The 62,492-nt window shown below is 46.4% G+C and overlaps 3 protein-coding genes across 3 annotated transcripts in view; 2 read left to right on the top strand and 1 right to left on the bottom strand.

Moving 5' to 3' along the window:
- The first annotated feature begins 1,887 nt into the window (after positions 1-1,887).
- zfand5a (zinc finger, AN1-type domain 5a) lies at positions 1,888-13,932 on the top strand. The gene is made up of 6 exons (XM_056275186.1): positions 1,888-2,170; positions 6,014-6,175; positions 10,235-10,337; positions 10,480-10,565; positions 11,642-11,770; positions 11,969-13,932. Exons 2-6 carry the CDS (start codon positions 6,016-6,018, stop codon positions 12,115-12,117), a joined length of 627 nt encoding a protein of 208 aa, XP_056131161.1. The 5' UTR covers positions 1,888-2,170; positions 6,014-6,015; the 3' UTR covers positions 12,118-13,932.
- Positions 13,933-20,980: 7,048 nt separating this feature from the next.
- On the bottom strand, positions 20,981-30,380 carry si:ch211-214j8.12 (uncharacterized protein LOC100000539 homolog). The gene is made up of 5 exons (XM_056279935.1): positions 30,140-30,380; positions 26,112-26,278; positions 24,483-24,750; positions 23,489-24,380; positions 20,981-21,362 (listed from the first exon to the last, which is right to left on the bottom strand). The coding sequence occupies exons 1-5, from the start codon at positions 30,378-30,380 to the stop codon at positions 20,981-20,983; spliced, it is 1,950 nt and encodes a 649-aa protein (XP_056135910.1).
- An 18,354-nt stretch (positions 30,381-48,734) lies between these two features.
- LOC130122595 (guanine deaminase-like) overlaps positions 48,735-62,492 on the top strand; it is a 25,118-nt gene continuing 11,360 nt past the window's right edge. Inside the window, exons 1-4 of the mRNA XM_056291525.1 lie at positions 48,735-48,859; positions 57,580-57,668; positions 60,378-60,549; positions 61,205-61,292. Of these exons, the coding sequence (XP_056147500.1) occupies positions 60,388-60,549; positions 61,205-61,292 (250 nt within the window). The 5' untranslated portion in view covers positions 48,735-48,859; positions 57,580-57,668; positions 60,378-60,387. The remainder of the gene's footprint in view (positions 48,860-57,579; positions 57,669-60,377; positions 60,550-61,204; positions 61,293-62,492) is intronic.

Genomic DNA, 62,492 nt, shown 5'->3' with positions numbered 1-62,492 from the left:
AGCAGGGACTGTGTTGGTTACAGAGTGAGACATTTACTGCCTTTAGTTGTTAGTAAACAATGTGTTTGTTTGCATTGGGGGGGTTGCTTGTATTCCTCATGGGGAGAGCATGAGAAAGCCAATATAAACTCACTGACTAGCATATCATTCTCACCTGGACTTTGAAGCATGTTTCAGTTTGGCACTTCTCAAACATGCAGTTCTTGCCCCCTCGTTTCATTCAGCATCCACCTTCTCGACCTTTGTTTTAGTGTCAGACTTAAAAGGAGAGCGCCCGAAAAGACTCCTCTTATCTATACATAGACAGGGTGGAGCTGCGTGTACCATTATGTGCGTGTGGACGACGCACTCATTGTCCTGTGTTTACAGATATATTACCGTGTTTGTGATATGCATGCGTTTTAGAGTGGGGGGAAACAGTGCTACCCCCCCCCCACTCGGTCGCTCTCAAAAATCCTCTCTCACCCTTGCTCTTTCTCTCTTTCATTGGGTGTGTTTGTTTTCCTGTGTGCTTGTGTTTACTGACAACCCCTGAAGGATGGTTTAATTTATTGTCTGTTTTCAGATAACCTGTCCATACAAGAGCCTTTCAAGAGAAGATGTTATTCAGCCTTGAGCTGATACTCTATGGTCTGTTATAAGGTGTGTGTGTGTGTGTGTGTGTGTGTGTGTGTGTGTGTGTGTGTGTGTGTGTGTGTGTGTGTATACATGCAAGTCTACATTTTCTTAAAACAGTTGGGTGAGGAACAGCAGTATAACATAAAAGTGCTGTGCTTTAACTTGGAAGTGTCCTCTATGAATATCTATTTTAAGAGTTAATGCAGGTTTGGAAGGAAGAGGTTGTCTCAACTATCGCCTTCTAGAATTCACGAGCTTTCCACGAAGCCATTGATTGATGACAGCAAGTTTCTTCAAAACACTCTCTCTCTGTCTCTGTCTCTGTCTGTCTCTCTCTCTCTCACACACACACACACACACACACTACACTACACTATGCAATCACAACATTGTTTGCTTTTCTGCTCAGCATGTCCTGTGGTACTTGGGAGATGTGTGTGACATTGCACTGAAAAGAAGGAGGAATGTGTTTGGGCTTGTTATGTTTTCAGGACAAATACACTCAGTGTACACATGCCCTATGCATGTACATCGTAACTGTATTGAAGGGGAAAACATGTTTACACATTTCTCACAGACCTGACGGGTCAAGCACACATCATTGTGATTCCAGGTGTCAGAAACGGCTTCGTACATTTTTGAAGCAGTATGGCTGATTTAATTGTAAGACTTGAACGACTAATACATCAACTTGCTAACTTCTGCCAGAGCTGTTATCTATTTCACAATCATGCATGAGCATCACCTTGATCCCAAGTGTACACGGAAACACCCTGATCCACTGTGGTTCCTGGTTCTTGCATGTTGCCTTCATCCCAGGAACAAAACAGTCTGTTTTCCTCAAAGTCTCACTACTTACAAACAAATGGACTGGTATTTCTTCTTTGAGTGAAACCTACACTCGTTTGTTCCTGTTGTGCCCCAACAGGAAAACAAAAAAGCTCACAATGGATGCCAAAGGTTATAGGAAAGGTTTTTCTTCTTAGTACCATTTCAAGAGAGGAGGAAAAAAAAACAAGGTGACGCTGGAAAAGGCCTCGTCTAAAGATTACTTCCGATTCGTACTTTTGTTCATTCCAGCCATGTCAGCGTTATCCGGATTACTCAATCAGATTCATGTCCTTGTAGGAGGATGACGAATAGACCGAGTAATAGCAACAAAAAAAAAAAACCCAACTACGCGTAAGCCCCGCCCCCTCCAGCCGTGTACGTTGTGGGATGGGACAAACGGGACGGACGGACGCGCTGGGGCGCCGCAGGCAGCCAATAGCTGCGCGTTATTTTTACCCGTGACGTCACCCGCCACTCCTCTTACTAAAGAAGGAAACAAACATCGGGGGCAGAGGGGAATAGAGGGGGCGAGAGAGAGGTAGGGCGATAGAATCGAAGCCGTCTGTTACTCGGTCGGAGGACAAACACGTTCTAGAGAAAGGACATTTAACGGTGTAATCCAAGGCCGCTTCTTCCTTTTTCTTTTTTGTGTTTCCGCCCCAAAAGAAGAGCCCCGCCGCTACACCTCCGCTTCCCGCATTGTGAAATCTCCGCTTTGCAGGTGAGCGTTTTTTGGGAGTAACGGGATTATTGCGGTTGACGATTTTACACGGGAGTGGCGGAGACGACGAGTTCTGGGGACGACAAAAAGATCCGTTTTGTCGGGAGTAGACAAAAGAAAGAAAGCTTGTTCCCCCCCCCCCGTTCGATAGAAGACGCACGTCGGGGGGGCAACCTTCGGCGATGTGTGTGTTGTTGTTTTGTTTTTTCGGAAGGTCAAACGGTGTATGCGATTGTTTGCGGTAAACAAGCCCCTTCGCCTGCTGAAGTTGTCGCCACCTCCTCTCCGCTGAAAATATCACAAGCCTTCGAACGTGACCCGTCTGCTTGGAAAAACGAGGGAGGGAGCCAGCTAGTGGCAGCTATCTCCTCTACTGCCCCGAGCTGGGGGGGATGGGGAGCCAAAGCCAGCTAATTCCCGTCTTGACGCGGAGCGTTCGCCAAACCCGGATTGCCAGAGAAAGTGCAAGGTTTCTACCCAAACCTTTTCTACCCAAACCTTGCACACCGCCCACGTTGGTAAATAGTCACCGATCGGTAAAGTGCAGGGACAACTGGCCGGTGTTTTGGCCCCGCCACGGTGGCTTCTCGGCTGAAACAGGAGACGCGCTGGTGCTTTTGACACATTTGACATCGATAAGTCACCTCCGTAATACCCCCCGGGTGATTCTAGAGAAACCAGGGGCTTCGCTTTGACGTCCGCGGTCGGTTTTCTACGTGTAATGTTGCGAGAACGTGTCGAGCTATCGGACGGTTGCTGAACAGGAAGCGGAGAGAGGTTTCAGACAAAGGAAGAAACAAAGGGAACAGAGAGAGAGATCGGGGGGTCTAGACTGACTGGCGTTTTAAATAACGTCTGCGAGGCGCTATGAACAGCAATGTGGTCGGGAGATCGGTTGCCTCGCGTCCGTCCTTAGCGACGAGTTTGTTTGTTGTACAACGCAGCAGCGGGCTGTTCGTCACCGTTAGTGTGACTCAGTAGTTTTTAGCCCTAGCTTGAAATACGAGCCGAGCTCGTGGTTGGTGTCGGAACAATGGCTCTTGTTTAGCGGGCTGGAGATATGGGCCGCCACCACGCCGGCGGTCCTCAAGCTCCGCTTCACGTATGTTGAGCGTATATCCAAAGCGTCTCCGTCGTGTAAGGTTAAACCAATACGACGCCGAGGAGGAATCGGCTTTTTAAGATGGTCGCCGGTCAACGTTTTCTTTCTTTCTTTCCTTTGACGGTGGAGATCGTAATAACGAGCAATCCCGCCTCTAAATGTTGAGATTTTCATTCTTATATTGTGAACATAGATGTGATCGCAGCGCAAGCGGGACACGGCTACCCTTGCCGGGGTTACCAAGTGCTGGAAACCCCCCGACTTACCCTGTCGGTTGTGATGGGAACGCGCTGGAACAACGCGTGACTGGATTATCTTGGACGTTGTCCGCCGAGAGCGCAACGGACCCAGATTATGCGAGTCGTTAGTGGTCGAGATCAGGAAGTAAGGGCCTGCTCGCTGTATGATTGACAGGTAGCCCGTGAACATCAGATCCTGACAGCTGAGCTGCGCTGTCTTTTGTTCCATTGTGTCAGCAAGGCAGCCACGGGCCTTGTGCTCGTCGCCAACGCGTTGGTCGCTGATTCGTTTGCAGTCAAGAAAAGACGACACTCGATCCATTTAGGCGATCCAGCCTGTGTGTGACCAGGTACTTATATCTTTGGGGTTTTCTTTTTATCTGGAGAGACCCCTCTTTTTTTAACACCAGGAAGAAGTGACGTCTTCTTATCTGGTCGCCTCGACGTTCAAATTACGTAGTTGGAGCACGTCGCACCAGATTCATACACAGTTTGGTGTTTGAAACAGGTCGGACTGAACCAGACACGTTCCTGTTGGTATTATACTGCCCATAGAGGTACATGGTACCGAGAATTTGTAATTTTTTTCTACTATGCTGTATCATTGCCAGCCTCTGTCTCAATCCTCAGCAACCCCCCCTCTTGCTTTTTTTTAGCAGTCAGCAGGCAGACACGTGATGTAGTGGGAGAGGAGGGCTTTGTGGACTTTTTCCAAGGAGAAACCCTTTGTTGACACGTCTGTGGCAGCATGCAGGGGTAGAAAGAGTGGGGCAGGGGGGGCAAGGTGGGGAGGGTGAGGAGTGTGTGTGTGTTGGGATTTAGGTTGGGGGGGCAAGGTGGGGAGGGTGAGAGTGTGTGTGTGTGTTGGGTTTTAGGTTGGGGGGGGCAAGGTGGGGAGGGTGAGGAGTGTGTGTGTGTTGGGATTTAGGTTGGGGGGGCAAGGTGGGGAGGGTGAGGAGTGTGTGTGTGTGATTTGGGATTTAGGTTGGGGGGGCAAGGTGGGGAGGGTGAGGAGTGTGTGTGTGTTGGGAGGGATTTAGGTTGGGGGGGTGTAATCAAGATTTAGAAGGTCTTGTTTTTCTGTTGGCGAGGTCGAGACATTTCGAGGGAACTGACAGGACATTCTGAGCAAACTGCCAGCCTCTCCTGGAACATTAAGGTTGCCTGTTTTTTTTTTTTACTGCCTTGTTTGTGTCCGTGACCAGAATATAGACTATAATCTGACTTGGAGGCAGACGAGCAGCTGCATCGCTCCAGCGTAACAGGGTCATTGGTTGTTTACCAGGGAAATTGTTGTACCGTCGTTCACTGTGTCTGAAAGTTGTAGTGTGTGGTGGTACTTGTGTTTGTGTGATATTGGCTGGTGAAACGTCAAATGGGTGCCTTGCTCTCACATGTATAGACAGGATACTTCTCAGCCAACATATGTAGGCCTTTCCTGTCTGCCTGCCTGTCTGTCTTTTTTGTTCATTCATTGAGGTGTTTTGTGCTATGGCTTCCTGTTCCTGTTGTAGTGTAATGCCGCAGAAGAAGACTACAGCATCATAGACCTCCACTGGGGGAAGTGTGGTTCAGTTATTGTCAGTGTTGTTTTCCTTTCTGCACAAAGAACACATATACTCTACGGATCTTCGGCTGAAACTTGTTGCTTCACTTTGATCCGCTGCCTTTAACAGAAAGATACGTGTAGGGAGACCCATTCAGGAAATCGGATAAGCTCTGTATTGGCCACGAGGAGCTGATTTTTAATCTGTCTGGGGGGAGGAAACAACTGACAGAGGAAACAACAGAGTGTTATTCTAAAGTGATTCATACTCATGATAATCATAAGTGATTTTCAAGCTGGAAGTATATTGTTCCCTTGGATGTGCTTGTGATTACTCCTTCACACATCCATCAGGATTTTCACGTTATTACCCCCCCCCACCCAAAAAGAAAAAAGAAATCAGCCAAAAGCGAGGAAAAGGAGAAGTATGAGTGCTTGTCTCAAAGGGCCAAACGAGGATAAAAATGTGAGGCTGTGTGTTAGACATTAGGGGGAGACATGCCAGCAGCTCTCAGATCTGTGAAGTGGGGCTGGCGGACAAAGGCCCAGAGCAATCAACAAACTTGTAGGACAGATCATATCCTAGTTTCTGCCAAGGTGCTGAGCAGGATAGAACAAATGATGTTTGTTCTTCTGAGGTCCTGTGGAGAAGTGTCCTCATTCATTACTGCGTTCAGGCTAACGAACAGGCCAAGGCACACAAACAAGCAGCTCTGTGTACATTTTCAGAACAGAAGATGGATCACTAGTCCTCTGTTATCTGTGGGCTCTGATTATACTGCAACAAGGTGCTTCGAACTAAGGTAGCAGGGCACCAGATGCAAATGTGGGGTCATATATCTAAGCTGTTGGTTTTCTCAGAAGTGCAGGTGTTTGCCGAGAAAAATACAAATGGGGTTTCTAACAATTGTTCTCTCTTTCTCTTTCTTTTCCCCTCCCTCCCCTCATTGTGTCAGCAATGGCCCAAGAGACAAACCAGAGCCCTGTGCCTATGCTTTGTGCCACTGGCTGCGGTTTCTATGGCAACCCAAGAACCAATGGCATGTGCTCTGTGTGCTACAAGGAGCACCTGACACGGCAGCAGAGCAGCGACCGGATGAGCCCACTCAGCCCGATGGGTAAGGAAACGCACTGAGACAGTGGAAACTGTACCTTTTTTTTTTTTTAAAGATCAATAAATCACCACAGCCTACACTACAATACCGCACTTACAGAGGGGCCTTATTTTAGTTACAGTGGGGGTTTTCCCCCCTTGTGTTCCTTGCGTTTTCTCACTTGCACACTGAAACATTGTATGGTGGAAACCGCATATAGTCATAGAGCAAAAGTTGCCCGACAGAATCGCTGCCATATTAACGCTGTTTAGATAATGTGGTTGGTGTGATCGAATAGAAAAAAACTTCTTAAAGCTTGTAAAATCTAGGCACCACAGGAAGTCTAATGTTAAGATGTTTAATTATTTTTTCGCTTACTCCCATGATACTTAAACAGCACAATCTCCGCTCTGAAAATCCCCCTCCGACATCACCTGGTTGCCTAAAATGGTATAGGCTTACTTTCATATTTAGGCCTCCTTTTTTTTATTATTATTATATTAAAATGTACTTTAGGAAATGCTAAGCAGTGTTACTGTAACCTATGGGTTATTTTCAAATTCCTGTTAGAAACTTTTGGAGGAACAGTCTTAATCCATGCTGTGATGAGGGAACGACCATCCCTGAACAGGGGGCCCTAAGAGTACATTGTATTGTTTATACCACTGTATTGTTTACAAGGATGGGGACACCTGCAACTATTCCCCAATCCTCTGTGAATAGTTCACATGGCCATTGTAACTCTAATTAATGCTCACGCCAATTTGTATATGAAACCGGTCGTTGGTTCGGTCATTATGACACTGTTTTGTTTGTAAGGATGGGGATACCTGCAGTCAGTTGAGACTGAAGAGGTCACTTGTGCCCCTTTTCCACTACATGGTACCGGCTCAACGTGACTTACCCTTTTTTCGTTTTTAATTACTGGAAAGGAAGCTGACCGTAATCTATAGTCTTTGAGTCAGTTAAAGCTGGTAAGATGGAGAAGTTTTCTGTTTCATTACATTGTTTTAATTTAATAAGGTTTTGTATGTCAATTAGATGGTCATAAAAAAAACTTGACTTCACTTAAATTGATCTACTGCTTAAAATTATCTTATCAACCTGGCTGGGTGTGATCACTACGCATTTTACACTGTAAGCTCATTGAATGGAAGAAATTTGGAAAATCCAGAGCAGTCCACATTCTGTTTTAAGTCTTTTGTTGGGATATATTTTAATGAACTTGGAGCACACAGTAAATTTAGGCAGCAGGCCTGACCTGCCTAAGGCTTTTTTCACCCCGCCTTAGCCTTCTAGGAGAAATCGCGCAAGAAAAACCATGTAAAAATGGTTAAAAAAAAAAAAAGCCCATGCATTAATTACTGCAATTCGGTCATCCCACCAGCCAGTGCCGCTAGACTATGATTACGTTATATACGCAATAGCTGTGGAAGATGAAGAAGATGGTAGCTAGTTCATTTATACGGAGCCCCTCATGGGATATAGGCAAGTTAAAAAAAGGTGGCATGGTGGTCTATTCCGTTGCCTACCAATACGGGGATCGCCAGTTCAAATCCCCGTGTTATCTCCAGCTTGGTGGGGCGTCCCGGGAAACCGGATCTGGTCTAGCGCCTCCTCTGGTTGGTCGGGAGGGGGAACTGGGGGGATTAGCATAATCCTCCCACACGCTGCGTCCCCCTGGCGAAACTCCTCATGGTCAGGTGAAAAGAAGCAGCTGGTATTGGAGGAGGCATATAGTAGTTTGCAGCCCTCCCTGGATCGGCAGAGGGGGTGGAGCAGCGACCGGGACGCAATTGGGGAGGAAAGGGGAGAATTTTTAAAAAAAAATTTGAAGGGAGAGCTATGCAATTGATTTTGTTCCCTCACAGTAACTGAGTGGAAAAAGTTCTCACAAGTGAAAAAGAAAACAACTCTGGTTGCTCCTCCCAGTTGTTCCCCCAATAAATGTTGTTTACCACATTAAATAGCCTGGCTAGTTCAAAATATGAGAATAGAGTAACTACACTACAAAAACAATAATAATAAACAAATGAATTAGCCACCAAAAAATTGTTTAAATAGGTGATTGTTCTTGCCCATTGACAGATCATGGACAAGAGAAAAGACAACATCATAGATTTCTTTAATAAAAGAGCCCGATACGAGGAAGATGGGGAAGTAGCAAGGGGAACACATTAAACCAAATAATAGATTTTCGCTTAAAAATATTTGTGTTTTCTAGTTTGTTTGTGTGTGTATTAAACATTTCAATCTTTCTATTTCTTTCTATTTCATTCCAATAGCTATTATAAGGGATATATATATAAGCTATTATAAGGTCTGAGCAGCAGGATGAAGTGCAAGAGCTGATAGAGGCAGGAGATGGACTGCAGACGGCCAGGGGTCACTCTTGAGGTCAGGATTTATGGATCAAGGATATCCTGATTGATCAGTCAATCAGTCAAGTTGCATTCATAAATTTAAATCCGATTTACCTTCCCTTTTACTAGTAAATGTACTGCTGAAAAACACAAAACACCCAGCCAGGAAGTAAAACAACAACTGGCTTGTCTTAACACTTGGTGGGATGGTTTGTGCAGAGTCTTGGAAGCACAGCTCATCTGCCCCCTTCATTTAGCACTTCATTCAGGCCTCATCAGGAGATGGACTTCAGGGGCCTTGTTAAAATGTTTCACAGGGCAAACAAAATTAGGAGAGTAAAATGCTCTGTCACTGGACGTGAACTCTGCTGTGATTAGAAAAGTAAATTTAGCATGGTCACAAGCACAAATATTTTCTGTTGTAAAAGCACTTGGTGGCTTTTTAATTAAGGCACTTCATGTTATTTCAGTGGCACTTCAAAACTGTCACAGTTGTTTACAAATCCTTCAGTAAATATTTTACAATGTTACAATTTTTGTCAGGCATTTATTATTTTATACATCTCGATACGTTGTAGTAGTCTGTTGAAGACCTGAACTTGCATTCCAAATATAAATGTACGGAGACGACACATTTAGTTGACGGGGGCAGTAAAGCCGGACTGACCACAGTCGCTGTCACGCAAAGTCAGCACCTAAGCCTTATTTTGAGCCAGGAAAAACCCCGGAGGGGGCATAGATATTGTTTTGAGATGCAACCGAAACTCGTCCAGTCAGTGTGTTTTCCCTGCTCCCCTTGTTCTGCCTTCCTTCTTTTTTTTTCCGTTCTATAATGAAAGCCAGACAGCTAGTTTCCTCACAATAGTGTAAAAGGTTAAAGAGGGCCTCAAAAACGTCAGAAATTGATGGGTTTTTTTTCCCCCCTAACACTTCACTGGGAACCTGTTGAAACTTGAATTTTTGAAGAAAAAATCACAATCCCTATAAAGCTGAAAACAATGGAAAAGGAAAGCTATGCTGTAAAAGACAGTGGCTTTGAATAGCAAATATGTCCCAACCATTAAAGATGCTCGAGTGCATCTTTATAAATATGAAATTTGATCGTTGAAGAAGGAATGTTTCAACCTGTTTAAGTGTTTTTATGTAAAATATAATTATTCATACAATGTTCTCTGTTTAGATCTAATATGCAGTCTTGATTCGCTAACTACAAATGTTAACTTTGTGCTAAGTTTTGTTTTCTAATATCAGCATAGGTGTGGACTTGAGTCACATGACTTTGACTCGAGTCCAATTCAGGTCACAAATTTGATGACTGTAGACTTGACAGAATTGGAAAAGACTTGCGACTCAACTTTGACTTTTTAACACAGGATGAGTCACGGCTTCTCTTGGACTTGAGCCTTTTGGCTTCACAAAGAGTCGATACCTTATCCAAGCCCAAAGATAAAATGCTTTCAAAAAGTCTGCAACATTTCTATGATTACAGATCCAATCTATAAGACATAAAAATATTAAAAAGCAATCATGATTTGTGTAGATTTAATATTATTTATTACTAAAAATTAAGGACTTGGGACTTTTACTTGGGAATTGAGGGCCAAGACTTGAGACTTACTTCTGACTTGGAAAATGATGACTTGGTCCCACGTAGTATTTGTAATTAAGTGTTGTCTTGACTTTGTTTTATATCCAATTTGTACCGTCTGCTCTTACCTAGGCTCGGCTGGTAGCCCTACCTCAGAGGCCTCAGCCATCCAGAGACTAGAAGCCAGTCTAGCTAAGGTTGATGCCTCACCTGCCTCTTCACCAGACATGTCTAGGTCAGTGGAGTTTTTTTGTTTTTTTTTGTTTTTTTTTCTTGATTGACTTGGCGAGTGAACAACCAGTTACGAGTTATTATTTGTTACCTCTAGCTGTTCATATGCCTCAACTTAACAGTGGCCTTCCATGTCTCGCCATTAGAACTATTCAAGGATCTTTACCTGTGACCCAACAAATGACGGAGATGAGCATCTCCAGAGAGGACAAACCAGAACCCCTAGAGCCTGGTAAGTCACACAAACATGCAAACACACACATTTAGAAAAATAGACACAAATGGACAGGTAACTGCTAACACTGTCTTCCCAGGGAACGCATCGGTTTGTGTGTCCCACTTTAGCCAGGGTTTATTTTGTGATGTGCATGCTGTGGACCCAACTGTTGGTTTTACATACTGCCTCCAAGACACAGAGGCTGCCTAAAAATAGGCCTGTTTAAAAATACCTCTACGCTGAAGGGCGTTTTTAGATTTGATGCAACTTGCCAAAGCGCTCTCAGACTAGCACATGGTCCCTTTCCAAATGCAAAGGGTTTATCTGGGAGGATCCTTTAAAAAATAGTAGGGATGTAACGATACGCTCCACTCACAATTCAATACGATTCACAATACTGGGTTCAGGATACGGTTTTCTCACAATTTTTTTAAACAAAATAAGATGAAGATAAATTATGACTGAAAAAGATTCCTTTATTTCTCAGACAATGAACCTATATAATATATTTTCTCTCTTTATCAAATTAAAGAATCCTTTATTTCTGAAGTAGGGTATAAACTATGCAAAACAATTGTTTGTATTTTTTTCTTTGTAAAATTGAAACGGAAAATGTTTTTTGTCTTAAATAACAAGAAAAACTAAATTGAATTTCTCAGACAAAAATCTACAAAATATATATTCTCTTGTCTTTTATCAGATTAAATAATCCTTTTTATTTCTGAGGTAGGGTATAAACTATGCAAAACTGCATATTTCCTTTTCTTTGTAAAAACAAAAATGTCGAGGTGTCCCTGAGCAAGACACCAAACCCCTATCTGCTCCCGATGAGCTGGTTGTGACCTTGCATGGTTGACATCGCCGTGGGTGCGTGTGCCTGGGTGAATGTGAGGTATTTGAATGTATGTGCTTTGAGTGGCTGTTGCAGCTAAAAAAGCGATATGTAAATGCAGTCCATTTACCATATTAGTTAAATTTTGCATCTGCAATGAAAGCCCCAAAACTGTGTTAAGGACAAATTGAATATAACGTGACTGATTAATATCTCTGTCTCTGTTCTCACCTTTTTTTTTCTTTTCTTTTTTTTGCAGTTGTTAGCCAGCCTACCGCCTCTAGCCCTAGCCCTGTAGCTTCTTCCACCAGTGAGGAGAACAAGGGGGACACCCCCAAACCCAAGAAGAACAGATGTTTCATGTGCCGCAAGAGGGTGGGACTTACAGGTGAGTGGGGGTGTGCTGATGAATATGATCATTTCATTAGACTGCCCCACCGATGATCCTCACAGTCCTTGTGGAGGTAATGGTTTTGTAGAAAGACAACTTGTGAGATTGAAGGTTTAGTTTTTATAAGCAGGTGCAGGTTGCTATTAGCGCTAGCGTGTGTTAAAAACCTCTGACCCCTGACCTTTGGGTTTTTAGGATTCGACTGTCGCTGTGGCAACTTGTTCTGTGGTCTCCACCGGTACTCTGACAAGCACAACTGTCCCTATGACTACAAGGCCGAGGCTGCCGCCAAGATCCGTAAAGAAAACCCCGTGGTGGTGGCTGACAAGATCCAGAGAATATAGGGAGTTGCAACAGAGATGGCAGCAACAATGGCAAAACCCTTGACAAAGACTGGAGAATGAGTGTGAACCTTTGACATGAACACTGGCATGAGTGGTTAAGAAAGGATAAAAAGGACTCCAATTCCTAAATTACAACCTTGAGAATATAAAGGAAACGAGAAGAAAAAAAGTTCCTGTCTGATGGAGATGCATGAATGATCACTTTTCTCCTTTATTGATTAATTCATTAGTTTTTCTCCTAATTTTTTTTTTTCTGTGGTGTGTCTTTGCCGCTGTTCAGTCCTTTTTATAAGAATATATATTGTCTTATTAAGAGCCCAGGTTAACTGTCCACAATATGCTGTGCTCCGTTCTCACCTAAACCCGGCGCCATTTTGTGCCAAACCGTAGACATTTTACTTCAGCTTCGTGTCCTAAACCGGCAGTACTTTCCATGCATTCAGATCACACAGTAACTGTCCACAGGAGTTGTGGCCCTCACCGTATCAACTTCGTCTGCCGTTAGTATTGCCAGTTGACAATTGGAGGCCCATATATCTGTGCCCCGCAGTGCACAGGGGTTCTTTTTTAATTTGTCTCTGTCCTTCCTAGCTTTACCTACCTCACAGCTGCCGTGTTAAATTTAGTTTTATTCCCTCTAACTTTTTCATCATCTTGTGTCCTAGGCCATCTTGCTAAAGTCAAAGGTCGTCGGCCTCAGTTACTCTGAACAGCACATCTTTCTCGACTTTGACCATTTTAATTGTGACAAGGTGGTTTCCGTTCATAGCTGGAGGTATTGAAGAAAACAGGGATGAAATATTACTCCACTTTGAATCTTAACACTTGAAATAGACAGTAGTGAGGGGAGAAGGTCCCAAAACTGGTCTGAGCTCAGTTCAATCCCTAAAGCTCAGGTGGAGGGCTGTGTGTGCTGATCCTAGTGCAGTTTCCAGGGTGAGGCGGGCAGAAAGAGGGGTGCCTTCTCTCTCTGGCAAGTCTCCGGTATGGTTTTACAGTACAGTATGTGGGGCATGAGTGAATGGAATAAATGCATGGGTTACTCATCTGCAATAGTGTGTGTAAATGAATGGGTTTGGCATCACTCAAATCATCGATCATTTTATCTGCTGAGAGTTTTCTGTTATGTTTCACTTTTTTTTTCCTTTTCCATTGGTATAGTACTGATATTAGCACATGTATTCAGTGCATTTGTGGATTAGGGTATGTGAGCCACGCTATGTACTAATTTTTTGTATGCATTAACAACGTTTGTGTGAGCACAGGAGTGTGTGTGGGTGGGTGTGTGCGTGCGAGTGTTTTGTCCCCAAACCCGATTGTCTGTGGAGCTACCTGGTTAAACAGCACATGTTTACAGAATTACAGGAGCATGCAAGAGTTAGATTTATGAAAAAAAATAAAATAATAGACATCAGGATTAGATGTAACTTCAATTCTCATCTCTCTAACAGCTATTGGTCTGTGTGTTTGGCTATAGAGCACTGTAGAGATCTGTGTGTGTGTGTGTGCGTGCGCGTGTGTGTGTGCGCATACCTTTGAGAAGTGTGTTACGATTGCCTGAAACGTGTACGTTTGTGACTTGTGTTGATCCCCTTTACTTCCCTGTAAGGATGTTTTTCATTTAAAGAAAAAAAAAACAACTGTATGTATCCATTTGAGTTTTTCCTTTTTGATTTTTAGTTATATGCAAATTTGTACAAAAAAGAAAAAACAACAAGCTGTGTTGATATTTATGTATTACATATAATCTTGCTATCCAGCATTACAACAGAATTGTATCATGTAAATAAAACTATGTACAGAGAGAAATTACAACGTGTGCTGACATGGTGTTTACAAGCTCAGCGTTGACCCAGTTCCTGAGTTTATAAGCGACCCTGTTGTTTTGGCCAACGTCGTCTTCACCTCGGCGCGATCCTCGGCGAGGATCCGCGTCCTCTGTCAATGAACTATTCGACAACCGCTGTCATTTAACCCCGCCCCCCTCACCGGAAGTTGGTTCAGAATAGGAAATGAAAGGTCTGCGTCAGACTGAGTTGGAAGACGGAACGAGTGCTGGTAGTGACTGATCATGACTAACAACAAGCATGCCTAGAGACTGGGATCCGATCCTGTTTAAAGTCCTGGTGTTATTTTAGTCTGACCTTGGCCAACTTTAGCCTCTCTCTTCCTTTCGCTTTTAACTCGGTGTTCTGGCAGCACGCAGAGAGCGTCTGCAAGAGACTCGTCAAAACGTTTGTCGGGGTCACGCTACGAGTATTGGTCCTTCGGCAGGCCTCGGAAAAGTCGGTCTTTCTCTCTGCCGAGGCGTGGGGTGGATTTTTTTTGGGCCATAGGTACCAGACTCGTCTACGAGACTACAAGGTGTACGTGTTTTTTGAAGACTGCGCATGTGTTTTTCACGCTGCTGCTGGGGATTGTGGGGAGAGCGCGTCGGCAGATGGCGTCACACCGGCAGCCGCTCAGACAGCTGAGGCGTGTCGGTGTGGATGTCCGTGAGGAGGGACGGCTGCAGAGGTCGCCTCCGCCAGATTAAAGTCTAGAGACACGGAGCGGATGGCGCTTTTGGGCACCGACCCAAAGCGGGGGAGGGGGGGGGAAGCCCACGCAGCCCACAACGCGCCCTCCCCAGCCTGTTTGTCTGATTTCCCCCTACTGTTTAACGCTCTCCTAAATGTCTGCCACAGTGTTGCTGTGTGACAAGCTGTGGACGTGTGACATCAGAGTGACTGATAATGACAGATGTCGTGGCCAGCTGTTTGAGCTGCTGGAGTGTTTGAGAGTCAGATGAGGCCACAGAAACACACACACTTAACGTCCCTTTGTGCTGTCTAGATGTGTATGTGTATGTGTGTGTGTGTGTGGGGGGGCTCTCTATATTTACTCCGGAGTTCTTGTGAAGCTTTTTTGCATTATCCACATTCAATCTCCAGTCCTTCGAAGTATTGATATATTTACATATATCATTCAAAACCCAACTGGTCGGTCCCTTGTGCTTTGTATTACTGGTTTACTGTAATGTTGTCTGACTCGTTCATTTGAGCTTGAACCACTGTTGCACTCACTGTATGTTGCCTTGAGTGTTTAGTAGTGCACAGTAAATGTGCACACAACACACTCGCATACCACCGAACCAGGATACTCACAGTTCTCTATTGTATCTTATTACCATTTATTTTGGTCTGCGATATTACCATTGCCCTCTGACGTGGGTAACTGCCCTGCGTCCCGTGAGGGAGAGGAGGGCAGCGCGTCCAGACGCCGAGTCCAACACAAGCCGTCGGTTTTACCATCCAGCTTTTTCCCCTCTCACGCTGTCGAGGACAGGACCTTCGTGTTTGTAGAGCTCTGCAAATTTAAAGTTCACTATATCACATAACTGGGTCAGGTCGAAATAGCCCTTCGCTGTGTTAATTTAGAGACTCTTTAGGAAGTGGTTACTGGGCGTTTTTATTCCGAGGCATTAATTTTAGATGTTACGCCCTGGGTCATAAACGCATACAAAGGGAGCCCCGGTAGTTTCTTATTACAAACGAAAGCAGGAGAAGAAAACAAGTAGAACAGGCGGCGAGCACACTGGAGCCCCAATGAATGGACGAGGTAGGGAGAGAGAGAGAGCGAGAGAGACTAAAACCGTGTGAGTTTATTTCGATGGCCGGGGGGGGGGGAGTGGTTGAGATTAGGGAGGGGTGACCTGTGGTGACGTCACTAAACTTTCCCAGCGTGTAACCAGATTAGACCAGTCTGAGCTCAGGCCCGACGATGACGGCTCACACCAAAATACACACCAACTACTCACACACACACACACACACAGTGGGACACGAACAGGCGCACAGACAAGACGAGCCACATGTACTCGAGTAACACAGGAGATCTACCGGCAGGACTGGTAGACTCTTATGTTTTCAAACTGTGAGACTTTGGAAACGCTGCTCGTAGCAGACGGTCAGGCGATTCTTCTCCGGCGCTGAAGCCATACATACTGAAGCGTGGCGAAGACCGGAAGTCAGACTCTTATCTCAGGGTGAGCGGCGACAGCCTGCACCTGCACCTGACTAATGAATTACAGGAATGGCAACGTGGCTGAGGACTCGGGGGGAGGGGGAGGGGGAGCAGGTGATCGGATCAGTGATAATGAATGGCGGGGTGCACCATACGAGCAGAGCCTTTCATATGTAGGTGATTGCCAAACCCTTTAGGGTGATTATAACAGAACCTGACATGACATTAATGAAGGCACGCGGTTCACCAAGGCCTGTTCTCTGATGCTGAACCCCATCTATTAGCAGAAGAGAGGGCCATCTAGACACTACGCGGCCTCACGCAGGAACCACGTCTCATCTTTTTTTGCAGCCAGTTAAGCGCAGAATTGAATAAAAGTGCCCAGATTCCAAATAAGTAACAGTAACGATTATAAACATGAAAAGAAAAAAAAATCATTCCCTTTAATAAGGATTCAGTATCCATACCCATATACATCAAAATTACTCCGGGTACCAGTTGTTTGCAATGTCAATTAAATCCTTGGTTAAAAGGATGTGTAACTAAATACACGATTACATTATAGAAAGGTTCTTTTAACAAAAACTACGCCGTGTCCACCTCAAGTACATGACAATTGTGTATTTTTCTCAAGACACGTCGCTTTCTTAGAACAGGAAAACATCGCTGATATTATTTATTTAAGGCACCATATCACGTTTTTCTTGAATAGCAGTTCCTACAGCCATCCATCCATTATCCGAACCGCTTACCTGCTCTCAGGGTCGCGGAGATGCTGGAGCCTATCCCAGCAGTCACTGGGCGGCAGGCGGGGAGACGCCCCGGACAGGCCGCCAGGCCGTCACAGTTCCTACATCATGTGAACATTTTCATGGGGGAGCTTGGTATTGAATGCATCAACAAGCAGTAAAACCAAGTTTTGATAAAAGGTTACAAAAATGACAGGTTAGTAATTCAACCTTCAGAACTAACATCACTCAGTGACAGACGTTAGTCAGATCTCGACCAATCAAGTGCATTTTAAAATGATTATTCAAATGACACATCCAAGTGCACATCACAGAAAGTTGAATCAGTTCATCCGGACACAAGGCTTATTGAGAGAAACGTTTCCATCACTCATCTGACCTCTTCGGTCTCAGCTGACTGCAGGTATCTCCCCCCTTATAAACAATACAGTGGCATAACGACTGAAACCAATGGTCGGTTTCATATGCAAATTGCCGTGAGCATTAACTAGAGTTTAGGGGGCTGACACACCAGGGCGTCGGCCAATGTCAGGCCGTGAATGAGCATCTGTGACCCTAGTTTTTGTCGTGTGTCCCGCACCGTTGGCACTAGTCGGACCCCTGTTGGAAGCCTTTCGGCCGATTCAGCATGTTGAATTGGTGGAGCCCGTCAGTGAGAGAGCTCACTCTGATTGGTTGTCCAGTTTAGGGAATCAGTGCAGAACGTGCATGCTAGTTGGCCCTTGGCTGTAGTCTTTGCCGTGTGTTCAAGTGCTACTTTTTGGCCCAGATGGCAGGCGATGTGATGCGAACCAACAGTCGGCCTTCATTGCCGCTAGAGGATTTGGGATCACAGCACTGTAAGATGGTGACAGATGTACTCGTACGCCCCCCCCCCCCCCGGTTCAGGGATGGTCGTTCCCTCTTCGCATAGATGTCCTCTTTGAGTCCCCGTTCAAACCAGCGTTCCTCCCTATCAAGGATGTGCACATCCTCATCCTTGAAAGAGTGGCCACTGGCCTGTAGAAGGGTGCAGACTGTGGAGTCCTGGCCTGACGTGTTAGCTCTCCTGTCTTGTGCCATCCTCTTGGCCAGTGTCTGTTTGCCCCAATGCAAAAGTCACAGCAATCCTCCTGGCACTTAACAGCGTACACTATATTGCTGTTTGTGCTGGGGGACCCGGTGAGACTGGGGAACCCATAACACACCCATGCCTCTGCCTATAGTGCTGCCCCCTGTATGTCAAGTATGTGGACTGAAGACACAGCTTCAGGAGCAGATACACTTGGTCAGCGTTAAGAGTGGTCCTATTGCTAAGGGTGGGGTCATTTTATAATTTCATACAGACTACCTCCACTGCTTCATCAACGGGAACGCACGTGAAGAGGGACTTAACATCATAAGAGGCCATTGTTTCATCCCCCTCCATAATGATGCCCCTCACCTTATCCACAAAATCCATGGTGCTCTGAGTGTGATGTTCATTACTGCCTACCAACAGGTTAAAGAATAGATGCCACAAACTTGGAGACATTATAGGTCACTGAGTTAATCATACAAACAATAGGCCATAATGCCACACCCTGTCTATGTGTCTTTAGGTAAACCACACAGACTAGGTGCAGCTTCCCCTGGGTATAATCTGTGGTACACAATTCTGTCGGTAGCATTGTCCCGTTCTAACCGCTTCAGACAATCTGTCACCTTTTTCTTACAATGCCGTGATTGCAACTGTTCCCAAGATGATGATGATGATGGGCAATTGAAACTCTAGTTAATAGTCACAGCTATTTGCAATAGTTTGCCAATTCAAAGACACAGATGAAATAATTTCAGCGTCACTTCTAATGTGAAGGTGTCGTTTTCCGTAGAAGAAGGAATTAAGTACTGCACAGACACTCGCTGTGCTGTTCAAAAGGACTGATTATTGCAAAAGTGGAAAGAGGAAGAAAGAGATGTACAGAGTCATCAGCCCCCCCCCCCACCACCCCCAAGCAGGTCTGAGTGATAAAATGTCGCCTCCTGCTGGTTAAATATATTAAAGTCCATATCTCACAGGACAAGTCAAGAAAGTCCTGGAATGATTTGGGTTCCCAAAGTCTGCACAAACTGGTGGAATCGAGGCTAGACAGAATGACATGAGTTGTGATTAGGTCAGATGGTGGGCAAACCATATATTGAGAAATCCAGACTTCTGTTAACACTGGCAACATGTTTAGACTTGTGTCAGTAAAAAAATGCTGTGATCTTGCTTTAGATTTTCCAACTGAGTGAAAGGTAGTGTTGGGTTTTGATAACTGATGGACGCAAACACATTTAAGGCTGTTAACATGTTGACTGTCTTTCTATGGCAAACCATCATAGTGCAATTACATTTATACCAGTGCAGTCTACTACTACCACTACTTTTGGCTGCACCCGTTAAGGGTCACCACAGCGGATCATCCGTTTCCATCTCTTCCGGTCCTCTGCATCTTCCTCTGTCACACCAGCCACCTGCATGTCCTCTCTCACCACATCCATAAACCTCCTCTTTGGTCTTCCTCTTCTCCTCTTCCCTGGCAGCTCCATATTCAGCATCCTTCTCCCAATATACCCAGCATCTCTCCTCCACACATGTCCAAGCCATCTCAATCTTGCCTCTCTTGCTTTGTCCCCAAACTGTCCAACCTGAGCGGTCCCTCTAATATACTTGTTCCTAATCCTGTCCTTCTTCGTCACTCCCAATGAAAATCTTAGCATCTTCAACTCTGCCACCTCCAGCTCTGCCTCCTATCAGTGCCACTGTCTCCAAACCACACAACATAGCTGGTCTCACAGCCATCTTGTAAACCTTCCCTTTAACTCGTGCCGGTACCCTTCTGTCACAAATCACTCCTGACACTCTTCTCCACCCTGCCTGCACTCTCTTCACCTCTCTTCTGCACTCCCTGTTACTTTGGACAGTTGACCCCAAGTATTTAAACTCATGCACCCTTGTCACCTCTACTCCTTGCATCCTCACCATTCCACTGCCCTCCCTCTCATTCACGCATAGGTATTTCATCTTGCTCCTACTGACTTTCATTCCTCTTCTCTCCAGTGCATACCTCCACCTCTCCAGGCTCTCCTCAACCTGCACCCTACAGATCACAATGTAATCTGTGAACATCATAGTCCACGGAGACTCCTGCCTGATCTTGTCTGTCCATCACCATTGCAAACAAAAAAGGGCTCTGAGCTGATCCTTCATGTAATCCCACCTCCACCTTGAACCCATCTGTCATTCCTACCACACACCTCATCACTGTCACACTGCCCTCCTACATATCCTGAACCACTCTTACATACTTCTCTGCTACTCCCAACTTCCACACCTCCTCTCTCAGCACGCTGTCATATGCTTTCTCCAAAGCCACAAAGACACAATGCAACTCTTTCTGACCTTCTCTATACTTCTCCATCAACACTCTCAAAGCAAACATCACATCTGTGGTGCTCTTTCGTGGCATGAAACCATACTGCTGCTCGCTAATCATCACCTCTCCTCTTAACCCATCTTCCACTACTCATTCCCATATCTTCATGCTGTGGCTGATCAACTTTATACCTCTGTAGTTGCTACAGTTCTGCACAACACTCTTATTCTTGAAGATCGGTACCAGTGTGCTTCTTCTCCCCTCCTCAGGCATCCTCTCACTTTCCAAGATTGTGTTAAACAATCTAGTTAAAAAAAAACCACTGCCATCTCTCCTAAACACCTCCATGCCTCCACATGTTCATACTAGTGCAATAATTACATTTATTATAGTGCAATAAGTATGTTTATTCTAGTACAAAAGCACACCATATTTACTTATTTGTCTTATTCGTTGTTTTAGAACATCTGTTGTTGGCTGTGATTGTCTGGATATTGTGGTTGTTTTTGTGTTGTTTTGTTTCCCTGTGTCTTTAATGCATCAGGGGCAGCGCTCTTAATTTTGTTGTATTCTATACATTGACAACAAAGGTTTTCCTCTTCCTCTCACATTTCCATAGGGGACTTCTGGACACCACTGTCTGTCAAATTCAAAGCTGAAGTCTAACATGAATATATAGTTGTGCAGTTACAAGATACTCCATTGTTCCTGTGTTAGGACCTCCCGCGTCTGCTAATACTCGCAGATTAGGTTGACATGATGGGACATTCGAAATATCATAAACTCATGTGAGGTGATTTTCCAGCAGCCGCTCAGGTCCAAGTACTTGATCCGCTTGCTCCTTTCCGCTATAGCCGTCACTGTCGTTATGGAAACATTGGTGTGGGCCAGGCAGAGCTCCTGCAGCCATGCAAGCGGCAGGGGACCAGGGTGTGAAGAATCTGCCACTTGTCGTTGGTTACAACTCGGGTTCCCGTAAGGTCTGGACATTACGTTTTGCAATACAGAATCGAGAGGGCAAGGCACGGCCACCAGAGAAACCCTCTCCAGAAAGGGAGAGCCGGAGAGGAGACACCTGATCACCCTCCTCAGAGCCCACCAGGACATGTCAGGCCTGTGTTCATAGAAAAAGCTGCAGACATAGCGAGAGAGAGAGAGAGAGAGGGGGGGGGGTTAAATCATCAATGGCAGGTGACTACTGTCTATAGCCTTCACTTTAGAATATGGATTTCTTATGTGAGGCTGTCAGAGTGGGGCATCCCCAGATAACATTTGGAGACTAAGGAATTATTTCGTTTATCTGACCTGGTTACCCAGAATTTAATGCCACTCTTGAACCAACTTGAACGCAAAACGTAATCTATGCCCCTGATTGAAATTAGGAATATTCCGCTGAGTTATTATTATTATTATTATTATTTACTATCGTGGACTAAAGAGCAGGAGAAAAATTATTCGACAGAGTTGAGAAAAATCTAATTATGCATTTCTCTAAGGAGGACAAAGTGGATCCATCCATTCATTATCCAAACCATTTGTCCTGCGCTCAGGGTCACGGGGATGCTGGAGCCTATCCCAGCAGTCATTAGGTGGCAGGAGGGGAGACACCCTGGAGAGGCCGCCAGGGCCCGCCCCCACACACCCACACACACACACACACACACACACACACACACACACACACACACACACACACACACACACACACACACCTAGGGACAATTTAGTTGGGCCGATTCACCTGACCTACATGTCTTTGGACTGTGGGAGGAAACCGGAGCACCCGGAGGAAACCCACGCAGACACGGGGAGAACATGCAAACTCCACACAGAGGACGACCCGGGATGACCCCCAAGGTTGGACTACCCTGGGGCTCGAACCCAGGATCTTCTTGCTATGAGGCGACCGTGCGAACTACTGCGCCACCGTGCCGCCCGGACAAAGCGGACGTTACAGTAAAACAGAAACTATTAAACCCTTGTAGGGATTTCCCATTTTAAGGTGACAAGCTCATCATGTGGATCTAAGTTCCTATTCCTGTTTTTGTTGCTACTCTTACAGGTATGGCTCAGTGGTGCAGACATTACAACCAGTTTCAGAGAACTATTTGAAGAAAAGCAGGCTACTGTTTTCTCTGGTAGAGTTTGGGGACATGGCTCCCCTCTTTGAGCCCCAGTACATTTTTGTGGGGAAATTTGCTGTTGTGGTTGGTCATGAATGGCTTAATTATCCATAAAAGCCTGGGAACTACAAGAGCAACATCTTAACTGTAGAAAAGGAGCCCTTTCCCATTGTATCACGAAAACAGCCACTCAACGACCTCAGTGTCAATGTCCAAATAATCACAGTTTTGGCTATTTTATGGATCCCTGCAGGAAAAGTCCCTTTTCGCTTATCAGACTCCACCTGGAGGTCAGAGTGTAAGTGGCATGTCTGCAGGTGGAAGGAATTCGACGTTTTGCTCATGAGCACATCAGCATTCGACATTTGAAACATGGGGGTTGTAGCCCAGATGCTAGAGAGTATTCTTCTCTATTTTCTGAACACACTTGACATGTCTTTTGCCAAAAAAAGTTGGGGAAAATAGCCATTATACTTGTTGTGTTATTGTATCTGTTGTTGGAGGTGGTGTTGTACTGTTAGTATCATAAGAACGACAGAAGTTAAGCAGGCCAATGCAGTGTAATATTAATTAATAAAACAGGGGTTCTTAACGGTGTTCAGACACGAGGCAATGTATCACCGAAGTTGCTGGTGTTGACAGCTTGTGGGCATATCCCCGTGTGTTCGATTCCGCCATGTAGCTCAGATGTGCTCACAACATTTTAACTAGTTGTTAAATATGTAATTCATCAATTCCATATCAATGCACGTAGCCACCTCTTTCCTGGTGTTCAATGTTTTATCAAATAAGGTGAAAAATAAGCTTGTCCTTCGTTTTTGTTTTAGTGGCAGATGGGAGCCAAAATTTGGTTTGGTGTTCCAGCTTGATAGGTAAGAAGGGAAATGCTTAAATCTGATTGGTTGTTGTTGGGAATTATGGGCAACATATCAGCCAAAGTTCAGCTTCCCTCAATTTTACACAAGTCGCCGCCCCATGCATACTGCTGAATCGCCCCTTGTCTCCCACATCACTCACTCTCATAGTAAACGAATCGAGTCTGGCAACAACTTGCCAGAGTTGCTCTATGTCGGAATGCACCTTAAGATCTCGAAGCTTGACTTACATACTTACTTACCGTAGCGTGAGAGAGGAGAGGTGAGGCAGACTTGGAAGGTTCTGATCATCTCCGTTGTCCCGCTCTTCTTCCTCTTGTAGAATGGCAGGAGGCTCAGCAGAAATGGAAAGTTCTCTGAGCTTGGGACAGGCCTGGATGACCTCCAGCAGAGGGGTGTGAGGACTGGTTATCACCCCCTCCAGGGTGAGGGAGACCAGGGAGGAGCCTACAACTTGCAGGGCAGGAAGGAGATCCACCACAGGCCCTGGGTACTGTACTGAAAGGCTCCGCAGTTGGCCTGACCAGTTCTGGAGGCCTGCGGCCAACATAGAGCCCTGGATTCTTCCTCTGTCATCTCTCTCATCATCAAAGACCAGAGTTACAGAGTGGACATCAGGGCACAATCGGACTACTGTCTCCAGGGAGGCAAAATTTATTCTCTGGATATCCTTCAGACGTAATGCAAGTCTTTCATCTACTGACCTTGACACCACACATTTTTCACCGTCTTCCACGACTCCTTCTCTTCTCGGGTTTTTCTGAGGATAGCTTGACCCTACCGCTCCTCTTGTATCACCATCTCCATCGTCACAGTCACTCTCGTGCACCTCCCAAGACAGCCTCGCTTCCTCCTCTATGTCTTCTTCATCCACCGCTCCCGCTTTGCTCTTCCGATATCTGTCCTTCTCCTGTATCATGCTCCTCCTCATTTCATCCCAGACCTCTTCAAGTGGTAGGAGTCCTTCTCTGCTCGCGAACTTCTCTGTTTGGCTGAATTCTCTATGGTAGATTAGACTACAGGCCTGAACAAGGCCCTCGATGGCCACCTTTTCCAAGAGTGGTAAGGAGAGCAAGAGGTAGGCTGCAACTGCCACCGGATCTCCCTCTTCTTCCCCAAACCCAATATCCAGAGCTTTGAGGCTGCTGAGGGGGAGCGGAGACAGGGCGGAGGACAAGGATGAGGAAGAGGGGACAGAGGAGGAAGACGGAATGGAAGGTTTAGGGGTAGATGTACAGCACAAAGATGAAGTAGAAGGACTAGCAGAGGAAGAGAAAATCCTGCCTCCTAGAGGAAGCAGTGCTGCAGGAGAAAGGAAATGACAGCGGGATATGTCTAGGTGGCGCAGCAAAGGGCAGTTGTTGGCAAGTGTCCTGATTACCCGCCCATCACAGAGGGTACCAGCCAGGGACAATGAGCGCAGGACAGGCAGAGCGTTGAGCATCCCAGCCTGGACCTGAGAAGGCAGCTGCTGTGCTCCAGTTAAGTCCAAACTGGAGAGAACCTGAGACAGAAAGAGAGGGGGAGAGAGAGAGAGAGAGAGAGAGAGAGAGAGAGAGAGAGAGAGAGAGAGAGAGAGAGAGAGAGAGAGAGAGAGAGAGAGAGAGAGAGAGAGAGAGAGAGAGAGAGAGAGAGAGAGAGAGAGAGAGAGAGAGAGAGAGAGAGAAATGAAAGAGGGAAGGTATTTGAATATTACTATATTGTTACAGGTTATAAAGATGGAAAACATACATCAGGTAAGTACAACAACTGCAAATGTTTTCCATCAATGGGTTACATGTGAAAGAAATTACATATTGTGTTCCTTTCTCCAAATAGATAACAGATTAAGCATCACTGTTTAATCAGTTGTCTCATCTGCCAACTATGATTGGCCTTTCTTAAAAAACATATGCAGTCAAAGTCTTGATTTTCCCAGCTCGGACACTGCATTTTTGCACTAACAAACACAATAAAATATATACAATATGGTATGGTTTTAGATCTACAAGTCTAGTAACTCAAAGATCAAAAAGTCTAAAAGATGTCTTTAACCTCAGTCATGTCTGTCTACACAGCATGACGTGTGGATCAATAACATTCCAAATTGGAGTTGTGCAAACCCCCCCCACCACCACCACCACCACCACCACCACCCACCCACCCACCCACGGTGCTGAGCAGGTCGAAGGAAAGGAGAACCACCCCCAGCTTCACCTAGGTGGAGTGGAGGCCAGGAGAGTTAGCAGTCTACCTCTGGGGCCTCTGAGAGTGCAGAGTCACCAAAACCACAGTGTGACTTTTCACTTCTCCCTTGGCACTATTACCGGCAAGGACTTCTGATTCACTTTCTCAACAGGGCGTGTACAGATCTCACAACCCAAAAATGTCACACAATGCATACTCAAAAGTTGATTTTCACACAGTAGCGATGGCGACTACAGTTACTTTGGCTAATTTAGATAGTGGTTTGTGAGGCTGCTGCCAGGTTGAGCCAGGGAGCAAAGTGAAGGAGACATGGGCAGAGAGGTACTGGGTCACATGATGTGATGCGCCATGTCTCATGAAGTTAGGTTTCAGCCAATATGCAGGCAGGTGGAGGAGGGGAGTTTGCGAGACTGATGGTTTTGTTAGCCGATCATAGATTTTCAACACTAACACGCCAACAGCAACAGGCTGAGCATTTCACGGAGAAGTTGAAGCTAGATGGAAATAATGAATAAGCATTTTTGGGGGAAAGAAATGACACAGATTGACATCTTAGAGGCCAGGGATGCTATGGAAATACATTTAATATGACGGCAGGTGCTCTTAAGCACTAGCTATTGAGAACTAGAAAATCATCATAAATGCCAGCCCAGATGCCAAAACCCGTTCCTGTCTGACCTGACAACGTGCAGCGATGAGGGTGCAGAGGGTAGGGGTGACTACACCAGGACAGCTTCCCAACGACAAGCCACGGAGCTGAGGGACCAGCAGGAGATGGAGCGCCGCTCTGGACAGCTGTCTCCTGGAGCACAGAAGATGTGTCAGCTCCTCCACCAGATCACCCGCTGGAGAGAGGGACAAGAAAGAGAACATTAAAATACAGAGAGGCATTAAGATTGTTGCAGAATTACACAGTTACTATGTGTCAATCTATAAAGCATACTCAAAACTTAAATTGTGGTAATTATGCTGTGGAACATAAAAAATCTTTGGAAATATTATTTTGAATATATATAGTATATATATATTGTGTTTGTGTGTGTGTGTGTGTGTGTGTGTGTGTGTGTGTGTGTGTGTGTGTTAAAAGAAACACTCAATGGTGGGGAAAGTGCTCAACAAATAAGGAGCAAAAATTATACACATACACACACACACACACACATATATATATATATATATATATATATATATATATATATAATAGCTCAGAGTTGTTAAATGGCAGAACAAGCTTGTTTCGTACTCAATCAGCTGCCAAAGGAATGGAAACGTTGTGTAAACTACTAATAACACACGTTAGTCCCCAGCTAACGGGTCCGAGGTTTTAGCCGAGCGGTTAGTGATGTCGCCTTGTGGTGCAGTACGTCCCGTATCGAATCCCGCACCGGGCAAGAAAATAACGGGTTAGAGTTGTTTACTACTCTAGTAGACAGGATGAACCTTTGGTACGATTTGGCAACGCGAGATATTTCTAGTCCGCTCATAGAACCCTTTGGCTCAGCTATGAGTCAGAAAGCTAACTTTATGCTAGCAAGATCCAAAGTCAATAACATTGCGTATGGATGAAAAACAGTTAATGTAATTTGACAGTATGTTTAACAAGACTAGCTAGCTATCTAGCCATGTCATTATCTATATATAGCTATCTTGCCATGTCATTATTTATTATGTCTTAAATCCAAATTGAGAGTACTTGAAGCTGATTTCGCAACATGTACTTGTTTTTTATAATCGGCCTGTAATTTACTTTTTTTCTAATTTTTCTTTTTTTTATCTTTTGTTTGTGTTTTCAAATGTGTAATTTTCTGTGTGATTTTGTATCTGTGCTTTCTAATTGCTGCTGCCTATCTTGGCCAGGTCTCCCTTGAAAAAGAGGTTTGTAATCTCAACGGGATCCTTCCTGGTTAAATAAAGGTTAAATAAATGTAAAAAACTGTTTTATCTCCAAATCAATATCAAGATTTTCACGAACTACTGATAAGCCATGTGTACTGTCGACGCTGCCTGAACCATGGTATATATGCTGCAGAAATTCTTTTTTTTTTTCTTTAGTTTATATTTATAGCTACAGTACACCTTTGAGCCACACGGGGGAGCTCGCTGGTATTTCTATCACGCTCGCGGTTTCCGCCATAACACAAAACACAAAAATAGACTGAAACGCTGCTCCCGATGTGCGCGCTGCGCTCTCCTCTTGCAAGCCGGCCCACTTCCCACGTCAGCGAGGCGTAAGTAAGATTAATATGATATAGGATATTTGGAGTAGGCGTGAAAAGATACAATTCAGGATAAGCAAGCAGCACACAATGGGCCTAATGACGTTTGCCGTGGAATAGAGCTGATTTGGTTAACGAATTGATTGTTGACTGTTCGAACTGATTGATTGACTTTTTCATGCTAATTGCTGCACTTCACAAGGCTTGTTCCGAGCATTTAAAAAGCCGTGAACAAGAAGTTGAAGTTGTTCGTTTTGTTCTGATGATCGTATTTATTGTAACGTGCATGGATAAGTAGACACGTTGGTCCTTGACTAGCGGGTCTGACCCTTTAGTCGAGCGGTTAGCGATGTCTCCTGCGGTGTGGGCGATACGGGTTCGCGTCCCGGCCGCGGCAGTTCCTGTGGTTGCGTTGTCCCCCGAATTCGCTACATTGGGGTCAGAAGGCCATCGGAAGCGTAGGCGCCCTGAGGCGTGAAGGAGCTGATATGCTTAAGCGCGGCCTTATTCAACAGCTTGGCCTTATTCAACAGCTTGGCCTTATTCAACAGCTTCTTATTCGCGTTTTCCATTCCACCTTAAAAGTGACGTCATGTCTCCTGGGGGGGGGGTGCTCTAATCATTTTTCGACAGACTATAAGGAATACAGTAAACGTCCTCGATCAAAAGGGGGAAAAATGAAATAAACAGTGACTGTCCAGTTTGCATTTTTGTATGGAACGGATTTCAGAAATATTAAAAAGCTCAGAATAACTAAACATGACGTTACACTATAATTAAATGATCAAATAACGTGATTGCACTTTGTGCTTACTTACCATGGTTCTCCTTCCTAACTATCCAAAAGTCGCAACATTCTGACCCTGTGGTGTAAGTAACCCTGTATAACTGCCTGCCGAAATCCTGAGGACATTTTACTGTAGCATTTTTTAATTGGGACCATCTGAACACTGCATGTGTAACACTTGCTGCTTAATTCCAATGGTTCTCTCTCCTTAATGTCAAGAATTCTTCACAATCTGACACTGTGTTGTTATAATCTGTATTATACAATATGTTTCTGTAGCATTTCTTTATTACCCTCTGAACATGGCATGTGGTCATAATGCAGTGTGACTGCACTTCCTGCTTGATTACAAAGGCTCTTCCTCCTTAACATAAGAAAGTCTCAGCGATCTGACGCTGTGGCGTCACACTCTGTATAACTGACTAACAAAATTCTGAATTTTAGGAAATTGCGCTGTAGCATTTCTTTATTAGGGACCCTCTGAACGTCCTTATTGAGGAATCGTTTGAAAAAGGACTAAACAGGGCTCCCTAAAGGCGACATAATGTCACTTTTAAGGTGGAACGGAACATTTGAATAAGCTGTTGGATAAGAATCCAATCTGAGCCTCATCTTAGTTTGTTCTTATTTATTAAGTATTTAAAACGTGTATATTGTTTTACTGATGGGAGAAAATGAAAACAATGAAATGGCCTGTTAACTCAACCTAAATGCCTTTAGTTGGTGTCACTTATAAAGTATTTAACATGTGTATGTTTTCAGTAACGCGTGCCAGCCACTCTTGCTTAGACAATTTGTTTCGATATCCGCAGGTTGTAAACCGAACGACGTTTCATGTATTGGTCTCACACAAGAACTGAGACCGAGGTAATGTATATTTTGCACACGTTTCTTCCTCTGACCGATATACGATGATATAGCTAAAGCGATGACTTGATTTGGTAGACTGAGTTTATCCCAGGGGTGAGCTAATTGCTAGCTAGCTAAGCTAATGTTAGTCAACCCCCCCCCCCCCAATGCAATCCACTGGTTAGACCAAATCTAACATTTAGTTATGAGTGTACTGATGTTATCTGAGGATTTATGAATCATTGTTCTGGCAAGCCCTGTGATGGCCTGGTGGCCTGTCCAGGGTGTCTCCTCGCCTGCTGCCCCATGACTGCTGGGATAGGATCCAGCATCCCCGCGGCCCTGAGAGCAGGATAAGCGGTTTGGATAATGGATGGATGGATGGATGGATAGATGGATGGTTGGATGGATAAAACGAAGTGATGATTGCTCAAACGTATATCTTCGAAACGGCTGGTATATTGTGATGCGGAAGTGGCAGTAAAAATGATCAGGAACGTTCATTTATGCACACATTCGCTCTTCTCATGATTTATAGATAAGGTTTGTCATTTTTAAAAAGTGGGTCCCCAGAAAAGTTTGGGAAACACTGCACATAGCATTTACTTTTCTTTTCCCTCATATCATGCCAGATTATATTGTTAAAATTGTAGATCGGCAGGGTGAAGAAAATTAATTTAATACTGTGGATGGTTCTTCCATTTTGAGTTTTTTAGGACACAAACCCCACTGTGTAGGACTGTGGCCAAGGGATGTGTAGCGGACTGCAAAGAGGTGATGGCGATTCGTATTTTTAAATGAAATGTGACATATTACACCCACACTACTGCTAAATTTTAGCCCTCTAGACTTACGTAGTATGTTGAAAGGCCCCATAATGTGCCTAAAAAGGTACCGATCCATGTAGTTTTCCGTATAGTCCTTCGCCCACAACTCTTTCATGTTGTCAGCGAGGCTAACCAGACACATCTGGGTCAGTGAAGCAACAGTTCTGTCTTCATTGGTTTCCCTCCATTTCTTCATCCTGTGCTTGCCCCCTGACGTGGCTCCAGACTTGCCCGGGGCGCTGGGTCCAGAGGCCCGGAAGAGAGGCATTTCTGGACGGTGGCTGTTGGTTGAATGTTGATGGAGGTGTAATGACACAAACACCTTCTTGTATCTACTGCATGTCGGCAATGCTTCTCTGGGTTCCTGCAGAGGATTATGAACAGTATGTCACAATGTGCTTGTGGGGTTTCGCCTGAATCACTGCACATTCATCTATGAGCAATTAAACAATAACTCATGTAATTGCAGGCACACCTTAAAAAGGTGTGTCTCATCTGTTTCTAACCCAGATGATATCACTATAAACTTCCTATGATATACTTGAACGGTCATTTATACAGAGTGTGGTCACACTCACGTATGTGCACACACACACACACACACACACACACACACACACACACACACACACAAGTGGACTTAAGAGCCTACTAAACTAGAGAAAGAGCATTTGTAGTTGAGATTAAATGCAACCTACCTGTTAAATCAGAGCAAAGAAATATGTTGGAAGATGCTAAGTTCAGTGTGGGGCTTGGAGAAGGACAGTAGTGTAATTTCAAGGTTTACATGCAGGAACCTTTGGTCGCAAAGTTGCTAATAACACTTCCTCTAAGGTTGGTTAAAGGGGCGTGTCTGCCAACATCAAGACTTCCGTTAACAAACTTCAAAATAAAACAGACTTCATGGCAAACCAAATAATATACATGGCTTGTATATAGTTCTCTGCATGTTGAATCAAAACCAGATTACGCGGAAGAACTTCTTATCTGAAACAAAATCATTTACTGTGTTCAGGATAATATTTGTCATTGCTATATATTTAATAAGAGGACGGGATATTTCAGACACGGTTATTTTAGAACCCTCTCACTCTTACATAGTATTAGGTGCGTGAAGGCAGAGGTTGATTATCCTGGCTTCACACAGCAACATGGTCAATATGTGGACACCCGAACATCACACCCATATATAAAATGCAACTTGATTGATTGATTGATTGATATGTGCTTGTTGAACCTCTCATTCTAAAACCATGGGCATTAAAATGGAGTTGGTCCCCCCTTTGCTGCTATGACAGCCATTGAGCCGGTGAGCCAGTACTGAGGTTGGGCACTGATGTTGGGGAGAAGGCTTGTTTGAATGGGGTTGAGATGAGGGCTCTATGCAGGCTAGTCGAGTTCTTCCACACCAAATTCGGCAAACCATGTCTTTATGGACCTCGCTTTGTGCACAGGGGCATTGTCATGCTGAAACGGGAAACGGACTTCCCCAAACTGTTGCCACAAAGTTGGAAGCACACAATTCTCTAGAACGTCATTGTATACTGTAGCATTAGGATTTCCCTTAACTGGAATTATGGGGCTTAACCCAAACCATGATAATCAGCCCCAGCCCATTATTCCTCCTTCACCAAACTTTATAGTCTGCCAAACCCAGATTCATCCATCAGACTGCCAGTCAGTAAAGCGTGATTCATCACTCCAGAGAGCGAGTTTCCACTACTTTGGAGTCAAATGGCGGTGTGCTTTACACCACTCCAGCCTACGCTTGGCATTGCATATGGTGATTTTAGGCTTGTGTGCAGCTGCTCAGCCATGGAAACCCATTTCATGAAGCTCCAGATGAACAGTTCTTGTGCTGACGTTGCTTCCAGGGGCAGTTTGAGACTCGGTAGTGGTCCCATTCTGTGAGGTTGTGTGGCCTCCTGCTTCGTGGCCAAGCTGTTGTTGCTCCAAGACATTTCCACTGCACAATAGCATATTTACAGTTGACCGGGGCAGGTCTAGCAGGGTAGAAATTTGACCAGCTGACCTGTTGGTAAGGTGGCATCCTATGACAGTGCCACGTTGAAAATCACTGAGCTCTTCAGTAAAACCCATTCTACTGCCAATGTTTGTCTATGGAGATTGCGTGACTGTATGCTTGATTTTATGCAACACTTTTGCAATTGGCATGGCTGAAATAGCCGAACCCACAGATTAGAAGGGGTGTCCACATACTGTTGGCCATGTAGTAGTTTATAATACATCCATCCAAATAATTTGGTTTCGAGACTTTTTCTGACACCTGAATTTCTTCTGACGCATTTTAATATGTGTTTTAGAGGTAGTTTATGCTAATGTGACACTTGCTAGCTCGTATTGTGTAGCCGCCGGGAACATGTCAGAGCTCTTGTCTGAGTTTGATTCTTTTTTTCCTTCTCTAAACTTTACCCATCTATAAAATTTCTCTTTTATCAGAAAACATACCACACAGCAATGCCACCAAACTGTCTCAGTGTACATTCTACGCCTATCCTTTTCACTGTACAATTAATCTAGTAGTTGCTAAAGGTCGATATTTGGAAAATATTTGTCAAATCCCACCTCAAAACGCACCATTTCAAACTGGCATATTCAGTCTGATTCACGCTTCGCTGAGTTTTATGCAGATGATGATTTTATACTTATCTGTTGTATTAACTTTTTGTTGTCTACCCTGCCTTGTTTTGACTTTATGCTGTCTGATACGGTGCTGCTTGTTTTTTAACTGTGTTCTGTGAGGTGTCCTTGAGTGCTCTGAAAGGTGCCCACAAATAAAATGTATTATTATTATTATAATTAATATTATTATTCTTTCCACACTTGTCACTTTTTAAAAACATGACAAGCTGTGCGCTTTTATTTTGAAAGTAAAATCAAGTTTCCTCTGACCTGTTCTAGCTTTCTTAAACTAGCTTAACATAGCTGTTAAGGAACAGAATTAGAGCTACGTTCAAGGCCACCAACAAGTTTTTTTTAACATTACGCGTTCAGTCGTGAATGCTTCTCATCAGCTGTTTGGGTCATTATTTTGGGTTGTTTGTGTGTAAACATAATGCCATACATGTTATCGAAAGATTTAAGGAAAGCAGCTATTACACCATGCTTGTTTAAATAAAACAAAGTTAGGGACTACTTTCATACAGAATATTGTCCCCATCTGGTGGATGTTGTTATTACATACACTCTCATGTACATGATTTGGATTATACGGGAGAGGATGCCCTCCGGTGGAAATAATAATAATTAAAAAAAGCTGATCTGCTCGTGTCTCTCTTCTACCATCCCTCACATCCATCACAAAATAAGGATCCACTCAGGCTTGTGGGTCTGGTTGTGAAACTTGCGTCGAAGACGGGGTGGATAAGTCTTTGAATAGCCATCCATCCATCCATCCATCCATCCATCCATCCATCCATTATCCAAACTGCTTATCCTGCTCTCAGGGTCGCGGGGATGCTGGAGCCTATCCCAGCAGTCATGGCGGGGAGGCACTCTGGACAGGCCGCCAGGCCATCACAGCCCCCCCCCCTACACACACACACACACACACACACACACACACACACACACACACACACACACACACACACACACACACAAATTCACAACTAGGGACAATTTAGTACAGCCGATTCACCTGACCCAGATCGCATCTGGATGTGGGCCACTTCAGGCAATGATGCAGCACTGATGGCCTTCTTCTGGCCCTGACAAAATGGATGTATATACATGTATATATACAGGCCCACATGTATATACATGTGGACCTGACGTGGCTCGCATGTATAATAGTAAATGTGGCCCAAATATGCCAAATCAAATGTGGGCCTTTCTTGGCAAAGATGCGGTGCTCTCGGCAGCATGTAATCTGGATGTGGCCCATGTGGTAAATGGTGACTATGGCCCAGTTATCACAAAACAGATATGGGCCACCTTTGGCAAATATGTGGCACATGCGGCATAGCTATGGCTTGGTTCTGGCCCAGATCTGGCAAACAGGAGCGGACCACCCAAGTGCCATCATTCCACTCGGTATGTGGGGCCGGATGAAGTGTCGGGTGTGGGACGGGTCCGGGCCACAGCAGTTTTGCTATCTGGGGACCTGTACATGTCTGTGGACTGTGGGGGGAAACTGGAGCACCCGGAGGAATATGTTTGTCTCTACAGACAGCATCTAACAAAATACATTTGCGATGTACAACTATGTCATTATTCACAAATAAAAACCCTAGCATACTTTTAAATGTTTTGTGTGTGTGTGTGTGGGGGGGAGGGGGTATTGGTGTAAAATAGATGTGAAAAGATGGACATTCAAAGCGACACGAAATGAAGGTTTCACATGTTTTGAGTTGTTCGACGCGTTTAATGGTTGGGGGACTCTTGGGAATTTGCGTACGAGGCCGCAGCAGGGGGCGCTGCGGTTGCACCATGGGTGGCCATTCTTCTCCAAACTCGCTGGTTAAATAGACTACGAAGGGCCTGAAACATGCAAATATAATCCAGGGAACTTTTCTCTCTGGCCGAAAGTCGTGTCGGAGTCCCGAACTAGGGCCGTGTCGTTCGCGAACGAATCGTTTGGGTGATCCGTTCATTTCCCACTCGGCTCAGTTCAGCGCCGCCAGCTGTGAGTGGACGAGCGTTCGCGGGAGGAATGGGGTATGTTCAAGACAGCAAATACGCAGCTGACTCGGGTTGCTAACATTTAGCCGCAACGATTCAACAACATTGGTCCTGGACTTCAATCCAGATGTGTTGACATTGTGTGCGTAAGCAAACATTCTGCGCGCGCGCACAACGAAGTAGGAGGCAGTACCAAATATTTGATTTAAATAATTAGGTGTCGCGAAAATATTCATGGGGAGTGACGAAGAAGGACAGGATTAGGAACGATGACAGCTCAGGCTGGACGGTTTGGAGACAAAGCAAGAGAGGCAAGATTGAGATGGCTTGGACACGTGTGGAGGAGAGATGCCGGGTATATTGGGAGAAGGACGCTGAATATGGAGCTGCCAGGGAAGAGGAAAAGAGGAAGGCCAAAAGAGGAGGTTTATGGATGTGGTGAGGGAGGACATGCAGGCGGCTGGTGTGACAGAGGAAGCTGCAGAGGACAGGAAGAGATGGAAACGGATGATCCGCTGTGGCGCCCCCTAACGGGAGCAGCCGAAAGTAGCAGTAGTAGTAGTGGTATTAGTAGAGAGAAAATATACGTGCTGTATAGGGTAGGACTTTGCTATAGCAGTTTTCAGTTTGCAAACGGCATCTTTATCCAGCTAAATCCTCATCTCGCTTATCCTTCACGAACGACGGTTCTCGGTTCACTAGTTAGCGAACTGAACGTGTCAGTCCAGTGGACGGGACTCTGCGCAGTCGGAGCTCCGCGTAAGCACTGAACGATTGGGTGAACTGATCTTCTGGGCGGATCTTTTTAAAGCAGTGACCGGGCACATGGTGAGAATCATAGCTAATGATTCAGTACACTGAAAAGAACTGCTTTGCCAATCACTACACCCAAACCTGACCGCCAGTGGGTGGGACAGGGTCCTGGAGAGGACTGATAATGCCACAGAGTCCAGAGGATGGGCGGGAAGTCTACATTTACCTTTTTATTTTGGCCACTGTTCTCGGACGTTTCATCCTTTAACAAACTGATTAAATCTTCAACCATTCACCAATTTCAGTTCATAATAGGCCGGTAGAACACGTAGGCTACATAAGTTTTCAAAAGCGCCAAGTGCTTCAGATATTTAAAAACCCCTTATAACACATGATATAAACGCAAAGACGAGAGTCGCCATTGCCAGTAGACTAAAACGTGAGCGACGCCCAGTGTTGGGCTAAAACCGGTTACTGTTGTGGTTACACCGCCCCGAGCTGCCTCCCCGGCACGTTCAAGCCACTCCCCCAGCTCGGACGTGCCGGAAACATCCGAGCGCTCGGCTCGCGCTCTGAGGAGACGAGCGCTGCACTGCACCAGGTGTTTGCCATCATCCATCAGGCACACCTGTGGCAATCAGGCAGCCCTCTACAAGAAGCCTCCCAGAACGTCTCTCAGTGCTTCGACGTACTGAACCCTGCGGTAAAGTTCTGACAAGCCCTCCAGCGTTCCTTGCATTCTGTTTATTCCCCAGTGTCTTATCTTCGTGTCTCTGTTTCCTCCCAAGACTCTCCCTCCGCGATTTCCACGGCTCCCCGCGTCTCCCTCGTCCCCAGCGACCTTCACGTTTCTCCCCGGACCTCTCCTGCGATCTCCCCCCTTGTCCCTCTATCTGGACCCCTCCTTTCGGACTCGACTTCCCGGATCTCGGACCTGGACTTTCTCGGACAACCCCTCTTGGATCACGGACTGGACTTTCTCGCCAGGTGCACGCACATTTTTTCAACACCTCCTGGTCATTTACATACCGCACCACACATTGGCTAAAAACACTCACACATAGTTATACACGCAAACCACGGGACACCACACATAGTTTATTCACACATCCCACTAACAGAACGCCTTTTTTCACCATACATTTCTCCCACAATAAAACCTCCCTTTGTAGATTTTGACGTCATCTCGTGTCTGTCTGTCTTGGGTTTCGCCACACGGGTCAGGTTCTGGTGCGCGAGCATAACAGAACGTCGGAGCCATTATGGACCCAGGCAAACCCAAGGAGCGGACGGTCCCTGTGACGCCCCGTCCCCCTAGAGGCAGTAGTAAGAAGTCACAGTTGCCAACTTGCCTCTCTCCGCTCAGAGCTTACTACTGCCTTCACCCGTGTCACCGGAGAGATCAGCGATCTTCAGTCCGGCTCCCAGGCCGCGACGAGCGCGTTAGATGCCCTCACCGCGCAGATCGCTGCACTCTCCACAGCGGTCTCCAGGATGAGCGACCACCCTGCCCTCGCCTCGGTCTCGGCCTCCGGTTTCCCCGTTTCTGGTCCCGACGTTCCCCCTCCTCCGAGTCAAACCCCACTGGACCCCCGGTGCGAGCCTAACCTCCCCTGCCCCAAGGCCTTCGGTGGGGAGTTCGAGCTGTGCAGGGGTTTCCTTGGTCAGTGTGAGCTCCTGTTCAAACACCAGCTAGGTATAGGACAGGAGAGACCAAGGTAGCCCTTGTCATGTCCCTCCTCACCGGCAAAGCCCTCAGCTGGGCCATAGCGGCGGTAGGCCATACCGAGGGGCTCGCCTCGGACTATGGTGCCTTCCGCCGCGAGTTCAATCTGGTGTTCGACCACCCAGCTGACGGGCAGGACGCTGCCGGCCGCCTCCATTCCATCCAACAGGGAGCCAGGTCGGTGGCAGATTATTCCTTGGAGTTAAGGATGCTCGCGGCAGACAGTGGGTGGGATGACACTGCGCTCAAGAGCGCGTACAGGAGGGGGCTGAGCGAGCCCATCAAAGATCTCATCGTTCGGGACCGCCCTGCTAGTCCATGGGCCAGACGATATTTCAGTACACTCAAGGTGGCAAAACTTACTTATAATTTTTGAAAGGATCCATGTCTGTAGATATTTTGGTATGATAACCATTCCTGAGTGGCAGCTGTATCACAGTTATCAGCTCATGAAGTTAACCACCCGCTAAACTAAATTGCATTTTAGACGCTGGTGCATATCCTGGTTTAGCCTCATGGTCGGGACATTTTTCAATGTTCTATAATATTGTCTTTGGTATCATTTTAAAGGGGACCTTCTTAGCTTTCATTCAAGCCCTGTTGTGGATATTTCTCACAAATATAGAGGTCACTTGAGCTCTTCAACCCGTCAATAACACATCTTTCTGCAATTTTCGCCTAAACTATATACTTTCTTTTAGCCCTGTGGCATCTAGGAATAGCAGGGACACAAAACAAAAAAACCGGAATACTCACAGGACTGTAAAGATTCAGAAAATGTATAATATACCCATACTATTTCATTGTGTGAGGTGATTGTGAACCGTAAATGAGAACTAGACCAAAGCCAGTTAGGTCACAAACTGGTCTCTATACATTTGTTTAAATACACAATCAAAATACATGATAAAAAGGAATACCATAGTGAGGTAATGAACTATTTTAATATTTTAAACAACATTGACATTTACATATACTTAGTCAATGATCCATGTAATCCCATATCATTAGTGGGTATATGTAATGGGTATATGTGAATATGGTTACATTATTGTTATCAAGCTCTGGGTAACCAAGTCCAGAATAAACATCCTGTGCATCAATAGACTACTACCACAGTAATACCATCAGAATCATCACACTGTCATTCATCAAACTGCTCGTTTCTCTCATCATCTGACTCCCCAAGTTCAAAGTCCAGTTCTGGACCATCCTGCTGTTTTTAGTTACTGCAGGTCTGTAACCTGCACATGTCTGTGCATGGAAGTCCATTTGACAGGCACATGCAGCTTGGCATTTTGCATGAATGCACACACTTGCATGTTAGCATTTCCAAGACCACATCTGGTGCAGGTGGGGAGCGCATCCAGTAAATGGCCAGCTTGCCTTCATCGTCTGTCCATCCATACTCAGTAGGGCTTGGCACCACAGGGTTAGCCTGCAGACAGCACTTCCATATTGCTGCCTGATAGTTGGCTCGTTGAACATGCATAAAGAGACAGTCTCTACATGGTGGCAGCTGGCTGGACTCAACCTCTCCCCTTTTGGTGCAGAAGAGCTGGTAACGCAGTTTGTTCACCTCAGCAGTGCTGCTATTAGCAACATACATCCGACAGGTGAACTGCTCAATTTTCTGGAACAGCTCATCACTCACATTCCATGTCTGTCCCAGTTGACTAAAAGTCTCTTGGCAGGAAGTGTGCTTTCTCACTATCTTCAGGGCATTCAGCTTCCCTCGACCAGCGAATGCACTGACAGTGTCGCAGCCTGTGAAGGCATGTAAGCCAATTAGGCTGTCACAGATGCTGTCTCCAAGTGAACTTGCCAGTTTGGTGATGTCGACAAACCGTGTGCGGTTCTGAGTCCCACACTTCTGATAGATGGGACAGGTGATGTCCTTCTGGAAGCCAAGACAAAGCACCATGACATCAGTGTCCTCAGCTGTGGTGATAACTGACTTTGAGCCCGCATTTGCTGCATGCAATGCATGCAGGAGCAGACGGGTGTCAGCTTCTTCATGTGTGGAGTGCAGTTCTGCTGCTTCCTCACACCCATCTTCTGTCAACTTGTAGCAGGTTTCCTCACAGGTCATGTACAACACCTTGCCATGCAGCATAGCTCTGTATCGTGGGAGTTTCCACTCTTCCACCAGAAACTTGATGAGACTGGTCTTGTTGGAGGAACTGCACAGAAATTTTCTCCACTGCTGGACGTGGTGTCCCCCTGCAAGATTCTTGTACTGGAGAGTGATGTCTCCACCCCGGTTCAGTCGTTCAGCATCTTTGATCGAAGTCTGGTGATGGACATCAAAAACAACATCAATCCTCCCACTCTGTGCTCCCTCATGGAGGACCTGGGTCAAGGCTGACTCTGCCACCTGTGCAAAGGTTTTGTTGTTGCCATTCATTTTTTGGACCAGGCTCATCCCATCAATGATGGAAGTAGATGGGATTGGGATGTCTTCTGCAGGAGATACATTCTTTTCAAGCTCTCTGGCAAGTGCAGCCTTGTTTGTTTTTCGTAAGGACCTATCAGCATTTGCCAGTGCCCATGGTAGTGGGCCCAATGGGAAGGCAAGGACATCCTTCAGATTCACCTTCCTGCTTTCAGCCACCAGAATCATGTGACTGAAAAGGTTTCTATCTGCCTTCAGAACCACATCCTGTGCTTTCTTTCCATGAGCTTGTTTTGTGCTGACATTGGAGAATGTTTTCAGACTTTGCTTGGTCATCTTGTCGTGTAATTTCACAGGTGGTGGGTCTGCATCTAACCTTGTTTGCTGGAATGCTTGGTAGGCCTCTTCTCCTTTCTCAAGAGCTCTCAAGAGATCTATGGTCACATCAGGTGGAGCCATGTTGCCAGTGGAGAGGCTAACCAAATCAATCTCATCAGGGGACATAGGATTGAGCCAGTTATTCTCCATAAGGTCCATGAGAGACTGGACATCTGCTTCATCTCTCTTGATCCTTGGACTCTGTAGATCTGGATGAGACCATTTGCACCTGCCTTGACCTGTCAGGTCTCTCAGCTGTCTGAGGTACATGCTTCTATACTCAGCTGTGAGATAATATTTGGTCACAGCTCCTGGCTTCAAGCTGAATCCCTTTGTCCCTCCAGCTGTTTGGGTGTCTTTGTTCACCGTTTCTTCTATAGCTTGGTCAACAGGGATTCGGCCAAAGGGATTGGTGGAGCCCAGTTGGACTGAGAAGCCTCCTTCCATGAATTCTGTGTACACATCTGGGTGTGTGATGGGCAGCTCAGACATCTGGGCGTAGTAGTAGGGGAGGTAGCGTGCATAATTCATCCTGTCATAAGCAAAGCACCATGGGATCATTGCTCGAATGCTAGCCAAGTGTAGCATCCAGTCTCCCTCTCTGGATGCTCGGATGAGCCCCAACAAGATTTCAACCATGTCCAAATAGGACATCCAGAAGTTCGAGAGGCTGCCGTTTCCACCTCTAAGGAACTCACGGTAGACTTCAAATAGATCCATGATGCGTGTACAAGAGCTGTTCTCGAGGACCTCCTTCAAAGCATGTTGTGAGACTTCTTTCCCAAGGCTGTCAATGGTCTTCAGTGTCTCATTCAGGTGAACCATGTCATTCCTGTGAGTTTCTTCCAACCAGGACAGGAAACCATTCAAGGTCAGTCGTATGAGAGCCTCATACAGGAGCTTGTGTAGTCGCACTGCCCTGTTGTACTTGCGGCCATCCATAACACCAGCAATTGAGCCTTCTGCAATCATGCGAGACTCAATGCAGAGGTCTTTGAGTCCAGCATCTTGGAAACGCTTTCCTATTATTGCCAGCAGTGTGCAGATGGTGTGGAATACCCCAAGCCTAACGATGATATCATGGAACTTGTCATGGTGTTTCCATGTGATCTCGACAGCCTTCGCATACAGGGCTTGGTCAAAGACACAGACAATCTTCCTCAGGCCTAAGCACTGCATGATGCTCAGTGACTGGTTAAGCACCTCGTTGACAGTAGACATTTGTGTCGCTGGAGCATTGATGGTAGGCAGATAGCCTATATTGTCGGGGATGACCGTCATCTCTCCTCGAGCCAGGATGTTGAAGCCTGTCCAGCTGCTGACTGACTGTTCTTCTTGTTGTGACATGCGTGCTAGGACCCAAAGAAGGTTTTTCTCTCTGGCAAGCTTAGTATTGGCTGCAGTATCGGCATCTGACTTTTTGCTTTGTGGTGGCCCTACCCGTTGTCCAGCATTGTAAGTTGGTAACATTGGTGGGGGTCCATCAATGCTTCTCTTCTTTGTTTTGGGAACAGTGGGCATGGGTTGGACAGGAAGTGGGTTGACTGGCTTTGCTTGCACAGCAATCCCATTGACTCTGTGAGATGTTCCCTCACCACTGACAGTTTCTTCAAGACGGTCGATATTGTCCCAGGCTAAAGTTGTGAATATGCCAGGATGGATGTTAGCTGGAAGGGCAATGCCACTCCCTGATGATGAGAGTTTCTGGAGACACAGGGCAGTGTTGATCTCTTCCATCTGTGAATAGGACACACTGTGACCAAGTCGGTTGAGGATGTTTATCAACTCTACATTTCCTGTCAACGATTTGACACTGAATGGCAGAACAATGTGCTTGGAAGGCTTGGTATTTCCACGTCACTGCATATACTATGTCATGGCCAGATGACTGCAGAAGGCACTGCACTCTCTGGGATGCATGATCAGGATCATTTGAGCCTGTGAGTAGAGAGTACAGGAAGATAATGAGCGACTCTGGAATGATAGGACATTCTGCTTCTGGTTTGGCTTCAGGCGGCCAGGTTTGAGGAACATCTTGACTTTTAATGTCTGCTCTCAATTTGATGGCTGCTTTGGCTATAACATCTTGTGCACTGACACTTTTCAGGGTCTGCAGCTCCCTTTTGAGAGACTGATTTTCTTTGGCAAGTTCCCTCATGGACAAGTTATCGGGATAGAGGAGGAATTTTCCTTTCTCATCAGGGAATATCTGCAAGGCTCCAGCAAACTCACTCTCCAGGTTTCGCCTTATGTACTTCTTGGTTGATTCCTTGACTTGGGCAATGCCTTGGGAGTTCATTGAAGCTACCAGTCTAGAAGAGAGATCAGTCATTGTCATCACTTGAGGATTGCCAAAAAGCTCCATCCTGATGAAGAGGAACAGCTCATTGTATGCCTTATTCACAGCAGCTTCATACTGGGCTGCAGCATCATCATCTTCATTGCTGGCAACCTCTCCTTTGGAAACCTCTTCTTTGGTGTAAAGTCTATAGCATGACCTGTGGTAGTGCCCTTCAGCTGCTACAAGGTCTCTACTCACAATGGCAAGGATTCTGCTGTCCCTTTTCTTTGTGGCTGCACTCCTGATCTTTGCATCAGCTCGCAGCTCTCGACACTGCACCAGTACTTCTCTCGTATTCTGTCTCTTGGAATATTTGCTGTTTTTCTGACAAAATATGCACTCTGCATCATAAGTCCTAGATGTACTTGGAGCATGTCGAGCTACTCTCTTAGATTGTTTCTCTTCAGCAGAGACACAACTTTTCTTTTCTTTTGCAAGGAGGCCATCAAGAATTTGCTTCATAGTGAAGATACTGCGACACTTTCTGTGGTAGTAGATTGCTGGAATCTGTCCCTCAGGAATGTCTTTTGCCAGTTTCAAAACTGGTGCATGATTTCGTATCTGAGCTGCCCTGAGCAGAGTTCTCCATGAGTCGACACTTTGTAGTGAAACCAGCTTATCTGTATCATCAGAACAGTGGATAATGCACTCCACCCGTGGGCGCTTTGGTATTGGGTAAAAACTTGCTTGTTCACCAGTGGCCATATTCAGTCAGTTTTCACCTGCCACATACAAACAAATACATGTAACTTAGGTGTATGAACACTACTAAAACAAAGTTTACTTTGCTTCACCAGCGTCATATTACCATTATTTATCTTACATAGCCACAAATAGATACATTACCTAGTTGCTATGCAACAGCTGTATTTTGTCCACATGAGGCCGCTAAAATCAACACAAGATGAAAGTTCCTCGTAGCCACTTTAACTAATCATATTAACATATACATTAAAAAAAACATGCTAACATTATGGGAAATTAGCTTACAATCTTCTCCAGAGTGAGACAAGAAGATAGATACCAGTTTCCTCTATATGTGTTTAGTAGAAAGCTATCTGGCTGCTCGTTAGCCTAGCTTAGCACAATGAATGGAAGTACACAGTACTGGTTATCCTTGGTTGTTGGCCAACTAAGAACTGTCCCAGAGTTTAAGCTAGGCTAATCAGTACCAGGGGTGTTGAAATGCTATATTTGTAAAAATCTGGGCAAATACACAATCGTGAGAGGCACAGAAACAGGTTTCCTGAAAGAAAAATGAAATAGCTGCTCATTTGGAAAGGTTATCATGTATTATTTTACTTCTGTTAGTGTACCAAATAAAATGGCACCAGTGAAGTTGTGTCACCTTGGGTGATATCGATATCTGGTCTGACCCATGGACTAACGGGCTTTGGTCTAGTTAGTTTCTTAGTAATAATGCCCTTCTAATTTAAGGTTCACAACCACCTCACACAATGAAATAGTATGGGTATATTATACATTTCCTGAATCTTTACAGTCCTGTGAGTATTCCAGTTTTTGTGTTTTGTGTCCCTGATATTCCTAGATGCCACAGGGCTAAAAGAAAGTATATAGTTTAGGCGAACATTGCAGAAAGATGTGTGTTATTGACGGGTTGAAGAGCTCAAGTGACCTCTATATTTGTGAGAAATATCCACAACAGGGCTTGAATGAAAGCTAAGAAGGTCCACTTTAAAATGATACCAAAGACAATATTATAGAACATTGAAAAATGTCCTGACCATGAGGCTAAACCAGGATATGCACCAGCGTCTATAATGCAATTTACTTTAGGGGGTGGTTAACTTCATGAGCTGATAACTGTGATACAGCTGCCACTCAGGAATGGTTATCATACCAAAATATCATCTACAGACATGGATCCTTTCAAAAATTATAAGTAAGTTTTGCCACCTTGAGTGTACCGAAATAGGAAATTTTGGGCTCTGGCCCATGGACTATGCCTCCTTCAACGAGCTCGTCACCCTCGCCCTCTAGATGGACGAACGGCTGCGGGAGCGGCGCCAGGAACGCGCCCCGCGCGCTGGCCCCTCCCATAGACCAACCCCCGTCCGTCCTACCGGTGCCTTCCCTGGGTCAGCGTCCCGTGGGCTCTCTCCACCCTCACACTCCCCCTCGCAACCCTGGGTGGCTTCTGGATCCAGGCCGGAGGAGGAGCCCATGCAGTTGGGTCGGTCACGGCTCCCGCTGGAGGTTAGAGAGCAGAGGATGCATGGCTGCCTCTACTGCGGGAGGTCGGGCCACTATATCAAGGCCTGCCCGACTCGCCCAAAAAGACCCGGCTCACTAGTGAGGGGTGTCCTAGTGAGCCTGACGACCCTTCCTCAGCCCCAGCCCAAGAAGGAGCACAACCACCTTTTTCCGGTCACTCTCACCTGGGGTAACCACTCAGTCTGTTGGTGCACTCCTGGATTCGGGGGCGGACGAGTGTTTGATGGACATCTCGCTGGCCCGGCAGGCCGGCATTCCACTCGTCCCCCTAGACACACCCCTCACAGCCCAAGCCCTAGATGGTCGTTCACTTGGTAAGATCACACAGCACTGCTTCCCTCACTCTTTCGGGTAATCACGTGGAAGCTATCCGTTTCTTGGTTTTGCGCGCCCCTGGTGTTAGGAAGACCGTGGTTGGAACGGCACGATCCCTACATCTCTTGGTCTACTGGGCGGATTTTGGGTTGGAGCGTTGCATGTCATGCCAACTGCCTTCGCTCCGCCCACTCCCCGTCCAGCGGCCTCAGACCCGTGCCTCCTCCCACGGATCTCACTGGTGTTCCTTCCATTTATCACGATTTAGCCCCTGTATTTAGTAAAGACCGTGCACTTTACCTCACCGTCCCTATGATTGTGCCATAGATCTCTTTCCCGGGGCCGCTCTTCCCACCAGTCGGTTGTATAACCTCTCCGTCCCGGAGAAGGAGGCTATGCGCAATTATATCAGAGTCCTTGGCCTCAGGAATCATAAGGCCCTAGTCTTCCCCGGTGGCGGCGGGCTTCTTTTTTGTGGCAAAGGAGGGCAGCCTGAGGCCTTGCATAGATTATCGAATGCTAAATAATATCACGGTGAAAAATAAATATCCACTCCCCCTTATGAGTTCCACGTTCGAGCCACTCACTCACGCCACGGTGTTCACGAAGCTGGACCTGCGCAGCGCGTACCAGCTGGTGCACATCCGGGAAGGGGATGAATGGAAGACGGCCTTCAACACCCACCTAGGGCATTTCGAGTACCTCGTTATGCCCTTCGGCCTCACCAACGCCCCGGCCGTCTTCCAGGCATTGGTCAACGACGTGCTCCGGGACATGCTGAACACGTTCGCGGTGGTGTACCTGGATGACATCCTCGTGTTCTCCAGGACTGAGGAACACCACCAGGTGTCCTCCAACGGCTGCTGGAGAACAGGCTCTTCGTGAAAGCCGAGAAGTGCGTGTTCCACTCCGCCTCCGTGGAGTTCCTTGGCCACGTCGTGGAGAAGGGGCTCGTCCGCACTGACCCCAGGAAGACCCGAGCGGTGGAGGAGTGGGCACGGCCCACCAACAGGACGCAACTCCAGCGCTTCCTGGGGTTTGCAAACTTCTACCGGCGCTTCATCAGGGGGTTCAGCCGTGTGGCCGCCCCCCTCACTGCACTCACGTCCAACCTCCGCCCCTTCTCCTGGACCTCGGAGGCAGAAGCCGCCTTCTTGGCCCTGAAGAGGCTGTTCACAACGGCTCCGGTGCTCGCCCACCCGGACCCGTGCAGGCAGTTCATCGTGGAGGTGGACGCATCGGAGCCGTCCTCTCCGAGCGGTCGGAGGAGGACCAGAAGATCCACCCGTGCGCCTTCTTCTCCCGGCATTTCAGTCCTGCGGAGAAGAATTATGACATCGGCAACAGGGAGTTGCTGGCCGTCCACGCCGCCCTAGAGGAGTGGAGACACTGGCTGGAGGGAGCAGGGCAGCCGTTCATCGAATGGTCCGATCACAAGAACCTGACCTACGTACGGACGGCTAAGAGGCTCAACCCCAGGCAGGCGCGCTGGGCTCTCTTCTTCAGCCGGTTCGACTTCACCCTCACCTACCGCCCGGGCACCAAGAACGTCAGGGCAGACGCCCTCTCCCGTCTGTTTCCCGAGGGGTCCCCTGACGCCCCAGACACCATCCTTCCCCCGGCCCGGGTGGTGGGTGTCGTCACCTGGGCCATCGAATCAGTGGTGAGAAGGGCCCAGGCAATGGACCCCGGAACCGGCTATTTGTGCCTCCCTCTGTCCGGCCCCAGGTGCTGGAGTGGGGCCACTCCAGCCATCTTGCCTGCCACCCCGGTGTCTACCGAACGGCGGCCTTCATCCGCAGGGGTTTCTGGTGGCCCATCATGGAGGCAGACACCAGAGAGTTCGTGGCAGCCTGCGCCCGCAGCAAGGCTCTCCAGCAGGTCTCCTGCGCCCCCTTCCTGTCCCCGGCCGACCTTGGTCCCACATTGCCTTGGACTTTGTAACTGGCCTCCCCGTGTCCCAAGGCAATGACACCATTCTGACCATTGTCGACCGGTTTTCCAAGGCCGTCCACTTTGTTGCCCTCACCAAACTCCCCTCTGCAGCCGAGACGGCGGACCTTCTCGTCTCCCACGTCGTCCGACCCCATGGGATTCCCCTGGACATTGTCTCTGACCGTGGTCCCCAGTTCACTTCGAAGGTATGGCAGGCCTTCTGTAAGGGGATTGGTGCCACGGTCAGCCTCTCCTCCGGGTATCACCCCCAGACCAATGGGCAGGCAGAGCGGGCCAATCAAGCCCTGGAGGCGGCTTTGCGTTGCGTTACCACCAGCAACCCCGCCTCCTGGAGCAAGTACCTGCCCTGGGTGGAGTACTCGCTCAACTCCATGGAGAGTTCGGCTACCGGTTTGTCCCCCTTCGAGTGTTCCCTGCGCTATCAACCCCCTCTGTTCCCCCATCAGAAGGTGGCGGTCCCGTCCACGAGGGCCCATCTCCGCCGATGTCGGCGCGTTTGGAAGACCGCCCGGGCCGCTATGTTGCGAGCTACAGAGCGGGCGCAGCGCCAACCGGCGGAGAGTGCCGGCCCCAGTTTATCGACCTGGCCAGAGGGTATGGCTCCTGGCCCGGGACCTGCCCCTCCCTACCCTCAACCGGAAGCTGGCTCCCCGCTACGTCGGTCCCTACACCATCGACCGCATCGTCAACCCTTCGGCGGTGCGTCTCCATCTCCCTACCTCACTCAAGATCCATCCCGTCTTCCATGTCTCGCGCCTCAAACCGGTAGCCACCAGCCCCCTGTCCAAGCTCCTCCACCCCCCAGGGTCCTCGACGGTGGTGACATGGTCTGGGATGTCGACCAGCTGCTCGCCGTACGCCGCCGGGGGCGTGGGTACCAATACCTGGTGGACTGGGTTGGCTATGGGCCCGAGGACCGCAGCTGGGTTCCCCGGTCCTTCCTGGCCGACCCCGCACTCCTGGAGTAGTTCTATCGGGCCCACCCCAACGCCATCGGACGGTCGCCCGGTGTCTCCCGTAGGAGGGGGGGGTCCTGTTGTGGTTACACCGCCCCGAGCTGCCTCCCCGGCACGCTCAAGCCACTCCCCCAGCTCGGACGTGCCGGAAACATCCGAGCGCTCGGCTCGCGCTCTGAGGAGACGAGCGCTGCACTGCACCAGGTGTTTGCCATCATCCATCAGGCACACCTGTGGCAATCAGGCAGCCCTCTACAAGAAGCCTCCCAGAACGTCTCTCAGGGCTTCGACGTACTGAACCCTGCGGTAAAGTTCTGACAAGCCCTCCAGCGTTCCTTGCATTCTGTTTATTCCCCAGTGTCTTATCTTCGTGTCTGTTTCCTCCCAAGCCTCCCTCCGCGATTTCCACGGCTCCCTCGTCCCCAGCGACCTTCACGTTTCTCCCCGGACCTCTCCTGCGATCTCCCCCCTTGTCCCTCTATCTGGACCCCTCCTTTCGGACTCGACTTCCCGGATCTCGGACCTGGACTTTCTCGGACAACCCCTCTTGGATCACGGACTGGACTTTCTCGCCAGGTGCACGCACATTTTTTCAACACCTCCTGGTCATTTACATACCGCACCACACATTGGCTAAAAACACTCACACATAGTTATACACGCAAACCACGGGACTTCACACATCCCACTAACAGAACGCCTTTTTTCACCATACATTTCCCTCCCACAATAAAACCTCCCTTTGTAGATTTTGAAGTCATCTCGTGTCTGTCTGTCTTGGGTTTCGCCCCGCGGGTCAGGTTCTGGTGCGCGAGCACAACAGTTACTGTCGAAACTTGTGACCGTGGCTAATGGACCGCGCGTTCACGTGAGAGGGAGTCAAGTGGAAAGAAGAAGAAGCGCAGACTCCTGTTCTGCGATGGCATCAGAAAAGCGGTCCACCGCGGGCATCGCGTTCGTCTTCAGGGGAACATTTATACATTCGACCCAGCAAACCCCAGTGCAGATCTTGGAAGATGCGCTTCTGGGAGCGGATACGGACGGGAAGGTTTGTTGTGGAGCGTCGTGTTTCAGTTATCGACCAGTCGGAATTTATAACTCTCAATCGCACAGCCACGCGCGCTAGGGGCGCACTGGGATCCGGGAGGGTTACCCGCGGCACTTGTCGGAGACGCTCAGTGATGCGTTTTGAACACGTTTTAGTGGAGCCTATACATATAGCCTAATGGGGTTTCGAATCGCAATCGGACATGCCCCAAAACCGACGAAATGTGTTCGGCCGGCTTGTTGGAGATTTGTCAGAAATACGCGATGCTCAGCATTTCCTCTAAACGCGCTTGTGGCAAGTCTGCTGCCGGTGCGATGGAGGACGGACACAGTTCAGACTTGCGTTTATTTGCAGTATTTACAAAGGTAGTTGACCTTGTCTCTCTGGGGTCGCTCTTCCTCAGTCCTGCCTGTGTTCACGCGCGTCTCTTGTCAGTTATGGAAGTTTTTTTTTTATTGGACTTTATTATTTGTAAGCCGCAGAAGACCATCCACAACTATGCACCATGATCCACAAACATTTTCACATTTGTGGAGCGCTTCCTGTGAGTTTGTGGGTCATGTGACATTTGCTGACTCGTGTGATCCGCGCGGTACAAATGGTACAGAAATCCACAAATAAATAGGGAAGTCACAAAATGTCACATGACCCACGAACTCACAGGAAGCGCTCCACAAATGTGTAAAAATGGACCCACGAATGCGAAGATGTTTGTGGATCATGGTGCATATTTGTGGGTTGTCTTCTGCGGGCTACAAATAATTAAGTCCAATAAAAACTTAAGTCCAGGGCCCAGCTCTACTGCAGAATAGAAAGAGCAGGTTGCAACCGAAATAAAACAATTGGACATTCACGCTCGCGTCTGCTCCCACGCGACCCGGGAGGCTTAGCCACCCCGCGTGTTAGATGTGTTTGTTTAATCTAATTATTCTTCAAGATGTACATACACCTGCAAAACACACAACTCATGCAGGGCCGCGGTAGAGAAGCAGGTGCGACCATAGAAACTGAACGAGTAAAACGGTCCAATTGAACTGTTCGGTTAGTGTGTCTTATGACACTAAACATTAACTTACAAAGAAGAACTCACAACACTGGTGACTTTACTGGTCGGGTCCGACCTTCATTCACACACCCGGGGACCTTCCCATACATTAAGGTTCCTAGCCCTGTAGACCTGATACATTTCCCTTTCTGAAATATGTAGCTTTTCCTGTGTGTTAACTAAACAGTATTAATGATGTGAATAACTCAATCTGTTCTTTCTAATAAAATATTACTTGTTCTGAAATCAACCACATAACGGTAATCTAAAGTGTAGTCTGAACTAACAGTTCTTTCTAATAACAGTGTGGTAATATGAACAATACCAGTAGTCTGAAGTAACAGTTCTTTTCAACCCATGAACAAACAGTTATTTCCAACCCACACCCATACTCTCTCTTTTTTTTCTTTTTTTTTACTTGCACACAAAGTCCTTGAGGTACTCGGGAGGTCTCCTCACTCTAGGTGGGTATCGGTTCTCCGTCATTAAGCTCTGCTGCTGTTGATTTGGGTTGTGTCCTAATTCTGTGACCTGTGTTTTCCCTGCATCTGTTGCGTGGTTGCCCTCTGGCAATGACTCAGGTGGGTTGGTTGTATTATCTGGAGCCACAGGAGTTGGAGAGAGATGAAGCCTGTTTCTCCGCAGCGTACCTCCTGGTGTCTCAACCAGGTAAGACCTTGGTGTGCCTGCCATAGACACCACTGTCCCTCGCTGGTCAGTGTCTCTGATCCACACATGTTCACCTAGCTGGATGAGGGGCATGTGATGTGTTCTGTGTCGGCGGTTATAGTTTCGTTGCTGGCTGTCTCTGTAGGCTTGTTCAGTCTTTCTCAGTTTCCCTGTGTCTGTACATTTTGGTTTGAGTTGGGATGGGATGACTGGAACAAGAGTTCTGATTCTTCTCCCCATGAGAAGCTCTGTGGGACTATACCCATTCGCCAGCGGGGTGTCGCGGTAGGCCATGAGCGCTAGGTAGGGATCCTGTGACTTCTTAAGCAGACTTTTGACTGTTCTCACCGCTCGCTCCGCCTCCCCGTTGCTCTGCGGGAAGCGGGGGCTGGACGTCACATGATGAAAACACCAGTCCTTTGCGAACTTCCGGAAGCTTTCGGACACAAATTGGGGTCCGTTGTCTGAGCGTACTACCTCCGGGATTCCATGGCGAGAGAAGATGGACTTGAAGTGCTGATCACCGCCTCTGATGTTGTGGATGTCAGTTTAGCAACTTCCAAATATCTGGAGTAGCAGTCAACAATGACGAGGTAGTTTTGTTGTTTTCTTGGAACAGGTCTGCTCCGACAGTGGACCACGGTCTGATTGGGAACTCTGCAGATATCATGGGCTCTCTAAAGTTCACTCTCTCGCGCGCACACGTGTCACACTTTTCCACAGCATTTTGCAGTTCCTTACTGAGGCCTGGCCACCACACCGATTGTTTAGCCCTCTCCCTGCATTTTGTTATCCCGAGGTGTCCTTCGTGCAGCTTGTTCAGGATGTCTGCATGGAGTGACGCTGGGATGACTATCCTCACCCCTTTTAGCAGACCATTCTGCACTCTGAACTCTCCTGAGAACGGCAGGTAGGGCTGAATTTCATGACTGATGGAGAACTTATCTGGCCATCCTACCACACAGTACCTCTTCAGCTGGTGAACTATAGGGTCACTGTTCTGGTGTGTTTGGATCTCTCTGAGACGTTTCTCGGTTGCAGGCAGACTTCCCATGATAGAGTCGACATACAGGTTCATGTCCTCCTGCTGTACCCCATCCGCTGTGCTAACAGGAACCCTGGAGAGCACATCTGCTGTTGCAATGTTCTTGCCTGCCACGTGTGATATTGTGTCGGAGAATCTCATTAGTCTCATTCTGAGGCGCTATATGCGCGGTGGCAGGTCGTCGAGAGTCCTTGATCCCAGCAAGGGGACCAAAGGTTTGTGGTCAGTCTTGATATGGAAGTCTTTTCCAATGAGAAACTCTGAAAACTTCTCGCAGGCCCAGGTGGAGGCTAATGCCTCTTTTTCTATTTGGGCGTACCTCTGCTCTGTGCTACTGAGGGCTCATAAAGCATACGCCACTGGTTTCCATGCTTGTTTCTGTTGCCTTTGGAGAAGGACAGCCCCCAGCCCATATGATGAGGCGTCTGCGGAGACCATGGTTTCTGCATTTGGGTCATACAGGGTCAGTCCAGGGGGTGTGGTCAGTTCCTCTTTAACCTTGTCAAAGGCCTCCTGCTGAGCGGACCCCCAGGCCCACATGTTTGATTTCTTCAGCAGGTCTCTGAGTGGACGGGTCTTCTCAGCGAGATGAGGTAGAAACTTGCCAAGATAATTTGTCATCCCCAGCAGCCCCCGCACTTCTCTTGCGTTTCTAGGCTCTTTCATGGCTTTGACCGCCTCCACTTTGTCAGGGTCAGCACTCACCCCCGATGCCTCGATGACCTGTCCCAGAAACTTGAGTTTGCTCTTGGAAAACTCACATTTTTCATTGAGCATGACCCCGGCCTCCTGGAGCCGTGTCAGTGCAGCGTGGAGCCTCTCATCATGCTGCTGTTGTGTTGCTCCCCAGATGAGCACATCGTCCATCTGACACACGACGCCCTCCAGGATTTGTGTCATGTGCTTTTGGAAGTGCTCTGGAGCGGAGGATATTCCAAAGCACAAGCGGTTATAGCAGTACCGCCCAAATGGTGTCATGAAGGTGGTGAGTAGTGCAGACTCTTTGGAAAGCGGGATTTGCCAGAATCCTGAATTCGCATCCAGCTTGGAGAACACTTGGGCTCCGGCCAACTGTCCCAGCGTGTGTTCCACTGAGGGGAGTGGGTGTCTCTCTCTCATAACAGACTTGTTCAGTTCTGTGAGGTCTGTGCAAATTCTCATTCTCCGTGTCTGTTTGGGGACCACCACCATTGGCGTGCACCATTCAGTTGGTTGTTCTACTTTTGAAATGACCCCCTGTTACTCCATGCATTTCAGTTCTTCCTTTACATTTGGTAAAAGGGGTAGGGAGACTCACCTGGGAGTGGAGATGGAGAAAGGCTTAGCTCCCGGTTTTAGTACGATGGTGTACTCTTCCTGCATCCTCCCCAGACCACTGAAGAGCATTGGGAATTCTTGTTTTACAGCCTCTTTTGAGTCCAGCGCTTGACAGATGGCATCCAGCCTGGCCACCAACTGCAGCGCTGTGGCAGCCGACCTGCCCAGCAGTGGCACAGCCAGTCCCTCTACCACATAAACATCCTGTCTTGTGTGCTTTTTGCCTTTCTTAAGCATGGCTGTGAATTTCCCTTTCACATTAAGTGGTCGTCCTCCTGGCCCCTTTAAGGACTTTGTTGGTCTTCCTAGTCTCCACAGTTGATCCTGACTACACAAAGTCTCTGGCACTGCCGTCACGTCTGCACCTGTGTCTATTTTCCACACAATGTTGCACTGGTCCATTTTTACTTCCGTCATCCATGGGCCATCATCTGCACCCACAGTCATAGTTCCCAGATATGCATTCTCCTCATCCCCCACATAGTCCTCATTATAGTCATCCACATCATTTGTCAGTGTGGCTAAGTGTGCACCTTCTGCCGTTTTAGCTCTGCACACCCTGGCATAATATCCCTGTTTCTTACAGTGGTTGCACCGTACTTCCCTGGCTGGACATTGCTGCATGCTGTGACCTCTCATGTCACCACACCATTTACACTGTGTCTGCCTGGAGGTCACTTTCTGGGCTGTTTTCTTACCCGCCTGAGATGACTGTGGCTTGTCCTGTCCATACCTCCCTCTGCTCCACTGTTGGCCTTGCATGCTGTCTAGCTTTGTGTTCGTCGTGTCCTCTTTGAAGTTTCTCTTTAGCATGTCTTGTTGTTTCTTTACCTGTTCACTCTGTCGTACTCTTGTGACAGCTTTTTCCAGAGTTAGATCCGGGTCCATCTGTAGCTGTTCTGACAGCTTTGAGTCTCTCAGTCCAACCACCAGCCTGTCTCTCACCATTTCATCGTGTAGTGCTCCATATCCGCAATGTTCAGCCAAACAGTGCAGTGCAGTGATAAAACAGTCTGCCGACTCACCTGGCTCCTGCTGGCGCTGGTTAAACCTAGCCCTATCAAAGATGATATTTCTTCGTGCTATGAAGTGGGCATCCAACCTGTCTTTGACTGTGGCGTAGTCACTCGCTTGTTCTGCTGTCAAATGCAGAGGTCAGGATATCCTCTGCTTCTTCTCCCATCGTGTAGATCAATGTATTTGCTTGATTTTCGTCTGCTTGTGTCTCCAATCCTGATGCAATCCGAAATCTTTCGAACCGTTTGATCCATTTTGTCCAGTCTTCAGCTCTGAATGAGAACTTCTCTGGCGGGGGAACTTGAAACTGACTCATTTTCGCGCTCTCCGTCAGCTAGCTAGTTTAACGGCTAACTCTAGCGTAGCTAGCTTCCAATTACGTTTGCTCTGTGGACTTTTTTTTCTTTCCTCTATATACTGCACTGGTAAATATACTTAAACTAAGTTGGCTATTCATCCCGATTCTGACACCATGTTCAGTTAGTGTGTCTTATGACACTAAACATTAACTTATAAAGAAGAACTCACAACACCGGTGACGTTACTCGTCGGGTCCGACCTTTATTCACTTCCCCGGGGACCCTTCCCATACATTAAGGTTCCTAGCCCTATAAGATCTGATACTACATGAACCGTTTGCCGTGGTCATCTGAGTACTCAACTCACTCAACTCAAAACTTTATTGCAGACTCAGGGTCCATAACAGACAGACAAGGTAAAAAAAGGGGGGGAAGAAAGAATAAAGCCATAAAAGATAAGAACCATTAGTAATGTAAACTTCTAATAACACACGTTAGCCCCTAGCTAACGGGTCTGACCCTTTAGCCGAGCGGTTAGTGATGTCGCCATGTGGTGCAGTACACCTCGTATCGAATCCCGCACCGGGCAAGAAAATAACCGGTCACAGTAATATAAAGTAAACAATAAAATAACATAAAAGTAACAAATCAGTGTCTCACAAGAAGGCAGCTATACCAGTGGTCCCGCTGCCAGGACTGGTAGCGTGAGGAAGTGAATTTTATATTTGTTAAGCCCATGATGATTACACTATCAGTCACTGAGCCGGCACATAAATTCATACATGAGATTTCTTAGAACAGCCTGAAACGTGTTGACTCCTGCAGCCACAAACATTTTACTTGCACTTCACCATCTAAGTCTTTTTAGTAGTACTGTAACGACCATGAATGAGTAGACATGCTAGCCCGTTGGCTAACGGGTCGGACCCTTCAGTTGACTGGTTAGCACAGGCAACCCAGGTTGGCGTCCCAGCTGGGGCGGCGGTTCCCGGCTGACCCCTAAATTCGCCACAGTGTTCTCATTGCATCGTTATAAGCTTAAACTGCCTTGTTTTTTTCCGACCCGCATTCCGGGAACTCTGCCTCTGATTGGCTAGTATTCGTTGCCTCCGTTGATTAGGTTAGTTAAGGTTAGGGTTAGGGTGGGGTTAGGGATAGGGTTAGCCAATCAGAGATAAGAGTAGGGGCGGGTCTTCCCGGAATCCAGGTGGGAAAAATAATAACGCGCTTAAACTACTCGAGGAGTTCAAAAGAAAATGGCGATTGTTGTCATGGTGACAACACACGTCAGTGGTGCCGTAAATGTTCGTACTACGCCACTGCTCATTAAAAAAAAAAAAAAAACGACTCCACTGCTCGTTTGGTCGTTACTGCAAACCTCGCCCCACTGAGTCCACAACTTAAAAAGAACAGTCTTGTAACTGCCCCCATCCATACCATGTTGTTCTACGCATGTCGGTATTGTTGGCTCACCCAAGCACAAGGTAAGCGTGGTTAAGGTTAGGTTGAGTTTGAGAACGAATCGACTTTCCGGTACGGATCGGGTAGTGACACGATTTGCCGCAGGTCGGTTTATACGGAAGTTTGCCCGCTACAACAACAACGGTTTGCGGTGGCAACGGTTCAGATAAAAATGGCCGCCGCCGCCCTGACCATCCTGCTATGTTTGAATGAGAATGGCCGTTCTACTCTTTCAGTTTCTGCGGGTACAACATGAGGGCCTCTGGTAAATACGGTCTAGGGAGCTTGTCTTGGTCTAGCCTATTGAGGAGAATTGGGGTCTGTTGCCCCAAATTTACTGCCAGTGAATGGGGCAGGGTCTTGGAAAGGCTTGATAATTCAGCAGAGCCCCGAGGAAGAGAGTGCAAAAAAAAGCTTTTGCCATTGTTTTGCGGTGTTTTATCCTTCAGTAAACTGTGATCAATGCTCAATTTATCAATACAATTATCCATTTTATATATATATTGTAACGTGCATGGATAAATAGACACGCTGGCCGCTGGCTGGCGGATCTGACCTTTTAGTCGAGTGGTTAGCGATGTCTCCTGCGGTGCGGGCGATACGGGTTCGCATCCCGGCCGCGGCAGTTCCCGTGGTTGCGTTGTCCCCCGAGGAGGCAACCACAGGAACTGCCACGGCGGAGACATCGCTAACCGCTCGACTAAAGGGTTAGACCCGGTAGTTAAGGACCAACGTGTCTACCTCTCCGTGTACGTTACAATATATTATTTATTTTGCTACTACGCTGTACTGGCTTTGACTAATGTTCGGCGGTCTACTAAGTCAGTTTCTGTTCTGCAGACAATGTCGTGCAGAACTGGTGAAGACGTGTGTACACTTAAAACTTGAAATGCTCTGAGTTTGCAACATTAAGAGTCAGGAAAAACACTGAACGACCTTTCCAAAATCCAGGCTTTTTTAATGACTAAAAGTTTATTGAAACTTTTTATGTTTTAAAAGCATACAGAGAACATTGTAATCGACAAGCTAGACAAAGCAGTCTAGCAGTGGAAGGAGAAAAAAGAAAAAAGTGAAATTATCCATCCACAATATGATCCATTTTAGGAGAGGATTATAACCCATGCCTACAGGTGCATGAACAAGTTAAACGAGTCCTAAACAAGTAACATTTCTGAGAAGAGCTGACAGTGCTACAAGGACCTTGTAAAACTAGACTTTAAATGCTCAAAAGAGACCATCACTGTGCGGACGACTAATGGTTAGCATCCTCCCCAAAAACCTCGAGACAGAAGTGGTGATTCATTATCTACAAATCTATCAATGTTTTGTGGACGAGGATTAAGCTTGTGCTTCTTGGGCAGCATTACTGGAGTGCTGTAGTTTGAGGACAAGGCAAATGGTTCACAGTAGGATGAGTTAATGATTTAGAAGACATATTCGGACTCCCATGAGAGGGCAGAATATCAGAGGTATGGGTAAAGAGTTTCATCTAGACTACGCGCATGATAAATGGGTGTCTGATGAGAGAACAATAAAATATTCTGTAATCTTTATATTTTACGATATTTGTGACAATGCTCCTTCAGTCCCTGATGACGAGAAGAATCAGAAGCCACAGGTTATTGTGAAAACATGCTAACAGCTCCACCCAGAAAAGTCCTCCCTCAATACAAGTGAACATTTATGGAATCTTAGGCTTCAGCTATCCTGCTAAAACTGCTCAACATAATTGATTTCTCGTGTCTCCAATGGCGTTCTCTCGAGATTGCTAGAGAGCCACACTAGTTAGCGTTTCCTCACATAAACTCAGCAATACCTCATCGAATTGTAAGTTTTGCCTTCTGGCTAATTTCTCTTCTATCAATAGATTGCATTCGTTGGGAAAGGCCTGGAGCTGGATGAGCTGTCTCAAACATTTGGATTCAACTCATATGACGTCACCCAAATAGCACCGCAGTGAGTGGGACATCAAAAGCTGAGAAGTGGATATAGCACAAATAGCAGTGGGACTCATGCATGAATAATTTATTTTTATATCATATTTGTTCTTGCACCAAGCAATAAGAGGAAATTAAGAAAATCCTACATGATTGAAGCAATAAGAGGAAATTAAGAAAATCCTACATGAGATTCAGGAAACGTACGCGCCTGCAGATTTTGTTCTTACCCACCTGAGTACACTGGTGAATTGCATTTGATCTTAAATTGGATGTGCGTGTCAGGCGTTTTGCAATTAGTATAAGGTAATGCCCCAATAAACCTATATAAGGGCAGCAGACATGCGTCCCGTGCCACTTGAGTCCCGTGCCAAGCCACTGCAATTTGACAGCTAACAGACAAAAGGAATGAAAAAAAGGGAGACAAATATAACCGCTTTCCATTTATTCTGTAAAACATTTAAGGCAGGAACTTTTGTCCATGATCTTAAATGAAGACAGCATTCAAGATGTCCAATGTTTAAATGAAATCTTAGAATATATAAAATATTCAATTGTTAAATTGAAGTGAAGTATGAGGCACAATACCCATGGGCAACATGATCCAGAAAGGGCCGGTGTGGGCTCAGGTCTTTGTTTCAACCAAGCAGTTACACACTTGATTCTATTAGTCAACAAGTCTTTGCTAAGGACCTTGATTTGTAAACTCAGGTGTGTAACTGCTTGGTTGGAACAAAGACCTGGGCCCATACCGGCCTTTTCTGGATCATGTTGCCCATCCCTGCCAGATGATGCGGGAGGCTTTTCAAGTTGTTCCTCTCCTCTGCTAGCTATGACCGTCACTGCACTTTTTGCCATGTGAGCATGCCTGATTGATTCATTCATCTTCAGCATGCCCTCTTCACATGAACACACAATGGCTTTTTATGCATAGTCAACCAATCATTGCGCACATCTGTTTTGTCTTGTCTATCTTTTCACTGCAACTCCACATCGAGATTTTTGGAATTATTACTTTAAATAGTAACAGCGGCAGCAAAACTGTATTTCACTATGATGGTTAAATTTTCCAATTAATCCATGCTTCACGAATGGTATGGATCACCGATCAATTACGCTCCATTACACCTCTATTTTTCATCATTGTTATTACTATTTCACAGCACACAAATTCAAGTTGACTTACGTGTGTTCTGGGGCACTCTTAAATTTCAATCTTACTGATGAACAAGCGGGAAGTACGCACATATTGATGAATGCCACAAAAGTTCTTAAATTGTTCGTACGCACAATTTAAGATCAAATCTGCGTATGCATGATTCATGCATGAGGCCCATTGTTTGTGTACTACTTGATATTTAATGACTTGAGTTATTTTAACTTAGTTAATTTAATTTAGTTGACTTAGTTTAATGAGAGGCTTAAAATGCTAAATTTGTTTCACTGACATACAGTAAGGTAATAAGATATTGTCATACATCAACATAATGTACCACTGCTGTTAGATTACAACCTGTCTCCCTCTCCTGTTTTCCTACTGTCATGTTAATGTTGTACATTGGTGAACCACAATTTTCTTTTTGCTTTAGACAGACTGCCATGTATAACACACACACACACACACACACACCCCACACACACACAATATATATATATATATATATATAATTTGTGGATTTTGAATTTGCCACGTGTTATGAAACTTGCTTGACCAAAGGAAAAAGCCAGAAAATCTTTAGTTCATGTAAATATTTCTCTGTTAAACTTAAGAATACGTAAACCCTAGACTGTTTTAGTGAGTTTTCTGATATCTGCAGGTTAAGAACCATCTAAAGGTTAAAAACATGCCGGACTAGTCTTGGTTCCCAATGATCATATCATAGCAGGATAAACATAGCTACAGCTAATAAAATTAATAATGGGTCTGTTTGATTTACATGTGCCGGAACACCTATCAGCATTGACATACAGACCCAGCACCAACAACAATAGTACTGCCAATGCTGGTTCTCTGCCACACCTACGTCCAACAGACCCATTGGTTTTATTCGTTTCAGCTGTGTTTATCCTGCTATGCTTACATCACAGAGTACCAAGACCAGCCTGGCAAGTTTTTAACCTTTAGATGTTTTTTTTAATCTGGTAGATGTCAGCAAACTCACAAAAATGGTCTAGGGATTGGTTATTCTTTAAAGGTCTGATGTGTAATTTTACTTGAGTCTTGACCTCTTTATGCAGTGAGGTGAATAACGAAAAAAAAAAAACAGGCATAACTAACAAATTCAGTGAATGGATAGCTGTCACTGTGACAGATTGGCGGCCTGTTCAGGGTGTCTCCCTGCCTGTTGCCCAGTGACTGCTGGGATAGGCTCCAGCCTCCTGTGACCCCAATTGGGATAAGCAGCTTGGATAATGGATGGATGGATGGATTGATAGCTGTCAGCACGTTTGCTGCAGTCTGCCATTTTTGAAAATCATCTATTGTGATTTCTTCATAGTTTTCTAGTGTTTAAGCAAGTGTTGGGGGTGTGGGGGCAGACATAAAATCACAAAAACAACTTAGGTGACCTTGCTATTGTTTAAGAAAGCAAAAATTTGGGGAATAGATTGTGTGTGTGGGGGGGGGGTACACATGGAACCTTTAATACAGAGAGGTCTTTTATTAATACAAAACATACACCAAGGAACAAATGTCTCAAACTCACTTCTGTGACCTGTTGCACTACAGTGAATTCTTCATGCCGGGGATGGTGGACACCCATATCCATGCATGTCAATACAGCTTTGCGGGCACAGCCCTGGACCTGCCCTTGTTCCAGTGGCTCAACGCCTATAAATTCCCTGCGGAGTCTCGCTTTGAGGACTTGGAATTTGCCTGCAGTGTCTACACACAAGTAGTGGTGAGTTCATGAGGTTGGCACGGGCAGAAACTCAGAATCTAACTTTGGCATAATAGGCCAAGACAGAGCATCGTAACACAAACCCTCTGTCGGAATCCCGACTCCCAGGGCCGATTTAGCCACCATTCAAAATTAAAGAAGACGTAAAGACTCAAACTCTCGTGATCCAATGTGATTTCAGATCTAAACAAACACGGAGGCTGACCGTCAGACACAACCTTTCAGGCTTGTTGTGCGTGTGTTGCTTTGCAGCAAAACAGAAAACTTGCGTCAGTCATGATAATGCTGTAACAGAACTCGTACTTTTCATACTGTCAAACGTGAAACAGTACAGATGAAAAAGTAGATTTCAGTTCAAGATAAATCTATGTTCGTGATGTTTCACCATTGTTTTGCAGCTGTAGAAGTGTGTCCTTGTTGATACTTATAAAACTTTGCGTTGTTCGTTGTTTTGAAGTGGAATGTCTTCGTTTTTTGTTTTGTTTTTTGCCATCATAATTTCTTTGCATTTCAATCAATTTAGAAAATGTATTTCATAAGGCGTCTTATGCGAGACCTTTTGGTGGGGGAAAAGAATCTCTGAATACAGAAGCAGGATCGGCCAGTCCCTCTTAGAAATACGAATTTAATCTTATGTGATCTCTCTGGATTTCAGAAACGAACTCTGAAAAATGGAACAACCTCTGCCTGTTACTTTGCCACCACACACACAGACGCCTCTCTCCTGCTGGGCCAGATTGCAAGTAAGGAATCACACACACACGCACACGCACGCACGCACACGCACACACACTAAATCAGAAGTGAGATTATCTGCTGTAAATTAAGTTTAAAAAAAGACCACAAGTGCAGAAAAATAAGTTTAAAGACAAAATTGGGAGTTAGAATCCCATTCATCTTTATATAGTGTGAATAAAAGTGTATAGAGGCACTCATACCGCCCAGAGATACAGGAGTAGCTGGATGTATGTAGTGAGAAAAGCAAATCAATAGCTACACAGCAATTAGTCTCAAACAGCAGATGGTTAATGGCGTCTTACTTAAGTGATATCTACTACTACTACTACTACTACTACTACTACTACTACTTTCGGCTGCTCCCGTTTCGGCTCCTTTAGATTTTCCAACTGAGTGAAAGGTAGTGTTGGGTTTTGGTGACTGATGTACGCAAACAAATTTAAGGCTGTTAACATGTTGACTGTCTTTCTATGGCAAACCATCATAGTGCAATTGCATTTATACCAGTGCAGTCTACTACTACTACTACTTTTGGCTGCACCCGTTAAGGATCACCACAGCAGATCATCCATTTCCATCTCTTCCTGTCCTCTGCATCTTCCTCTGTCACACCAGCCACCTGCATGTCCTCTCTCACCATCTCTCCTCCACACATGTCCAAGCCATCGCAATCTTGCCTCTCTTGCTTTGTCTCCAAACCGTCCAACCCGAGCGGTCCCTCTAATATACTCGTTCCTAATCCTGTCCTTCTTCGTCACTCCCAATGAAATTCTTAACATCTTCAACTCTGCCGCCTCCAGCTCTGCCTCCTGTCTTTTTGTCAGTGCCACTGTCTCCAAACCATACAACATAGCTGGTCTCACAACCATCTTGTAAACCTTCCCTTTAACACGTGCTGGTACCCTTCTGTCGCAAATCACTCCTGACACTCTTCTCCACCCACTCCACCCTGCCTGCACTCTCTTCTTCACCTCTCTTCTGCACTCCCTGTTACTCTGGACAGTTGACCCCAAGTATTTAAACTTATCCAACTTCGTCACCTCTACTCCTTGCATCCTGACCATTCTACTTCCTCCCTCTCATTCACGCATTGATATTCCGTCTTGCTCCTACTGACTTTCATTCCTCTTCCCTCCAGTGTATACCTCCACCTCTCCAGGCTCTCCTCAACCTGCACCCTACTCTCGCTACAGATCACAATGTCA

This window comes from Lampris incognitus, chromosome 1, assembly GCF_029633865.1.
Source record: "Lampris incognitus isolate fLamInc1 chromosome 1, fLamInc1.hap2, whole genome shotgun sequence".
NCBI classification, from domain to species: Eukaryota; Metazoa; Chordata; class Actinopteri; order Lampriformes; family Lampridae; genus Lampris; species Lampris incognitus.
This window is presented reverse-complemented; position numbering and strand designations above follow the sequence as displayed.

Bases quoted from the DNA above. Each gene is read 5' to 3' on its own strand.
- si:ch211-214j8.12 (XM_056279935.1), bottom strand. From the start codon at position 30,380: ATGCCTCTCTTCCGGGCCTCTGGACCCAGCGCCCCGGGCAAGTCTGGA. The intron at 26,279-30,139 runs GTAAGTCTAGAG...CCCTCTCTCCAG, and splicing joins GGGGCCTTTCAACATACTAC to CGGGTGATCTGGTGGAGGAG. The intron at 21,363-23,488 runs GTAAGTAAGTAT...CTATGAACACAG, and splicing joins CTCTCCTCTCTCACGCTACG to GCCTGACATGTCCTGGTGGG.
- zfand5a (XM_056275186.1), top strand. From the start codon at position 6,016: ATGGCCCAAGAGACAAACCAGAGCCCTGTGCCTATGCTTTGTGCCACT. The intron at 6,176-10,234 runs GTAAGGAAACGC...GCTCTTACCTAG, and splicing joins GAGCCCACTCAGCCCGATGG to GCTCGGCTGGTAGCCCTACC. The intron at 10,566-11,641 runs GTAAGTCACACA...TTTTTTTTGCAG, and splicing joins ACCAGAACCCCTAGAGCCTG to TTGTTAGCCAGCCTACCGCC.